The sequence below is a fragment of the Poecile atricapillus genome, chromosome W (assembly GCF_030490865.1).
Source record: "Poecile atricapillus isolate bPoeAtr1 chromosome W, bPoeAtr1.hap1, whole genome shotgun sequence".
Classification (NCBI taxonomy): Eukaryota; Metazoa; Chordata; class Aves; order Passeriformes; family Paridae; genus Poecile; species Poecile atricapillus.
Genome location: NC_081288.1, coordinates 27,940,600 through 27,991,660, shown reverse-complemented (window position 1 = coordinate 27,991,660; position 51,061 = coordinate 27,940,600). Strand labels below are relative to the sequence as shown.

The window sequence follows — 51,061 nt, the reverse complement described above, 5'->3', positions numbered from 1 at the left end:
TCAGACCCCTCAGCCCCTCACCACCCCAGCAAGCTACAGACATGCACACACACACACACACACGCATGGGAAGGGGGTCCCCAGGGGGCCGGGGGGCAAGAGAAGGAAGGGAAAGTGTCTGTCTCCCCAAAACCATGTCAGCACTGAGCCAAGAAAAGTGCATTACTGCCCGGCAGCAGTGGGGAGCACAGAGGTGCCAAGTGTCCCCTGCCCCGTGCCCAGGTGCAGTCCCCCAGACACAGCACCGAGCGCCCCGGGTGCCCTGCCAGCAGCTGGCTGTCTCTTAAAACTAAATTTTTGCTTTCTATAAACCAGCCCCCTCCCTGTGGCACCACTGACCTGAGATCTTGTGATGGAAGGATGTGGCTCAGGTGGGTGCTGTGAGCTGCCAGAGATGGGGATGGGTGTCAGCCACCCAGACCCCGCACAGTGATATGCCACCCCACACCACCCTGTTTTGTTCCTCCTTTGTGGGAGCATGTCCTGCTGCTGCTGTCCCACTGCGGACCGAGTGGGGTGCCCATCTTGCCAGAGTGGAGTTCAGGAGGATGAGCTGAGCCATCCAGCCTCTCCCCACCCCCTCCTGCTCTCAACACCTGCTTCAGCCCAGTAGAGCTGGAGGGCTGGGGCGTAGGACTGGTTCCTCTGTTCCCCATGGCCTCAGGAGCAAGGAATGGAACATGGGGCTCGGTGCTGCCCCCGGAGCTGGGGGACAGTCAGGGAGGGCTCCACTTCCCCTGTCCCCCTCGACAGACACTTACAAACACACACAGAGAAAGGAAACCGTAACCTTATAAAAGACACTGAACTCAAACGCCTGCATGTTTGGGGGCAACCCCGGCCCCGCTGCCGCCTCGGCTCCCCACACACCCCTTGAGCGGCTGGGCAGGCTTGCTCCATGGGGCTGAGTGGCTGGCGGCCCCCCAGGGCGCCTAGGAGCCGATGATCTGGCCGGACCATGTCTCGTGCTTCGTGTGAGGCGCCAGGTTGGTGAGGACCACCTCCACTGCCTGGAACTTCTGGTTCTTGGGAGGGATGGGGCAGACCTTGTACGTCACCTCGTCCCCCTCCACTGGGACGTACTCTCCCTCGATGCTGCAGGAGAGGAAAGGAGAGGTGGTGGTGGTGCCGCAGCCCGGAAATGGACCCCTGCCCCAGACCACCCAGAACAAAGGAAGGCACTTGACCAGTTGTGCCTTGGAAAAGAAAACCCACAGGTAATGGAGGACAAGGAAAGACCCACGTTCACCCCATGGAGACATCCACACCCCAGCCCACAAGTCTCCAGCCCCATGCTGATGGCATGGCTCCCCTGGGATCTTCCAGCACCGCACAGCCCTGGGACTTACTCAGACACATGCACAAAAATGTCCTCAGTGCCATTCTCTGGGGTGATAAACCCGTGGCCCTGGGAGCGAGAGAACTGCTTGCAGACGCCCTTGAAGATGGGGCCAGCGGAAGCACGCGCTGTCCTACAGGAGGAAAGGGAAGATTTTTCACTGGTGGCACTTGCCCAGGAGGCGGAACAGGGAGAGATTTTTGCTTTGAGCACAATGGTTCCGGGCAGTGCGCTTGGCACCCACCCAGAGCACTCTGGGCAGGTGTGTGCGGTGATGCTGGGCACCGTGTTGGCAAAGTGCACCAGGTGCAAAGGGCTCTGCAGGCACTGCAGGTGGCCAAGGCTCAGTCAGACAGTCCCAAACCCACCAGGTACTTACGCCGAGTAGGTCCTGGTCCTCTTGGTGGGGAGGGGGCTGGGCAGGTCCCGGAGAAGGAGGTTGCCCCGCTCCCAGATGCGGCTGCCCTCCCGCTGGAAGGGGAAGGTGGGCCACACTGGTGACTTAGGGGAGTGTAGGGGTGGCACTGCCGGTGGGGCGCTGGGGTCCGATGACATGGTGGGGTCAGTGGGCTCCTCCGTTTTGGGATCGGGCAGGTGGGCAGCAGGAGAAAGGATGCCCAGGTGTGTGGGCCTACTGCTGGTGACCTGGAGCAAAAGGGACAGGGAGTTACAGGGCCTTCTGTGAGGCTTTTGGCACAATTTGCTGTCAGAAATTGTCCCTTGGCTCCCAGCCATTTGTGGGAGCACGGGGCATGCTGCCAGCCTTCAGCATCGGACACCAACCTCCAGCAACGGGAATTGCCCCAGGAAGCCTGTCCCAGCTTGGAGTCACCTGGGATGTTCCAGAAAATCAATGTCAAGGGAAGAACCTGGCTTGTTAAGCCTTTCAATTGCCAGGATAACCCCACATGTTTGAGACAAAGTCACTAGAAAGCACAGCCTGGGAAATGAAGGAGGGGAGCATGGGCTGCCGCAGGCTGGGACCACTTTGGGAAGGATGCCCATGCAGTGTCAGCATGCCTGAACCTCCAGTCCCAGGCTATGAGAACTTCCCCCATCCTGAGACTTCTGATAAAAAAGTGAAGAAAAACGGCTGAGACAACAGGTCAGTACATCAAGGTCAGGGGTCTGAGATCTTCTCAGCAGAGAAGGTTGCTTCAGCCCATAGGATTTAGGACACAACCCCAGCCCCAGCCAGCACTCAGGCACATTCCTACAGGAAGGAGCACCAGAAGAATGTGGTGAGGCCAGCAGCCCTCATACCCCTCAGGCACCTCAGCTGAGCCACTACACAAGCACAACCTCTTGCTGCTGCCATCATCAGGCTCCAGTTTCTGAAGGCATCATGCCATTTGCAAGGAGTTAAAGCCCAAAAGGGTGGAAACCCTGCCAACAGAGCAATCACAATTGTGGACACTCTCATCCTTGCTGAAGCACCCCAGCATGAAATTCAGGGATTGTGCATTTTTAGGCCTCCCAGATGCTCTGATGTGTGATGAGCAGCTGCTTGCTCAGAAAGGCCTTGCTCTGTTGATTTTTATTCCAATCTATTGCTGCATCTGATATTTGTGCCTCTGTCCCAGGGTGCCCCATGCCAGGGGTTGCTTGAGGGCACCTCTCCCTGGGTGCACTGGGTGCTCACCCTCCTCAGGCTCAGGAGTTTCTATCACCTGGTGTTGAGGAGCCCAATATCCCATGGAATTACCATCCCCTTCCCCAGCACCCCCATCCACCCTTTCCCACCCCACTGGGGCATGCAGCATCTTTTGGGACAACACCTGCACACACCAGGAAACACAGAGACTATTTAATTTCTTTTCTGACTCACTATGGCCTTTTGAGACACGAAGGCCCTGGGGGGATGCGCAAAAGGGGGTCACCTCCACTCTGAAATTAGCAGGCACCAAGGACAGGGGAAAAGATTTCTAGAGCAGCTGAAGTTTCAAGGAGGGACCAGGCAATTCCTGTTCCCCTCACCCACCTCCACTTTCTTCCTCTGACAGGGGATGTGCCTGCAACTGGGCCCCCATGGCTGCCAGACCAGCTTGGATTCTGCCATGGGATGCTGCCCATATGGGCCTCAGCCAGCTTCCTAACAGCTCCCCCCTCTCAGCCCTGCAGAGCTTCACACCAGGCAGTAAAGGCCACACTAGAGTCCAGCTTCAAGGTAGAAGCCACCACGTTCCTCCTGCCCTCTGAGACAACTTCCAGTTGTGGCTGAAAACCCTTCAAACCATCTTTCCCTTTCCTGGCTCCCCAGGACCAAACCCTTCCTGTGCTTCAGTGGCTCCTCTCCCCCATGCAGCAAATGGAGCATGCACATCTGCCTTTGCTCCACAAAGGAGCTGCTCAGCTCCTGGCCTGACAGGCTCAGCATTTCCTGCTTCCATATCCAGGTTCATTATCTATTTCCCCAAACCCTGGCTCAGCATCTCCTTCTCCCATTCCCAGGCTCAGGCTTACCATCTCCTTCCTCCATGCCTAAGGAGCTCAGAGAGGCTCAGAGAGCACCCAAGTGAGACACCTCAAAGCCAGACCAGACACCAAACTGCTTCACAGCTCCCATCTGTGCCTCCATTTGACCACCCTGCCTGTGCTGGTGAGCAGCCTGGCCACTCTAAGACAGCAAAATGTGATGTGTTCCCCATGCATTGCTGAAGGGTTTGTCACCTTCCCGGAAGGTGTCAGGATTGGAGGAGTGGGATGATTTGGGAGAAATGGCCCTCAGTTCTCTGTCACATCATGAAGCTGTCACTATGAAAATGGCCTCACTGTGGTGTGGTGAGCCTCCTCTGTGCGGCTTTCTCTGACAGAGGAGGCCTTTCCGTTCCCCCACCAATTCGGGGACAATGGAGGGTATTTAACCTGAATAAGGATGCTTGGAGCAAACTATTAGTATGCTGAGGGAGTCGGCTGGCATCCACAAGGGGCTGGAAAAATTGAAGTTTCCCAGAGGCAAAATTAAAATAAGAGGCAAGGGGGTGTGCAGGAAGGGGAGCTTGCAGGGACTAAAAGGTGTGGGCTGGTGAAGTGGCAACCAAGATTGGGTTTGCCACAGGTTCACCTGTGGGACCAGTGCAGGTTCAGGTGCCCTGGAAGGCTCCCTGTTTTGGGGGATGAGTGATGGTGAAGAACGGGAGCGTGCCAGGCACTGCAGAGGAGGCAGACTCTGCTCATGAGAGCTGAGGGCAGCAGCAGAGGGTGCCCTCCTGGGCTGCTGTTTGCCCCCAGGAGCTAAGCTTGCTCCTTGAGGGAGAACAAGTGAGATGCAATCCCCCACAGGCACTCTGAGGGCTCTCTGGATGCCCCACGAGGTAGGGTGTAGGGTGGCAGCTCACTGGCATTAACACAGAGACAGGGCACAGCAAGGCTGTGGGATCCCCATCCTTGGTGAATGCACTGCCTGGACATGTCACAGAGCTGCCTGCTCTTTCTCCTTGGAGCAGGGGCTGGAGCAGAGATCCCTGTCCTGGGGCCATGCCGAGGCTCCCTCACTCAGCCAGCAGCACTCTGCCCCTCTTCAGCACTTGGACTGAGCATCCCAGATTTTTGGTCAGCTTTGGGGTGCCCAACAGCTGAATTCCTGGCTTTGGTGGTGCTGGTGAAGCTGAGGCTGAATAGGAACTTTGGCACATGGGGACTCCAGGGCCATATCCTATCTCCCACTTCATTTAAATCCCTGCTGCAAACAAAGGGACCGGGGAAATCTAACTCAGGGCAAAAACAGGCTGAGAGAAGAGTGGGGACACAAGCATATCCTCACCTCCTCCCCTCCCAGCCCAGACACAGATCAGGGCAAACCTCTACTGTCCTCCTTCCCTCCCTGCTCTCCACCTCACCATCCTCTCCCCAGCCATTTCTCCACAATGCAGCCCCAGCAGGGGACAAGGAGGGAGTACCTCGGCACAAGAGGCATTTTCGCCCTCTCCTCAATCTCCTGTGGTCACAGTAACCTCTGCTGGGGATGAGAGCATCTCTCCCCACCTCAGTCTCTCTCGGCCTGGCTGACACCACCCCACGACACTGTGTCCACCCCACGCACGTATACAGTGCAGGGACCAAATCCGGGTCACTTGAGGAATCAAGCGGAGAGACTGCAGCAGCGCGGCTTTGCCGCGGGGCATGGGAAGCCTTTCCAGCGCAACCACCCTCCGCCGCCGCTGCTGGACCTCCACCTCGCTCATCCCCGCCTCCTCTTGGTGGCTTTGCTCCGAGGGTCTCCCAGGGTGACAGTCCTCCGAGCCAAGGAGGAAAGTGGCCGCAAGCCCAGGGCTCCCTGGAAGGAAGCTCTTTATAAAAAAACACCTCCTGCCCTGTCCACCTTCCCTCCTCTCCAAAAAAATACATCTCAAAGCCAAACCCCAGAGCCCTCTGGTGACAGGGTCTTCTTTGGCAGCAGAAGCCAGCTTTGCTTTTATATTTTTTGGAGGGCAGGCTCCTGAGCAAGCAGAGCTGACAGTCAGGAGCCCTTGCAGGCGGAGGCAGGAAACCCAGGCCAATTAAGGCAGACAGGCAGTAGACACATCAGCTTTTATCTCGAGATCCAAGTACCCCATTCATCAGCAGGGACTGAAAGGTCTGCGGTTTATCAAATAAAATCACTGTCTGTCTCCCCTTCTTTAAAGCCAAACACATTGACTTGGGTGCTGGCTATGACCTTGTTTAACTAAACAGCCTTTCAAGGCCCCCTAGAAGGGGGGAAAGAACCTTTTGAAGAGGCAGCAGCCTCTGTCTGCCACTCCCCGTTCATTAGCGGCAGCGAGAAAAAAAAAAAAAACCCTCACGCTCCCCCGCCCGGGCGAGGGAATACATATTTAATTAGCTTAATCGCCCTCGGTGAGTCGGCCCTCCCGTGCGGAGTTTCTTTGTGCTCCTTCCCATCCGCTGGAACCCGCGGGATGCCCAGGATGCATTGGCGGATGGGTGGCCGCTTTGCTGGCGGCCGTCACGCTCCAGCTCTGGACGTGACCCTTCGGCCGGCCAGACCATCGCCTTTATGGGCAGTTCCCTTTGACGCCGCCGCTTCTCTTTGTAAATCTTTGTAAATCCCAGCTCGGATGCCGCCTGCCGCCACACTCGGCTCTCCCGAGTGCCGCTGCTCCCCTCGCCCCAGCCAAAGAGCTGGAGGTTATTTTCTCTCTGCTGCCTTTTGCACCAATCTCCAGCACGGGCTCTTCCATGCCACTCTCCACCACGTTTTCTCCGTCCCTTACAACTGCCGGTGGCCCCAGTTCAGGAGTCAGGTTTATTACCCCTCTAAATCCGCCCCAGTAGAAAAAGAGGTCTCTGTATGTCAAAAAGACGCACCACCTCCACAGCCAGCTGCCAGCAGCCATCTCCTCGCCCCGTGGAGCACAGAAAGCAATGCTCTGGCCCGCTGCCATTCTCGGGGAGGCTGATGCCCCCCCAGACCTAGCTTGTCTAGACACAGGCTGAAACAGAGAAGAGCTACACCCCTCCAGACGCATGAGCGTGTCCCCAGAGCTCAATGCAAAAACAAAAATCCCATTTTTCGGCTGCTGGGCATATTCACCTGCCGAGGGACCTAACAACAACACAGTGGCCAGCAGAGATCCCAGGGGGGCTGCCATGAAGGGCAGGAACCAGCTGGGGAACCACGATGGCTCCAGGCAGGGTTAACCGCGAGCAGGGCCACCGCAGCGCTGGCTGGGCTGTGTTTCTCCATGCCTCCTTCCTCGGAGAAGGCTCACAGCCTTGGTGTCTGGGAGATTTTTATAAATGCTGTCTCTGTCCGATGCTAATGAAAGCCTCTCAGCTCCCCCCTCTCCCGTTTTTGGTTATCAGCTCATGTCAAGAGTTAAATACCAAACAAAGCAATTTTCTCACCTACCCTGCCTATTACAAACCCCTTCGATGAGACAAATTACTACAGGAAAAATAAAACTAGGCGGTTTTTGGGCAATGCACACTGACAGCATCCCCTCCCCAGCTAAACCAATCACACTCCCAACTCCAGAGATGTTTGCTGAGATAGTCTCGCCTACGATACAGCCTGCTTAGCGCTAAAATATGAATGTCACCTTTATGGATTGATTATAAAAAGCTCCCTTAGTCAGTGCTGGGCTGCCCAGTTCTCAAGGAGGCCATGAGGCAGAGCAAGCAGGCTGACAGATGCAAAGGAGAAGCAAAGGGAGAAACCATCATGGAGGCTTGATTTACCATTTAAGCATGTATGGATGATCGTCATTCCCAAATATCAAGTTTGTGAGATTTGTTAGCTTTCTTGTGAAGGTTTTTATTTTTTTTAATTAGCATAGCATCTGCTCAAAGACCTGGCACAAACATCGTCCGTGTCCTTCTTTCCTCCTTTGTGGATCTAACTTGCCATCGGCAGGAGTAGTGCAGCCTGTCCAGAGAAATCCCAGTTCCAGCTCCCATCACTATCAGCCTACTTTAATAAATCAGATTTTTCACAAATTACCTCCCGCTCACCCGGCAATCAGAGAGCTGGATCCCAACTGAGCTCAGCCCTCCGTGGCAAAGCCCTGGATTATTTGCCCCCGAGCCAAAGCAGACGTGCGGCATTGCCGCCGCCACCCCCAGGGGAGTTATTGTTCCCGAGGCTGGTGGGGAATAACCAAACCGGAGGAGGGAAGTCACGCTTCATCCTCGCACCTCCCCACCGTCAGAAGGAATAAACAGGTTTCAAAGAGAAAGGTGGTCCGTCAAGTTGAACCTCCAGCTACAATAGCCCGGGCGCGCTGCATGGCCATTGTGCCTGCCCTTACCTCCTTAGCAGCGACGGGCTCCCTGGAGCTGCGCTCTGCAGAGCATCGGTGCTCGGAGGGGCCGGACGCTCCTCCGCTACCTTGCGAGGAGCAGCGGTCTCGCCTGCAGCCCGGCTCCGGGGGGCTTTCTCGGCTGGCTGCCTGCCGGCTGATGGATCTGCGGTATCTGATGTGTGGATGATGTGCGCCTCGAACACACACGCATCCGCACGCCTTCCCCTGACGTCAGGGCCGGGCCAGGGGGAGCGGGCAGGTGGGAGGGATCAGCCTGGTCATTTCTGAGCTAGCTAGGCTTAAAGGAGAAAGTCTGTATGGGGGGCCGGAGGTGACGAGGGTCGGCCCCGGGGGACTGCATCGCTCCGGTTGCGCAAAGTGACGCACATCGGTGGCACAGCCGGACGCAGCGGGGCAGCCCCACAGGCTGTAGGGACAGCAGGATGGGGTAGCACTGCAGGCAGGGATGCAGACAGGTTCCCTCACAATGGGTGAAACCTCTCCCCTGTCACCCCAAGTCTCACCGGTGCCCTGCAGCCGCTCTTCCCGCCAGCCCAAGCACCCCTGGGTACCAGAGTCACCCCCGCTGCAGTAGGAGAGAACAGGAGGCACATGCCGCAAACCCATCCTACTGCCCCACTCCCTCCGGGCTCACAGCCAGACATCGCAAACCCAGGCGCTTTCTAAGGGTCCCATTTCTATCAGCACACTGTGCCGAAGGAGTTTTCTGGTTTTCCACGTGCTTGTGTGACCGTGCTCAGGGGAGCCACCTCGGCGGGCAGAGGCCATGCCATAAATTGGCCTGAGACTTTCTCTAGTCAGGGTGTAGGGCAGTGGGAAGGGGGCAAAATCGTTTGCTGATTCCATTGGGGATTAGGGCGAGGAGTGATGGGGTTTAAATTACAAAGAGCAAGATTGATGGTAGACATTAGGAAACACTTTCTAACAGAACAGACAGTTAATTACTCAAGTAGATTGCCTGGCCAAGCACCAGGGTCTCCATCACTGGAGGCTGGTAAGAATAGCCTGGGTAGGCATAATTTGAGGGGGGGGGCATTTAGGTAATATCAGCCTCATTTTGAAGCAGAAAGGTAGTCGACATCAGCACTTTGCCAAGCAAGTGCCTGTGATCCTGGAATAAAATTTGAAACAACCCTCAACAACTGTGGCATCTGTCAGTGCTGCAGGGAGCTGTTATGGGCATCCTGTGACATGGGGTGGTCATGGGTTGCTTTTATATCCTAAACTCTTTCCTTGATACATCCTAAGTAGCTGAACATGGTGATGCCAACTAGACCTGTTCCACAAACAACACTCGGGGCTGCAGAGTGGCAAGTAAGTTGTGTGGGAACCACAAGGCATGGCACAGTCGGGAGACAGGGTCACAACTGCTCCACTTGGCTGTATCCATGCATCCATGCATCCATGCATGCATGCATGCATGCATCCATCCATCCATCCATCCATCCATCCATCCATGTACTGGGTGTTGATATGGGGCTGTCCCAAGGGCTTTGACAGGGGGATGAGATCACAAAGCACTTGTCTCTCTCCTGTCAGTGAATTATAATGCAGAAAAAAGCTCCATAGGCAGAACAGCCCATGGCAAGGCCACCAAGAAGCACTGAAACTCCAGGTGCCAGTGGGTTCTGCCATTGCCCATCACGCTCTGTTTGTGGCTTTTCAAGTAGTTTTCCATGACAGAACATGAGCCCCATTCATGCCCTACAGAGACAAAAGTCTTATTTCTCCAGTCTACTTTTCAGAACTTTGCAAAAGAAAGGGAGCTAGCTCTCCCAGCTCTCAGTCTCCACCCTGAGTTTCTCCTGAGATGGCTTCTCTCTTCTTGGGGGACAACTTTGGCTCTCCCACATAAAGGCTCTTGATGGAAAAGGCATGGGGAAACTTGAAGTACGTTTGGCTGGAAGGTGACTCTGGGCATGTGCTGTAGCAGAGGAGGAACAGAGTCTAAAGCAGACAAAAATGATAAAAGAAGAGGGAAGCTTTGATCAAACAGAGAGTGGGAGTGGGGGTGCCAGAGATGCCTGCAGAGATGGAAGCAAAGGCAGGAGAGCGGAGGACTTTTTATGTGAGAAGATACATAATTCCTTTGGAGTCAATCAAAGGAGGGCCAGAACTGTCAAGATGCAAATTACCACTCATCTCCCCTAGCATCCCTGAGCCAGTTTTCTCCAAGAGCCATGGGCATGTGGGGACAGAAGAGATCTTAAACCAAGTAATTTGGGGGCTCCTTTCATTTTCCTCAAAGATTCCAATCCTTCAGGTAACTTCAAATATTATTTTTCAGTTTTCCTGTACAATCAAGAGAATGAGAAATGTCTGGTATTTCCTCTGAGGGACAGAAAAACTCCTCTGCATCCCCTGGACTCCAGCAGCTAAAGTTTCAAAGAAACCCCAACAACCCAGCAATGGAGAACCATGCTCTGAAAAACTGGAAAAGCCCCAACACTTATGAGAGAGACTCAAGAGACTTAATGGCTATGTGTAAAAAGGTACGTACAGGCACTGTGGCTTTCTGGATATTCACCAAGTCAGTACTACCAGGAGAAAAGGAGACAACTCAGCAAAACAAAACTGTTCACATCATCTCCAACAGCAAGGCACTTCAGCAGCAGCAACAAATAGTGTAACTCTGAGCACTACCATTAGCTGAGGCAACACTCATATTTTACAGATCATAATTTTGTTTATATTTTTACACTGAAGACGGCACTTATAAAATATGGAATTTCTCCAGGGAGAAAACCTAGGTGGGAACAGAGCAACATCTGTCACGCGTAGACAGCCCAGGCATGCACCACTTGGGATTGGGGAGGGGCTACCTGAAGAAAGTAAGGCTGGAAATAATTTCTCACAGCCTGGGATCTTACTGGTGGAGGCTGAGACACTGACATTCAGACTCAGCTCTGGAGTGATTGCAGCCTGGTACCAGAGGCAGTGAAGCTCATTTGACACTACCATCGCCAGCTTTCTCTGCACACATTTCAATTCAGTTTCCCCAGTGTGAAATCAAAGTACCTGCAAGTTTCTCCAAAACACACAGCTGCACAGAGAAGAGGAATCTTACTATCTTTACTGAGGAGCGGCCTACAGCATTCAATCCTTCTTGGCAATCACAGAGCTGGTACAGGAGAGAGAGATTCTGCACATCTTGCTTGGTGTCTGCACTTTACAGCACATGAAATACCTCACTCATAGGACCCAAGACAGCATGAAGTGAGGCCTTGCAGACCTGCTGTTCACACAGCTGTTTTTTGGGGACTGTGGATAAGGCTGAAGGGAGATGTCTCTGCTTTGTACTGGACACCCAAAAGCCCCGGATGGGGCATGGTTATTGGAAGCATGGAAAATATTAGCTCAGGAACAGGCTAGAAACAGAAGCATGATATGACTCTGTCCAAATCCACTTCTCTCCATCTCCCATGTTCTCACAGGTATTTCAGTCTACTATTCCCTGAGCACATGCCCCTTACTTAACCCTACAGTTCTTAGACACAAGCATCCAGAGTGATCACCAAAACCAACAGTGCCTAAGTTCTCTTTACTTGTGTGACACCAAAACTATTTCTTCCCCTGCCATCAGGACAGGGTTGAGAACAATTTGCTCTTCTGAAAAAGTAGCTACAGACACCTGCAAAAGCTGCACTAGGTAAAGGTCAAACCTTGCACTGCCAGACCTGCATGAGGCCAGGACAGAACAGCAAGGGATGCAGCATGTGTGCCAGCGAAACTGTGCTGTGCCGAGATTAGCGCAGCCGTGACTGGAGTGCAGGAGAAGGGAGCCTTTGTAAGGCTCCCTGAAGTAGGACAAGAGCAAGAAACGCTGGGGATTTGGGTTGAGGTGTTCTGAGGGAGCGGTGTCTGCTGTGCTGGCAGCAGAGCTCCTTGCTGAGACAGTAGACGCTACTCCAAGAAAAATGCTTCTCTTCCCAGATGACAGGGGAAATCTTGTTTCTGGGCCCCCTATTTAACACAAACATGGACAGACCAGCCACGTTTTTTAAAAAAAAAACAACAACCCCACAACCCAATAGACCCTGATGAAACAGAGTAATTGAGAAGAGATCAACACCTCTTTGTCCACGACAGGTATCTTCCTAATGAGGCCTAACCAGGGCATTTCCAACCTTGTTTCCCCTTCCCCTTCCCAGAGAGCTCAACATTTAATGATTTCTTACCTAAACTGCTCGTTACTGTCCCACCACGCACTGCTGGGGAGCGTGGGGGATGACACACTTAGCCTTCGCATCAAAGCCATGATGCTGACAGTGCAGTTTTCACTGTCAGCCAGGGATGTTTGGTTTTCCTGGCAGATCTTTTTTTAAACACACTTCAAACAACCTCCTTTCATTTTCTCTGACAAACCTCAGACGTTAGCACACCCCCTTGTTTTCTGCCATCCCTCATGCTGCTTCTCCCTCACACTGATTCCCTCACTGCAGAAAGCACCGAGGCCTGAAAAATTATGTGATGGGGGTTGGTTTCTTTTTGGCAATTAACATTCACAAATTATTCCAGCTCAGTATGGTGGCAGTTTGTCCCTGAAAAGAACCTTGACCTAAGCATTGGGCAGACAAGGCTGTGAGGAACTTCCAGGTGCAAAGAAGATTATAAACCCACCGGGGTTTGCTGGAGACGTGGGCAAACAGCTGAAGCAATGGCTATCAGAGAGGCAGAGACTTTCACCTCTGGGCTCCTGAGCGCAAGAGAGACATGGAGCTCCTGCAGGTCCAGCAGAGGGCAACAAGGATAATCGGGGGACTGGAGCTCCTCTCTTACAAGGAAAGGCTGAGGGAGTCGGGCTTGTTCAGGCTTGGGAAGACTCAGAGGGGACCTCATCAATGTGTATCAGGACATGAGGGGTTTCTGAAGGATGCAGACAGGCTCTTCTCAGCGGTGCCAAGAATTAGGACAACAGGCAATGGCAACTGATGCACAGGAAGTTCCGCCTGACCGTGCAGAACTGTTTTACTGTGCAGGTGAGCAGCCACTGAACAGATTGCCTGGAGAGGGTGTGGAGTCTCCCTCACTGGAGAGGGAACGAAAGAACCCTCTGGATGCAATTCCTGTGCCACGTGCTCGGGGATGACCACGACACCAAAACGGCTGGAAAATAAAATTTCTATTCAATCTACAATCTGAAGCACTAGAAAGCAGGCGTTCCGTAACTACATAGGACACTAGAAGACTATCTCTGAAAATTTCTATTTTCTATGTTATTTAGCAACCCTGCTTGAGCAGGGAGGTTGGACCAGATGTCCCATCGCGCTCCCTTCCAATATGACCCATTCCATGCTTCTGCAATCTCTGCTGCCCTATCTGGATTGAAATTTACTAAAATGATAAATTAAATCAGAATAACCGCAGCTGAGAATTGTTCTAGCTGTGACACGGGAGGAAGCGCCCGGGATCTCACGCGCCGGAGGTGGAGAGGAAGGAGGCAACTACACAGCAAAGGACGCCTAGGTGCTGAGCCCCCTTCCACATTTATATTGGCCAAGAGCAGCGTCCCCTCCCGGGATCGCCGGTACCTTCCCGCTCCGGTGACAGCGCGCGCCGAGCCCAGCCCGGCCCCTCCCCGCCCGAGGAGGGACAAAATGGCGGCCGCTGGCGCCCCGCCCCTCCCCGTGTCAATCAGGGCCCGCGACCCGCCAGCCCAGCGCGATTGGCTGCGGCGGCGCCGGAAGTGGCGCGCGGCCGGGGCGCGCGGCGCGGCTCCGCGTGCGGCCGGTGGGTGAGGGGCGCTGCGCTCCCGGCCGCTCCTGGCCCCTCTCGGCCGCTCCCGGCCGCTCCCGGCCCCTCTCGACCTCTTTCGACCTCTCTCGACCTCTCTTCCTTCGGGACGGCCGGGACACCGTCCCGCCGGGCTCCGGGCCACAGCGTGGGCTGCCTTCCCAGGCCCCGTCCTCGCAGCGCTCCAATTCCCGAGGCTGTCGGCGTCTCCTCGCCCCCCGCCACCATGTTTGTCCTGGTGGAGATGACTGACACTGTAAGAATTCCCCCCTGGCAGTTTGAGAGGAAACTGAACGAATCCATTGCTGAGGAGCTAAACAAGAAATTGGCCAATAAGGTAAAGCGTGGGTCACGTATAGGTTCGTGCAGGCATCACAATATCATCCCCGAGCGTTTCTTCTTTTTATTTGTGACTACTGAGGTGCGTGCGTGAGCTGTCAGAGTGGTTTAGATATCAAGGCCATCCCCTGCGACTTAAACAAAGAGACAGCCACGTATCATCTCAAAGGGGACATTTTTGTAATGGCTGATGTTGTAATGGGAAGATACTGAGACACCAGATGGGGCAGAGAAGCGTGGAAGAGAAGTGAGAGCAGCTGCTGGTTTGTGTTAAAAGGAGCAATCCAGAATGCAGCCTGAAAAACAAATGCAAACTAATTCATCCACTGAGGAATTTAAAGGAAAAAAAAAAAAAAGACTGTATAAACACATGTAGAACAGTAATACTGGAATACTGTTAATAGCTGATTTGGTCTGTGCTTAGTAAATGAAATGCACGGTGGCAGTTTGAAGTTGGTCTTTAGTGCAGGATATAAAAAGTGTTTTCTGTTGGAGCCGGAGGTCAGAGCTTCCCTGTGCAGCCCCGGGACTGTGATTAGCATATGGCTTTCAACATGAGGCAGGTGCAAAACTCAAAATGCAGCTGTAAACGTGAAAGGAGCTCTAAAGAGCAACCTGAAGGGATCGAGGGTTGTGGATAGCAGATTATACAGGCAGGTATTAAAAAAAACAAACAAAAGTCTTTCTTCATCCATTGATGACTGGTAGATGCCTCAAATTTTGTAGGCAGGGAGGCTCTCTTAGAACTAGCAGAGAAACCAAGACTTTGCCTTGTGTCTCTCCAAAACTAATATAATATAAGACAAAGGCAAGCCTAGAGGCTTCTGAGAGTGTAACTAGCAAAAAACATGTTTAGCATTTGGACAAGCTGTGGGGCTGGTGAATGATGGGGAGCTGTTGACTGTCCTGGCAGCCCAAGTTCTCTCACCACCCATGAATTCCCCAAGGGTTTATCTTTGTAGCAGTGTTCTTTCCAGTGCCAGTGAAAATGTGCTCCCACAGCACTTGGATTGGGGTTCCCCTATGCTGCTGGTGCTGTTGAAGGCAGTGTTCCAAAACAGCCTCCATCCCATCTGGCCACCCCTCTGTTGCTGCCTTTTGAAAAGGTGTGCGTAATGTATGGATTCTGTCATTTGCTTGATTTTACCTGGTGGGTTGCTTGATTTTCTGCTCTTAATTTTTTTTCTGTTAACAGGTCGTATACAATGTTGGGCTCTGCATCTGTCTGTATGATATCACAAAGCTGGAAGATTCATACATATTTCCTGGGGATGGTGCGTCACATACCAAAGGTAAGTGCTTTTCCTCAGTTATATTGTGTTGCAGAAGGTTAGTTAATGATCTGAAAATGTAAGCTGAGTTGAGTTGTTAGGGAAAGTAACAACCTCAAGTTCACAGCCTTAACTCTCTTCCTTTTAGGAGGGCAAGAGGAACATGGTGAAAGTCTCTTACTTTCTTTGCTCTTTTGGGTACAAATACAGGTTTAAATAGCCAGTCCTTCTCGTGTTCTCCCATAGCCCACCTCTGTTCTACAATTAGAGCCATAGATGTGGGGTAAGGAAAGGGTTAATTTAGTTGAAAATTATTTAAAGTCTGCACATAGAAAGTAAGTTGTAATAATTGGTCTGCATTTCTTTGATTTTTTTTTTTCTTTTTGAAGCTTATTTTCCCTAGCTGGGATATTGAAACCTCTTTGTACATACAGCATTTGCACAGAATTTAATGCGCTCTTGTACTAGCTGGAAGTTTTATGACACTTTTGTTGAAACTTAGACAGATCTGGTTCATCATACATTTCTAGTGATTTTTTTTTTTAAATAAGAAAATACTTCTTTACTTTGATTCTTGGCAAATCTGGGTAAAAACTGAAAGTAAGTGCATAAAAGCAAATTTAATTTTTTTAAGTTAAAGTAAGAGTTTAAACTAGTAAGAGATGCATTTTTCTAGTTTCATTTTACAGTGTGGAAAGATAGATTGAGCACATAAAGTATCTCCTGTTAGAAGGGAACTGCATTGACTGTATGTGCCTCCCCTTGTCTAAATTTTAACTCCAGTAGAACTCATTTCCTGCAAATAAAAGTTTCTCTAATACTGAAGGAGGATGTCAGGCTTTCCTGCTTGCTTTAATCTCCATTCCGCTTCTCAACTTAGAATTACTCCTTGAACTGAAAAAAGAGAACTTTTCTCTCTGAGCTCAGGAAAAGTCTCCTTTCAGAATGTGGGGTAGCACTTTGATAAATCCCACTGTGTCTGGTAATAACTCTCTCTTTAATGCACTGCCTAGTTTTATGTAAAAGGGGAGCACTGAGGAGGTACAGCTAAGGTGATGTCAAATTTCTCAGAAGTATTGTTTGGCTGAGATTGTCTTAGTGTAGCATTCTTGTAATAATTAATGCCATGTGCTTAGTTAGAAGCATTTTATCTAGCTTGGGGGAAAAATCTTGTTTAATCTGATAATACTTGATTCGAAATATTTAATTTAACAAAAATACAGCATTGCAGACAAAGATAAAAGGCAGAAGTATCACAAGAAAGTATAGTTTCAACTGATACTCTTGACTGTGAAGCATTGTGCTTCCATCATGACTGAATCAGAGGCCGTGCTCCATGTTTATCATCTTACACTTTCTATGAACTTCTTGCAAAACTGAGGAGCTGGAGACAGGACACTGCTGATCAGCTGCTGCCAGAATTTGTACAAACCGGTTAGGAATCAGAACTCTTATTCCTGTTTTTCTATCCAATCAGTGCCTGTAAAGAAGTTGTAAAAGAAACTGGGTGGTTTAGAGGGCATATAAGAGGTGGGATTTTGTTTTAATGGTTGCCACCCTGTTGAGAAGACTATAGTTTACTAACATGGACATAACACTAATGATCTGTTTTCTTTTAAGTGCATTTCCGCTATGTGGTCTTCCATCCCTTCCTGGATGAGATTCTGATTGGACAGATTAAAAGCTGCAGTCAGGATGGCGTCCACGGTAAACCACGACTTCTGCCATTAGGGACACGTGAGCTGTAGAGTTCTTGGGTCTATTGAGACACTGATTTTGCTGGGATAATGTTCTCTGTGGGCTGGTCAATGGCTGTTACTGGCCTCTAGTGCTGCTCTGATCTGAGGGTGCTTGGTAGTTTAAGGCTGGCAGCTTCCCCTGACCTTGGTGGTTTTGTCTGCACTCCCTTTTCCTTTTGTGCAAGAATAGCAGGCAGGCCCCTCTGGAGCACAGACTGGATTCCTATCCTTGCCTCAGTTAACAGAATATGTTTTTTTTGAAGTGGAACTATCGGCTTGTGCTGGTCTGATGTATTTTGTGTTGGCCTGATGTATGTAGTGCTGTGCAAATTTGTGTTCATTTCCTGTACCTGAAAACATGTCAGGGAAATGTCTTTGTGAGCACAAAGTGCTGCCAGAGTCATGGAATATATGATTGATGAGTTGCTTTCCTTTCCTCTAGAAGTCTTCCATGCAAGGGAGCTCTGCTGCTCATTTGTTAAATTAGGACAATAAGGTTACCTTGACTGCTTTTGTTGCTGAATTTGGGCAGTCCGTTCCCTAATAAAATTCAACATAATGAAATCTCAAGGGGGATGTGGGGGCTGTTCTAACTTTATATTGGTCTTTATTTAACATACTACATCTGTGATTTCTAAGCTCTTTTTTGTCACAGACCTCTATAGCATCTGACTCATTTCTTGGAACGCTTTCATTTCCATTCCTGCTCCAAACAACCTTTTCCTTTCCCAGCGGGCATGAAGACTGTGCCCTCTGTTGCTCTATGTACTTTCAGCTGGGTGGCTGCTTTGCTGCCAACTGAAATTGAGCGTTGAGGCTCAAAGAATGATTCCTGCATAATCTCAATGTCCTTCCTGAGAGAGGAAGAAGAATGAGCCTAGAAATGCATTTTAGGAATTGCTGTGGAACATCATTTGCAAAGAATTGTTTCAGTCTTAACCAAATTCTTTTCTCTGCAGTTTCTATTGGATTCTTTGATGATATTGTCATCCCACCAGAATCCCTGCAGCAGCCAGCAAAGTTGTATCCTTTGATCACCTTTGATAACTTTACTACTTCATTTCAAAAGACTGTGCAGTGCTGGCCCAACAGGCATTCACCACTGCAACAATGAAGGTGCTCAGCAGCAGAAGCTAAGCCCTTCTGTCGGGCAAGTTGCACAGACTGTTATCACAGCTAGACAGGCCCTCACGCTCATTAGGTTTTGCAGGATCATTGTGCCCGCTGATAGAAATGAATGGCAGTGTCCCCTGCCCAGTTGTAATCCCTGCCTCCAGTCTTGGCTGCTGCTGAAGATAGAGTGCAGGTTTTACCACGTCATGTAATGTCTATATATGTGTGTGTCTGGTGTACTTCAGTGTGGTAGGCGAGGTTGTCTTGAGTCTGAGGATGTTTGCTTGCCTGGGGGTCTTTTCTGTTGCTGGGTTGTTTTTTTTTTTGGGATGTGTAGACCAGCAGCACACAGCTTGATGCAGGAGAATCAGAAAGATGGGGGTCCTGGGCTGCACAGACGATGACCTGGGACAGCACATTGTGGTTTGGGAAATAACTTTGAAAAGGCTTTGAGTTGAGTCTATTCTTAGAACTGTCAGAAAGTGATCTGTCAAGCAGAATACTGTTTCCCTCCTTAATCCTTGGCCAGTGATGAAGCAGAGCAGGTGTGGGTGTGGGAATATGAGACAGAAGAAGGGGCCCATGACCTTTACATGGACATTGGGGAAGAGATCCGCTTCCGAGTTGTGGATGAGACATTTGTTGATACGTCACCCACCGGTCCAAGCTCTGCAGAGGCTTCCACTTCAAATGCTGCAGAAGAAGTCCAGAAGAAAGAGGCACCTTACACTCTTGTGGTAACTATGTGCATTAATTGTTACAGCCTTGTGAGTGTTGTGGTTTATTTGGTGTCTAAAATAGCACGCCTTTCCCAAGGAACTGATTGCCTTAAGCTGACTAGGAAGCAGTTACAAAGTGCATGGAGTGGAAGAGGGGAGAAATGAGGTTGTTCTTGTGGTTGCTGTTTTCTGAGTGTTTTCACTGGAACACTTCGTGGTTGTTGGTGGTTCCCTCTGGGAGGCTGATTTAAAGCAAACTACATGTGCATGAAGAGTACAGAGCTGGGAGAGACACATCAAGGTTTATGTGGACTGAACAGTCTTCCCTTGCAGTATTCTGGCATAAAACCCACCTGAGTACAATGTGTGAGAAAGGTGGATGTCTACCAGTGGCAGCTATGTTCCATAACTTGGATGGGAGAGATGTATTTTTAGGCATTTTCCTCTATTCTCTATGCAGTTTACAATTGCATGCTCTCATTTTCTCTTTGTGAACAGGGATCAATCAGCGAGCCAGGCCTGGGTCTCCTGTCGTGGTGGACAAACAGTTAGCTCCCATCAGAGCCTGCTCCACAGAAAGTCTTTCTGGTGGATGTTTGGGGGGATAATGGGACCCTGCTGCTGCTCATTGCTCCTCTGAAGCTGAATAAGGAATTAGACCTGCCATTCTCTGCTTTCCCTTCAGCTTCCAAGCTGCCAGAGAGAGACAGTTGCTTTCAAGAAACGTCTTCACTGATGTGCAGAAGTGAATTTACAGGCACTAAAAGCCTTGAGCACAGCAGATACAAACTCAGCTGGAGCTTTGGTCTCCTGCCCCAGAGGGAAAATTGTGGAGGTCTTTGCTTGCCTGAATTAAGGAAAGAGTTAACTTCAGTGAGTAAAGGCGGAAGAGAATACCTATGTAGAAGTACCACTCCTTAGGCTGGGAGCTTGATCTCAGAGGAGTGGAAACTTGCCCTTTTTTTGACAGGAAACGAAGAGACAGCAAAAGGCTAGAGTTAGTAGAGGTGTGGTACTCTGGAGCCCTGGAAAATGCTGCTGCTGGGACAGCAGGGGAGGTGGTGGTGATGTTCTGCTAAGACTGGGAACTTCAACCCTGGCTGAAGTCAGCCAGAAGGAACAGGAATGACAGTTTACCCAAAAGTAACTCAGGCTTAGTGAAGATGACCACTGTGGAAAACTACAGGCTGCTTATTGTGCTGAATGGAATGACTTTTTTGGGTGGGCTTATTTATGCAGAATGACCTAAACTTTGCAGGAGTTTGACTGAAAATAAGAAGTTACGGACTGAAATGGACCAAGGCTGCTTTGAGCAAGCTACATCCTTGTTTGTGGGGGGTGTTAATACCCTAAGTGGAATAAATAGTAAAAACCACACAGCCTGCCTTCCTGTACAATTTGTGGGGAAACTATTAGCTTCCTGCCTAGCAGGAAGAAAACACTTGCCTCCTGCAGTTTAGCTACTTGGATTTCAAGGCAGACAGAGTTGAGACCAACGCTTTGCTCCTATGCTAACAGCCAATGACAAACAATTGCCATCACCCTCCCTGACAGCAGTACCAGGAAAGGAGGGAACAAAACATTAAGTAAAATCTATGCAGGGCCCATTGCCAAGACAGTGATGTTGCACATAATTACAAAGCTAGCCACGTTTGGCAGGAAGGAGCTGTAATTCCCTGGGATAGTGGGTCTGCTTAACCTCCAACTGTGGAAACAAAGCCTGAGTCATCAGCACCCTCCCTGCAGCGTTGTTAGAACCCCTTAATTCTCAACTGTTATTCCTGGTGCAATGCCCTAATTAAAAGGGAGTCTAGAATTCTTTAGGTTCACATAGTAACTGAGGTCCATCTGTGCACACAATAAGCTTACTGAATGCCACCTACAGAGCAGCACTGCTCACACATGCAGCCATCTAGCTGTGGTCGAAACAACTGTTTGCAGAAACCCTCTAGCTGTTTGTATAGGTGGAAAGTTGGGTGAAACAAGTGAGGTGCTTCTACACAGGCTCTTCTATGGTACTGCCAGGGCAAGGGGAAGAAAACAGTCCAGCTACTCCAGGTAGCTGTTTTGCTCAGCTCCTTTTGGAGTCAGGGCTCCCAGGAGTATAGTGAGGTGGTAGCGATGTGGTTTTGAGTGCTGTTCTGATGAAAGACTCATCAACATCCATCTGCTCTAAGTCGTGTTTCAGGAAACTAACCATGCAGTTCTGGGAAAGCAGATAGAGAAGGTGTTCTCTGCAAGTTTGTCATCGCTGCAAGAGTGGCAGGGTTGCCCTGGACAGGAGTGTAGGGGGGGAAGGTGGTCATAATCATAAGGGTAGCTGGCAGTAGGTTAATGTCAAGAGCTAAACAGTCCATGACAGCTGTGAGGGTTCTTTTTTTACCATACTGAGTTATTGTTCAATTTGGGTTTTTTCTCCATATAGCAATGGTTTACAAGAAGTTCTTTCCCACCCTCCCAGCAACAATGATGGGGATTAGGACGATGAATACAATAACACATGGCAAAAGAGATGGTCACATTCTTTATTTTCATTTTAAGTCTTTAGCCATCAGTAAAGTGAATGGGCAGAAAACAACCAACTGAGTAGACAAACCCACCTTCGCTGGTTATTTCCAAATATAAATAACTGTGGGAGAACTGAAATCGAACCAAAATAGAAAAAGGGAGCTGGGGAATTTAAAAGACAAAAGTAAGCCTAGCTGCACTCCCTTTTCATAGTGTCAGTGAAGAGGAAGTACCATAACAAAAAGAAAGCTATGGTTACATTTGATCAGACATTTATTCCAAACAGTAGGCATGGAATTGCACTTTGATGAAAATGCCAAAGCTGAATCGAGTCCAGTGCACTGGGGCATTGTGTGCACTTAGCTTGATTTCTGCTGCAGCTCCTTCATTCTGTTCAGGGCACTGCCAGCCTGAAACCACTCGATCTGCGACTCATTGAAGGTGTGGTTCAGCATGATTGTTTCTTGGCTCCCATTGGGATGCTTGATGATGCATTTCAGAGGCTAAAGGAAGAAGACAGTTTTATTTTCCCTTCTCTTTCAAGGGAGGTTATCTGAGCTTCTCACAGGAAAATTCCTACATGGTTTTAAAGGGCTGAAAGCCTCAGAGTGGATCTTAACATAGAAGTGAGTTGCAGTTCCTTCTAGTGAACACTCATGCTTAAGTCAACAAGTCCAGGAATTCAGAGTACAAAGGTATCTCTTAACAGTTCAGAACACCACTGATTCTGACCTGCCCTGTATCTCCTCGCCCACCGTGTCTCAACAGTGCCAGTGCTGCCTCACAAGCACACAACTCACCACTGATCCCATCAGAGGCACATCCCTGTCCCCAAGTGCATGACAGGACATACAGACAGTTACCTTTCCAGGTGCAAAGTCTTTCAACCCCACGATGCTCAGTTTATCCACAGGATGAATCTTGTTATAGTCTGCTGGATCAGCAAAAGTGAGAGGCAATAGACCTTGCTTCTTTAGATTGGTTTCTGTGGAAAACAAACCACCAGCCACACGTGAAACATCCCACTCCAGGATTACCTTCTGGCTGCCCAGTGCTTCCCCGAGTACTATACCAGCAACAATTACTATCTTTGTAGCAAAACCAACATATCCGTTGTTTGTGGCATATCTAACTAGCTATGTAACAGGACTCCTGACAGAAGGCACCTTGCCATCTGTCAGCAAGGAGGGTTCATGCCTGTAGGTGTTGAGCCCTGGGCAAGGTATAAACACCACTTCCACTCAAACCAAACACATCCTGTTTACAAACAACGTAAGGGAAGCCTGACTCACCATGGATCCTGGCAAAGCTCTTGGTAATGATGACCCTTCCTCCCAAGTGACGTGGCTCCAATGCTGCGTGCTCCCGGCTTGATCCCTCACCATAGTTTTCATCTCCAACAACTGCCCATTTGACACCCATTTTCTGTGACAAAGGACAGATTTACATTTGTGCAGCCACTCAAGTGAGAAATTAACAATAAATACTCCCACACACATCTAATTTCAGTACTTCACTGACATTGCCACGCTATGACACCTTCTCCCAGAAGACTCCCTTGGGTTCTGAGAAAGGAGAGAATTGAAGGAGTTTAGTGCTTCACAGCAGTTAGGCACTGCCATCCTTGCTCTCAAGGGCTGAGGAGGATTGCTCTTGGGATCCAGAGCAAATATTTTCCTTCCTTTTCCTGCCATCTCTCCTTCCATCGTGCTATGCCAGACCAGTGTTTGCACCAGCCATGACCTCTGTTCTACTTCTGGAAGGGATATGGAAAATTTTAACTTCTCTCTACTGAAAGAGCCTATCAGAAACAACTGCCAAGTTGTCCAGAGGGTAAAAGGACATTTCTTGAAATTTGAAGCCTAGTGTTAAAGAATAAAGGGTACAGGACTGTAATTTATTAAAACATTAGACTAGTCATAGGTGAAGCATTCCAGGAGGCAAGATTAGTTAAGTCTGATGACACCCATGCCTTCTAAGGTATAGAGCCTGAAGGAGTTCTTCCTTTTTTTGTCTATGATTTCTAGTCCCTTCTGAGTCACGAGATCCTTTTCCCTCTTCCCCATAGCAGGTAGGGACAGAATCTCCTACAGGAACTGCAGTCATTACCAATAAAATGCCCCGATGCTGAGTGAATTTGCAGCTGCAGTTACTTGAGAGCAGGAGGTTGAGATCCTTATTCTTGGCACAGACTGGCCAAAGTGTAAACATCACCTTAAAACATGAACATCTCACCTTGTAGTAACGGGCTGTGTCTGGGACTGGGCCAAACTCCTGGGTTAATGCGTTCCGCACAGAGTTGGCTTTGCCATTTTCAATGTTGATGGCACCAATGAGCAGGTTGTTGGAGATGTTGTCCAGATGGCCACGGAATTTAAGCCACGGTCCGGCTGCAGAGATATGATCAGTGGTGCATTTCCCTTTTACCTAAATTGTAGTAGAAGAAAAGAATGTCTCAGGATGGAGTAATGTACTTGACCCTTCCTCAACACTTTTAACTGTGAAGCATTAACTTGGAGGAGTGGTCAATACTCCAGAGGGCTCTGCAGCCCTTCAGAAAGACCTCAGCAGGTTAGAGAGGTGGGCAGAGAAGAACTGTCTGAAGTTCAGGGTCCTGCACCTTGGAAAGAGTAACTCCATGCACCAGCACAGTCTGAGGGCTGACTTGCTGGAAGCTGTCCATGAGCCAGCAGTGTTCATGTGGCCAAGAAAGCCAATGGTATCCTGGAGTGAACTAGGAAGAGCATTGCCAGCAGGTCAGGGGAAGTGATCCTGTCCCTCTACTCAGCCCTAGTGAGGCCACAGCTGGAGGGCTGTGTCCAGTTCTGGGCTCCCCAGTACATGAGAGACGTGGAGCTCCTAGAGCAGGTTCAGGGGAAGGCGACAAAGGCCATTAAGGGGCTGGATCGTCTCCTGTTCAGCCTCAAGGAGGGACAAATGAGAGGGAACCCCTCATTTACAGTATCTGTAAGTAACTGAAGGGAGGGGATGTCAAGAGGTTGGAGCCAAGTGGAGCTCAGTAGTGCCAAGCAATAGGACAAGAGGCAATGGGGCAGAAACTGAGGCACAGGAAGTTCCACCTGAACATGAGGAAGAACTTCTTTACTGTCAGTCACCGCACTGGAACAGACTGCCCATAAAGGTTGTGGAGTCTCCTTCACTGGAAATATTCAAGAACCATGTGGACACAATCCTGTGCCATGTGCTCTGGGATGACCCTGCTTGAGCAGGGAGTTTGGATCAGATGACCCCTTGTTGTCCCTTCCAACCTAATGCATTCTCTGATCATCACATCTCTTTTTAAAGGCACAAACACCAGAAAAACACATCAGTTACAGAATCAAGGCACTCTAAAGCAGAACACAGTGGTCATTCTGCATGCATTGGGTAAGAAGAAGGGTAAATTACAAAACCTAGCTTAGCCATTGCATCTCCTGCTGTGTCCTCACTTCCCCCAGCAGCAGGTTGCTCAGGTACAAAAAGCAATTAAGCCCTTCCTGCTATGGCTCAGCCTCCCTGCTGGGGAACTTCAACAAGATGCCAAGTGTTACCCTCTAAGTTTCCAAACTGCACATAAGCCTTCTCAGCTTGTAAGAACAGAATTCCCTACCAGAGATAATGGCCTTCCTTCCAACTGATAAGTTCTGAAGTGCTTAATAAAGGAATTGCCTGTGTCAAAAATTTTTGCACAGCAGTATGGCCCTTGGGAGTACCTCCAACTCCTGTCACTGAGAATCAGAAATGTTTCCAAAGGTCCGTTCATAAGGGATTGCATTTCAGAACCCCTCACCATATCAACTGAAGGTTCCATCTGTTAACTCACCTCAGGCAGTGAGGAGAAACCCATGTCTCCACTGAAAGACCAAACTGCAATGTTTAACAAGTGTGAAGTAATTTCTCTTTCTATAAAGTGGGAAGAGAACATGCATACTGATGGATGAGAAGTTCCCAACGACCTCATTTCAGATAAAATACATCTTAAAACAGTCAGTATTAGAGATGCTAATTAAAGAACCCATCCACCTTTCCATTGCAGGTTGTAACTGCAACAAATTCTGCAGAATGCATGGTTTGGGCAGAATTGTATTACATGCTATAACAAGCTTGCTTTTGCATGGTATTAGCAAACCACTAGCCCAAAGGAGAAGAGTCATTTAGTTATACACAAAGAAGTATGAGAAAGAAACACCTGGAAGAAAGGAAGACCCTTGCTCTCCTTTCCGTAACAATGTGGTTGTAGGGGAGGGAATCAGGTATCTCAAAGGCACATCCAAAGCTTCTAGCAGTTGCTGTGCAAACCCCTGTTAAAGCAGACCTGTCATAGCTGATGGTCCCCCACTTTATTCCTGACCTTGATGAGGATCAGCATGTCTTCTAGATCCTTGCCATCCCATTTATCAAAGGGCTCAAGAAGCTGGAGACGCTGGCTGGTGGGGCTCACATCCACATGCTGCCCACTGCCATCCTTGGGAGGGTACTGATAGGTGTCCTGGCCTGGGTCAAACTCCTTCCAAAGAAGAAAGGAAAATCATCAGCCTCAGCCATCCCCCAACAGCACATGAAGAACAAGCCAATACAGGCAACTACACCCATTCTAGCTCTACCACCACGTGTCAAGAAAGAGGTCAGTGCATTTAAGTTCCCTCAGTATAAATAAAACACTGCTAGTGTCAGGTCTTCCCTCCCTCTGCCCCCAGACAGAGCAGTTACCAGCTTGGGTAGCTCATCTGCATCAGGTGCCTCTAGTTTAAACTTCTTCCCATCTGCTCCTGTCAGGTAATCTGTCTCAGGGTTGAATTTTAGAGTGCCAGCAATGGACAGGGCTGTGACAATCTGAAAGGAAAAAAAAATGACCAATTTAAAGGCATATTCTAGTTCCCATCACTTCATCTGAAAGTCCAACATCTAAGTCTCAAAGCCACCAGCCAAGCTACTAAACAAGGCACAGTGAGCCTCTTCTGCAGGCACCCTGAACTGTTCCATAGCCCCTCCGTCTGTTTCTTACCTCTGGAGAGGTCACAAATGCGTGAGTCTCTGGATTGGCATCATTGCGACCCGTGAAATTCCGGTTGTAGGACGTAACTATTGTATTTTTCTCTCCTTTCTTGATGTCCTTCCTGTGAAAGAAGCAAACATCCTCATCAGATCCAAACGGAGTATTGCTTCTACATGTCTCACTGCTAGAATCCCCCACCTTGGTTTTGGCAGCAGTCACCACATGAGCTGGTGCCTGTACCTGTTTTCCTCTCTTAAGCACAGACCCAAAATGAATGAATGCAAACCCAAGTCAAACACTGATTCTTGCAGTAGTTTTCACAGTCCACGTTGTTCACTGTTGAACTATCTAAACAATAATCAACTAAGTACATTGCCTTTGGATATCCCATGGTCAGCTGTGATAAAGCAACTGAAGAATGTGCCTCCCATCCCTTCTATTGGGAATTATGCTCCCTGCCCCTCCAATGACTGAAGTTGCACCAATTCACTTTTCCTATTTTAAAAGGACCATACAAACTTCAGTCCACCTTCTCACAGACAACAAATCTTTCTCCCCATTCTTTGTTTTCTACAAAAAGTCTCCAGAATGTGTGTCCATTCTGCAGCTTCATTTACCTAAAGGCTCAATATAACTCTGTAGTCCTTTTTGCCTCCTCCAGTACCTATCAGACAGCTATGGTCAGTTAGTTTTTAAACATTTAATTACCAGTGTGTGGTATTTACAATCAAATTAGGCTTCAACAGAGCATTCTGGGAGCTAAAAGATACAAAGCTAGAGTTAGATCCATCTTTCATTTTACCTGTCCCACTGGCCGATGCATGGCCCGCAAGCGTTAGCAAGAACCAGCCCTCCAACTTCTCGAAGGACTTTTGCCTGGGGGCAGAAAACAGCTTTGTTACTGTAGAATGCCTGGAATGAGTTTCTGGGGTTGGTCTTTCAGGGGAAGAAGACACTAACAGGAAGCACCAAGCCTGAGAAAATTCTCTTCTTTGTTCCAGTTTTGACTCACTTTTATAAGTACATGGGGTTTGACCCCAGTAAGACTGTAAGTTAACACTGAGGCAGAGCACAGGATGACTTGCCATGACATTTCCATTCTCTACCTGCTTCAACTTGAGCAATCCAACTCCTTACAGACCTTTGACTGAAGGGCAGTGTCTGGTCTGATTAATATTCTATAGACTTCCTGTCCATGTAAGGAGAGGCAACAGTGCAGGCAAGTATGTGTGTCTGCTCAGTCTACTCAGCAAACAACTCAATTAAGGGGGCAGCAGGTAAGGAAAGGTATGGCTTGAAAGGTAGGACTTGGTTGGAAGAGCCATCAAGCATTGGCTGGTCATATGTAAAGACTTGGTCCTCACACTATGACAGCATCTAAAATTCACTAAATAGTAAAGCTAATTAAAACAACTTTTTCTGTACAGAAAAAAGGAAGAAAGTAGGTAATGGTTCCTCAACAGAAACATTCCTTTCAAAGCCACTATGATTTTTGCCATAAGTTTGCTCTAAATTTGGAACCAACTTCCAATAAAAGGGCATGCTCTCTTTATATATTGGGATAAAAGTGGATTGCAGACCTTTGTCAGCCATGGCCATCTACAGAATCCCAGGTGCATGAGGCATCCCTTGCTATGCATACTGCTATCTCCTTGGGGCCCCAGTTACTGAAAGCTGCCTTGGCCTTGTTCAGCTCTAATCCTGTTCTTAAATGCCCAGGTAGTAAAGATATCAGGTCAAAACACTGTCAAGATGATGGCAGGATCCACAGGCACAGCAGCACAAGACCAGTTACTACATCAGTAATTGCACCTCCAGCAATAAGTGAAGATAAAGTTTAGGAGGTTTCCATTAGTTAACTCTGGCCCCCTGAGGTACTGTCCTGAAGAATATAACCCTTTGTTTGGAAGTGCAAAGAGCAGCCATACTCACATAACCGTCTCTCTCAATGGTGGCACGGATCTGCTCTGACCCTGGTGTGATTGTGAACTTGGATTTGCACTTCAATCCATGCGCGAGCGCCTGTTTTGCCACCGCTGCAGAGCGTCCCATGTCCTCATAGCTGGAGTTGGTGCAGCTGCCAATCAAGCCTGTGGTGTTTGACAGAAACGGGATGGTGGTTACTGCAGCCCTGGTACTTGGAAGATTCTCCATGACCCATCTCCCAGAAGAACAAAGGACAACTACCTTTTCTGTTGATAAGGAATCTGAAAGGGCTTCAGGTACTGAAACTGCCAAGCCTCCCAGCAATATACTGTGGTCACAAGCAATCACCTGTCCAGCTCTAGAGGTTGCACAGTCAGAACACACTACCCAGTCACTAGTCTAATCTAAGTAGGCTATTGGTTTACAAGACCTGAGTGTCACCTACTTGCACCTTGGTTAAGCAAATAACCAAAGAGTGGTATTGATCCACAAAGACAGAAAAAGCTTCAAATCAAGACAGCAAAAAATGGAGGAAATGATGAAAAGAAATATCTTTGTTATGCCTTGAAGGCCACATGAGGATATGCTATACCATCCTAACAGCATTCTGGTGCTAAACAGCAAAATAAAAATTCTCTTTCAGTTACAGCTGCTCTAACTGTATCCTATTCATAACACTATCATATAATACACTTCCCACCTGGGATATGGCTTTACAATGTGTTTCTGTTCTTTTCATTCCTTCCTACACTCCATGAGCAAGAGTTGAGAAGCCAGCCCAAAAGTTACCATCCCAAAAGCAAGCACATAAATTTCCAAGCCTGCTTTTTAGGACAGCAAGTACTAACTTGACTACGTCCCAAGAGTTCAACAGCCAACTGCTGTGAGTGCTGACAATCATGCTCCTGACAAATCTCTGCAACAGGCAAATCCATGGCACAGACTTTTAACAAAAGCCATCTTCAATGGGTAACATTCTTGTCAACCCAAACATTCAAAAGTTTCAAAAATGGAAGAAAACCTGGTCTACCTCTTGAGATTAAAATCCCTCCTGCTATCCTGGATCTCATCCTACACACTTGGCCCATGTGGTCAGTACTTTTCCCAGAAAATTCATATGGCCATGAAGAGACGACACTGCACCAAAGTCAAAGGACATACAGCAGTAGTGAAAAAGCTGGATCCCAAGCTAAGTGACCAACAGCTTATCCCAAGACAACAATGTTTATGCCACAAGTATGAAGGCAGAGGAAAGAGCAAATGCTACCCACCAACTCTGATATCAACAGGCCAGCCCTCCTTTTCTGCCACAGCACCAATATCTGACACAGGGTGCGCCAGGTCTGGTGTGAAAGGTCCATTGATATGTGGTTTCAGCTTTAAGAAACAGTGACAAAGTCAGAAATCACAGTAGCAAAGAATAACTCCAAAACACAGCAGCAAATCAATTCCTTTCCACAGTTCTATCTGGAAGTTGTTTAACTAGGATTCTCCTACATGAACACTGGAGCACAAGCTGTCAGTGAAGCAGACCTGAATGTATTTTACATGTTCTAGCACAGCACCAGGGGTGTTGCATCAAACTCCCAGCTTGGTCCTCATTCAAACAAAGCAGAGTCATGTCACAGCATTCAAAATGGCAAGAAGAAAGGGAGCCTTACCTCACTGAGGTTGATTTCTATCACCTGGTCATACTGACAACCAGAATCTGGTACCAAATGTTGCTTGAATTCATCTGCTAGTGAAGCTATATCTGGAATAAGAAAGGAGGAACATCTGAAAAGTGCAGCAAGTATAAGGAAGAAAAAAAAAGTCTAGAACAACCAAACACGGGGGGTCCACCACATATTTCCCCAGCCACTTCATCTATAGACTCCATACTTGTAGCAGATTACCTACAGGACCACACAAGGTCAAAATTCACATCAGACAACACCATAGGAGGATACTGCTCCTAGAATACACCTTCACTTGAACCCATACTTCTACCCATTTCAATCCCCAAATCCTCTTACCAGCTCGCCCAGTCTTGCCCAAGTATTTCTTCATGCGTTCATTGTAAGGGAAGATCGATGTGGTAGCTCCAATTTCAGCCCCCATGTTACAGATTGTTGCCATTCCTAGAGAAGTGGGAGAATAGACCACAGGGTCAAAGGAGAAAGTCCAAAGCTACCCAATTCTCCAGAAGTCAGTACAAGCAACAGACAGCAAAGCTAAGAGAGATCAGGGCATCAGCCACAGAAACCTAAAGCCACAGCTGAGAGGACACTGACAACATAACAGCTGGCTCAGCCCCCTATGTTTCTGACCAATACTGCAACCAGACTCTTGTGGAAGGAATGAGACAAAAGTTACACTGATACCTGCAGACACTGGAAGGGATAACAAGGAATCCCTGTTTGCACTGAGCATTAAATAATTTACAGCAGTGAGCAGTGTTTCTGCTACCTGCAATGAGTGTCCTGGCCCACCCTACCATCTAATTTATATTTACTGGAGGACCCAGACATTTGTGAGAAATTCAGTGGGCTGAATGAAATGCTTCCAGTGATGGAACACAATAAAAAAATCCCAAATATTTTCTCACAATATTGGGATCAACCATCCCTTTCAAGGACAAAACAATGAAGCTGTAGAAGCTCCTGTTTTACATTTAATAAGATAGAAACAGATATAAAATTCCTCTGATTCTGATTCTCCCTGATTTCATAGAAGAAAAATCCCAAATGGCTCTCAGTTTGTAAAACCAAATAATCCAAACTGTAGCCAAGTCATGCAAATTGAGAGAAGTCCAGCTTGAAGGCTGCACTTCAAGCTAAAGGAAGACACATTTCTTGTAATTTGGTCCTAACTAGCACATTACAGAGAACTGCAATATTTGCTAGTTCAAATTCAGCAGCCAAGATCCACAATTAGCTTGTATAAACTGCATGTTACAAACTGCTTTCTGGTCTCAGAACCTCTGCTCTTTGTTTAGCAGATGTCACATATATATTCCCATTAACCTGTTTCTTTTTTCTATTCACACCCTATTTTAGGCTGAAATTAAAATGTCATTCTTTTATCACTGACATCTCCACCCTCTAAGTATACACTGGAATACATCCACCCTTATTCTTATCTTGACACACCATCTTACAGGATTCTTCACAATTAACCATTCCATGTTCTCAAAATCACAAGAAGATTTAACGGAGAGAAGTCACTTTATCACTGAGAGGGAGTGCTATCTTGTTACACCACTCTTCCAGTTTGCCATGTACAAACTGCTGGGCAAGCCTAGGGGAAAACATTCAGTCCTTCTTGTTTGGTTCTCTTCCCACCCTCCACAGATAGCTCAACACCCAGCTCCACCAACAATCCACTCAGATAAGAGATCTGTGTTGACTTACCTGTGCAGGAGATTGAATCCACACCCGGCCCATGGTATTCAATGATGGCGCCTGTTCCACCCTTGACAGTGAGGATGCCAGCCACTTTCAGGATCACATCTTTAGGAGAAGTCCAGCCTGAGAGCTTGCCAGTCAGTTTTACACCAATAACCTGAGCAACATCAATGAGGGGAAAAAAAATACTGACATCACTTCCTGTCAGAAAGGTAACAATGTATAGTTCTCCTGTGGGGTATATTCCTATCACACTGCAATGGTATCTGGTGCCTTATATACCTAGTGCTTGAAAATCAATGCTCCTTACACAGCATACCTCTCACCCTTGGCATCAAAGTTTAGCTGTTACATGCCGGCTGTGGGTGGGGAGACAAAATCCACAACTCGAGATCCAGATGCCTATGAGACAAAACAGCCTCGTTTATTGTTCAGAGCTCATTTTTATACTCAATTCAAAACTCCTGGGTTTAGAAGCTCATTGGCTGGGATCTCTCTCCGCTCAGATCTCTTCCTACTGATCTTGAATGGGGATGGCTGAGGGTCACTTGTAACTTATCTGGGGACTTGTTCAGGCATGAACTAGGCTAGCTAAATTTGATTTGTGTTATGGTCAGATTTACCTTGTCCAGTTCAGGCCAGCTGTACTATGACAATATTGTGACACTTACTATTCCTTCTGTTCCTACCTTTGGGCATTTGAGCTCCCAAGGGATTCCTGCCATGACATCCACAGCATCAGCTCCACCCACGCCAATGCAGATTCCCCCCAAGCCACCTCCATTGGGGGTGTGTGAATCTGTGCCGATCAGCAAAACCCCAGGGTAGGAGTAGTTCTCCAGAATGATCTGAAAATAAAAATTGATTGTTTGCTTGCTTGTTTCATGAGAAAGGAGGGGGAAGACAGCATAAAGAAAACAAGAACAAGAGTTTAGATCAGTTTGTATTTGCAGATTTCAGCAGCAAGAAAATAACTGAATTTAGGTTGAATTGGAAATCCTCTTCTGTTTCAAATTCCTTGTGGAGGATGTAATAACAGAACGAGATACCAAGTCTCAGCTCCAGGATCCTTGCTCATCCCAGGGTAATAAAAAAACTAGAAAACAATCCCCTTTTTTTTTCCTTCCAGTTTAGGCTTTTGCTAAGATGCCACCTTTGTTAGGGCTCAAGAGTCTGTTCCATAATCTCCATATCCTTAATGAACAGCTGAGCAAGTCAGGTCACTTATCCAATGCTAGCAAGACCTTCCGTAGCATTTATGCTCCCATAGCAGTAGAATACCAACAGGATCCTCCAATCCATGTTGCCAGCCAAAACTTAATTACATAGAAGAACTTCTCACCAAGACACCAACAGGCTGCTCTTCCCTTACTGCTACTCCCAGTTCCATGCAAGACTCTTCAACTATTAACAAAACCACAAAACCATTCTTCAATGAAAAAAAATGAGATTTCTGTGGTAACAACACCATAGAGAACTCAAGCTAATGAACTTCTCACTGCATATGTGCCACACAAACACTAGGGACAGCCTTTCTGGGAAGCACAGAACTCACACCACATGCACCACAGAACAGCTTGAACAGAACTAAGGCAGTCCTTTACCAAAAAGACCAAGGTTTTGCTTCCAGAACTTTCAGCTTTACATTCCTGTAGCCACATTGATGTATTTGTGTGAGAAAGGTCACTCTCAAGGCCTCACTTTGGCAGAGCTGTACTCTGGAGCTATACAACAGGATCAGTTTCCTCCAGCCAGTGAGCCACAAGAAGACAGGTAACCACAGCATGGAGCTATGTTGCCACGTGACAGATGTTACAACTGGTTTCAGAACACAAATGACCAGAGGTGTTCCCATAACCTTTTGAAGAGTTCATCTACTGCATCACATTAAGGTAACCTTAGTAACTCACTCTACAGCTAAGAAAACAAAGCAGACAGCTCTTGACTGCACCTGATCACAAGTTCCCTGCTGACAGGATGCTTACCAGTCATCCATTTCCCTCTCCACTCCTTTTGCTTCAAGCTGCTCTTCAACTTTTGCTGCCTGAGACTCAGAGGAACAATGAGAAACGACTACTGGACCCTCTAAGCAAACCAACCACAAGCAAGTTAGGGACATCTTGACAGAGGTGTCAGTTTTGAAAAAACAAAAAGTCTCATTAAGTGGTAAGTTATCTTGGGACTGTCATATTCTTTTTTAGATCTAATGTAATAACAAGAGAATCTCAGGCTTGAAAACTGTTTTGCATTTTATTCAAATTCACCTAGCAACTCTTTATGTGTTGCCACTCTTGAGTACTTGAAGTATGCTGCTCTGTTGTATCCTCATATACTCTTCTCGGTTTTTTCAGAACTAATGCATACGTAACAATCCTAAAAAAAGTATGTTCCCAAGGCTGCTTTCCTTACCACCAAAAGCAATTTATATTAACCCTATTTAGCCAGCTTCATGGCCCCACCTCACTGTCTCAATTGTACTAAGAGGAGCCAGCCCACAAGCAGTTAAGGTATTTCAAGCTTCTGTGATTCACATGGCATGCTGTTGGCACTACCTAATCACACATCAGGTTACAGTTTGACTAAAATAACCTTAAAAAAAACCCCACTGTTGTCAAGATTACCAAGAGGGAGCAAGTAAGAAACCTCGCCTGCCTCAAGCAAAGCAAGTTGTCTTCCTAAACTGGTGAAATTCTCTACGGCTTTGTACTTGAGCTCTCTCTCCAACCTAAGGTGAAAGACCCACTGCGTGTTCAAGAACTGCAAACACACACACTTTACCTGGTGAATGATTCCTGACCCAGGTTTCCAGAATCCCACTCCATACTTGGCACCAGCTGATGACAGAAAGTTGTACACCTCCTGGTTTATGTCCTATTCACACAGGGAAGCACAGAGCATTAGTACCACATTTTGTTCTTCCATACATCAAAAGCTTGTTCAAACACATCCCCCTCTCTCACGCTTGCCTGTAGTTTGCTTCCCAGCTTTGCAGCAAACTGGAGGGAGATGCACATAATTTTTAAAACCAAAAGGTTAAGATTAAGATTGTTTGACAGACAGTTGTAACAGGCCATTTAACTTCATCCCACTTGTAGCTCTACTAAAAGCATCTTTTTTTAGTTTCTATTTCCAAACAGCACAATTTAAGGAAAACCCTGCCAATAAGGCATTAAAAATGCTGTGCTCACTTTTTCTGTTTTCAGGGGATTTTTAAAATATGTTTCCTTCACTCATTCTAGCCCCTCCTTCCTTCTCTACCTTGTGTTCTTTTTCCTATACAGATGCTTTGGAGACATTTCAAATCCCTTAGATAAATATTCTGGCTTTATTTTTACAGTTTAAGAAATGCAACTGGAAGTTGTTCACTGCCAGGGGAGTTGGTGAGTGTTATTTGTCATTCTAGCAAGTCCCCTCTTTAAGACTCACACAATGCTGCCTTTCTTGCTGCACTGTCACCATTGTTGGTGGAGGTCACACCGTGAAAATTGCTTGTGAGAAAAACCATGGTTGCCAAGGAAGTATGACACTATTATATCCTAACAGTTCTTGGCAAAAGAGTGCTGGAGTAGATAAGATAAGCACTAGAAGAAGAGAATTTCTTAAAGACTGTTCTCATGCAGCTAAGCTTCAGAATAAAGGGAAAGAGGAAACGAGATAATTGAAGAATTGTCTCAGCACACATTTGCAGAAGTTTCCCAAGAGGCAGCAGCAGCTCTTTAAGCCTCGTTTTCCACTGGGAGTTGGGTCACTCCACTCTGTTTGTGCATCCCTCCCCCAGTAAATCCAAACCACCCTCTGGCATGCCAGCATTCATTGTGTGCCAGTTGGCAGCAGCAGAAGCCAGTCAGAAGAAGGCAGGACCTTTACTTGCTCTGCTCAGAGTGGAAGGCAAAGAAGGGACTCAGCTCAATTCAGGGCTGCAGCAAATATAATTGCACCATTGAGAATATATGCAGGAATAGGGGAAAGGGGAAAACAGGAGGTGAATGGGAGAAAAGAAACTGTCTGATTTAGTTAAGTCTTAAACTGTTAATTGCACAACTTAGGACTGAGACAAGCAGAGCAAGCACTCCCCAAATCACTCTTGAGTGGTGCAAGTTGCTTTATTGTGGCCCACTGAAGAAGGCCAAAAGCAGATACTTCAACACCACAAGTTTCTGAGAATAGGTATGGACTAAAATCTTAAAATGTTCCAGCTTAAAATTATGCAGCTGACCCCTGTTTACTGTTTGTAAATTCTGGTATCAACATTCCAGGTGCAATTCCTTATGGCTCTGACAGTGGACTTAGGCTAAGTCCACTCGGCATAACAAGATTTCCTTAGCAGATGCATTGTGGTATGCTGGTTAGAGATAAACCTGTCTATATATTACAGAAGCTCTTTTGGGAAGGAATAGGCAGTTGAATAGAAAATTTAAAAAGGGCAGTGAATCAGCAGTTGGACAAACAACACTTTGAAATTCCCAAATAAAACCCAACATCCTCCATACTTTTACACACATTTATACTATACCCATGAGCCATGAAAGCTGCTCATGACTCAGTTATTGCTCTTCAGATAATCACTAGCAAATGGTCTGGGAAAGTAACTACTCGCCTCCCCCTCACAGGATACACCAGTGCAATGCAGACATATGTTCATTAAGTTTTTCACACTGCCATACTGCAACATAGAGTAATCTGACTTCCTTTCTTCCCCTTTGAAATAATTTTTTTCTCTCCTTTAGCTGAAATATCTTCTCTCTCCAGAGCATACTTGATCTGGGCTTCTATCAATAACAACTTAAGACTAGCTTTTCCCACATTTTATGGTCCTGTAAACCATGTAATGGATGAATCTGAGCTGAAAAACTCCCAAAAATCCATTTAGTCTGTTTCTTTGCTGCATTTGACCTACAGAGCTGACCACCATAGGCAATCTATTACCATATCTGGTTTCTGGCTGTCCTTCTGGGGAAAAAAAATTAAAATAAGCTCTTTCTTCAACTGAAAGGACATTTTCAAACAGAAGTTAAGTCTCTGCAACAGTGACCTTGGCTCTTTGAAGATCCTTTTCACCACCTGACTGGGCCTCGATGAGGTGATCACAGTGGATGGTGGAAGGCACAGCCACTTTTGGCAGCCCACTGCTGATGAACTGAAGCATTGCCATCTGAGCTGTGGCATCCTGCATGGCCACACGGTCTGGCCGTAAGCGCAGATAGGTCTTGCCGCGCTCAATCTCCTGTTTTGCTGGGTCATCCAGGTGTCCATATACAATCTTCTCAGACAAGGTCAGTGGGCGGTCGAGCCTGGGGAGAATAATTTTAGAATGTGCATCTTGTGTACTTCAACATTTGCCCTTTTAAGCATGTAACAGAATGCTTCCCTACATTGCTCAGACTGTTAAGACCTATTAGCACACAGAACCTCCATGCTCTTCTTACAGCACTAAAATATCAACTGGCACATGGTTAAAACAAGGGTTCAGTTGATAAAGTTCAAAAACATATAAATTTGTGTCATTTTATGCTTTCTTTTCTAATCTTCCTATACCGTAAAAGAAACATTGACTGCTCACTTCTTGAATCATACTTCAGAACAGCAAATGTAGAGGTGAGAAAGAGGTCAGCCTCAAATCACAAATACCAGATCCCACAGCAAATACAAGTAAGTGGAGTTTCATGACCTCAGACCTTTCATCCTGCAGCTGTATCAGCTGAGGAATCTATTTATGTATGTAGCAAGATCTTCTGAGAAGTAATTAACACAACAACTTGAAAGAAGAGCTACTGCATTTAACAAGGGACACAAAGACTGAAGGACATAGTCATACAAACCACTGCCACAGTAAGTGGAGCAGGAATAACAAATTAGCAGGCACACAAGCCTCTATCAGCAGATTAAGGTCACTATGTTTACATATGCTATGAATTCTTGGCCCTTTGTTCCATGCCTAACACCTACAGCAGAACACAGCTCAAAGAAGCATTAACCTGTAACAACCATTGCCCACGTGCTGCTGCCCCAGAAAGAAGCAAGGGCCAATGTGAAGACTCCTCAACAAGGGTATTAAACAAAGAGGATGGATCTCTTTCTAGCACCTCCTCTGCGCTGGCCTGGTTCTCTGCATGTTGCAGTGCTTCCTCATATCCTTCAATCCTTCCCACAGTGCCCCACCACCATGAGGAGACACTACCAACTCATCCTTCACTATATTTATCACTGCCTCTGTTCAGTGCTGTTTTCCCTAGTAAACATTCCTTGTACCAGGGCCCCACGACATTTTTTTCTTCATCTCCTGTCATTGCAGAGCTCAATTCAATACACTGACCCCTCCCTTCTTCCCTTCTACACTCTTACCTCTTACGGACAATGTTGATGTTCTTCTCCAGCTTTTCATAATTTATGTATTCATTAGGTTCAAAGTGGCTCATGGCCACCTTGGCCCGTGCGCACAGGACAGGAGCCACATGGTAGCGTCGTACCCCACTATTCAAGGCATGCTGAAAAAAGGAGAGTATTAGCACTGGAACCCTGTAGAGTGAATTTCTGTAACATATCAATAAAAAATGTTTTTCAGTTTTTGTTACTGGGATTTTACAGACCGAGGAATAGAAAAATTGCAAAGGTTTTTAAAGACACCCAAATACATTTCCTCATACACTACTGCATATTATCTTAAACAGTGAGACACCAAGGTACCCAGAACAGGTAGCATTTACTAAATTATTCCACATTTTTATTTGTTGCACCAGATGCCTTATGCTTTCAAATGAGAAATCTGCTTTCAGGCAGTGTGAAGCCAATTCTCAAGAAAGCTCCAGTTTGCCATACTCCTTATAGATCAGAGTCATGGTGGAGAAGAGCCAATGCTGTTCCTGGTTTGTATTTGCTTGCTGCCATTGAGTTGACATTGGAGGACTGGTAGGTGACACAGCATGAGACTGAGTGGACACACCTCAGTTCTGCCATCACATACTAAATTTCCTAGGCAGGATCCCTCCATACTGCTACAAAACTTACTAAAAATCAGAAGGAGACTTTGGTGTAGGGGCCTGGTCTACAATGTAACACACAGCAGGAGAAGCAAGATGTGAAAAAACCACACCAGCTCCACCACCCTGGCTGCACAGAACCAGGTGCTCTTTTCCTCACTCTCACAACAGCACCCTCACCTTTCACCTCCAAAAAGCCTTGTCCTTACCCCACAGGTGAGTTAACTGCATGATAAGTGAACTATACCGAGAGCTGAATGCATCAGCAAAAAGTGCCAGGGGAAAAAATAGCCCAAATTTCACTTGGCAGCCTCCACAGTGAGACAGTTTCCTGGAACACAGGAGAAGGGCAGGCTACGGTGAGGCACCTTTACAGCACCTGACCTGAAAGAGACAGGCCAGTGCCCAGGGCTAAAAGCTCTCACGCAGCTTTGAAAAGTGAGTCAGACAGCAGCCTCCATAAAAACTTCCAAGGATTTGGCACATGCATTTCTTACATGCCTTCAAAGTCTCACTCATGAGCATTAGAAGTCTAGAAACAGACTGAAGAAAAGAGTTCAGAGTTGTTCTTCCTCCTCCAGTATTACACCTTAATCTTAATCCCACTTTTTCTATTCATCCGCTACTTCAGTGTTACAAAGTTTCGATAAGTACAGGTTAATAAATGTAGCAGTATTACACTAAACACTTATTTTGCATGTCCTTGTTCAGAACACAATCATTGTACCTACCACTGGTTTGGTTTTTTTACCACTGTCAAGAAAACTAGTTAATTCTTTAAATCTGTTCAAGTGAATATTTTTTCCAGCTTTCTTATTACCAGTATTGAAAAGATTGCCTGAAGTAATCACGATCAAAGAGACATCACCAATTTTTAGCCAAGTCTCTTGTTTTATTATCCTTTTGATAACACTTGTTAGTATCTTTTGCAACAAAAATTTTGAGAAAGCTAGGCAAGATCACACTACTCGGTGCACTAAGGGTGCAGTTTGCATTTTTACCAAACTATCCTAAGCCATTACACAAAGAGCTTTTGGTAGAAGCAGTACAGACCTCCAGCAGGTGCACAACACTGTCAGATACTCAGAAGAGTATCTGAGGAAAGTGAACCTTGTGGCACAAAGAGGGCACTGCTCCTCCATGAGTGCATGGGAAGCCCAGTCATCAAATTTCACTGTGCTGCACTTTAATCTTAGAACTTCCAGAACTTATCACAGGTGTCAGACTTAAGACCGTTCCCTATTCCACCAGCAAAAAACGCCCAAAAAAACCCCCAGAACAACCACCCACACCCAATCAAACACCACCCAGCTTCTCTTTGTTTAACATACAAACTAGGCCAAGCTGCTCTTTACCTAGCAGCTGTGTAACTTTTATGTTTGCTTTGTTCCGGCCTTTTTTTTTTTTTACCTTACAAGATATTCACTGTCTTGTGAAAGTCTCCAACTGCTGGAGTGGCTTGAAAAAAACCACTGAGCTATTTAATCACTGTTCATGGAAAAATAATCTCTTTCCCAGGCCAGGAACTATATTGTGGTTTAATGCAGTATTTTCTTCTTAATTCATCATAGAGAAGAACACATATGAAAATAAAAGTAACAGCAGAGGCTTCATAGCATCTTAGTGTTGTGTGGGACCAAAGCTGATTAAAACAGAAATCTGAAGCAGGGCTCTCCAAAAAGAGGTACAACAAAACTTTTCAAACAAAATTCAGGTAAAATCTTTTTTTACACATCTATGGGTCTTTTCACTTCATGAAATGGCACAAGGAAATGTAATTTTTTTCACAATACTATGTCAGTATTCAGCTGGTAACTGTGAAATCATCAATACAAAGTAGTTGAATCCTGCTAACCACAGCTTCAGGCTACCAAAAGCAGGAAGAGAGTGTGTTTAAGATGAAGGATTCTGTCTGGACCTGGAGAAGTCTGGAAAACTGAAGGTCTGTTTCTGTAATGGCCAATATGACCCAGGGGAAATAACTGCCTAAACCAATCAGCATTAGTGCTGAGAATCTAGAGAGACTAGAGAATCATTTTTCTCTACATAAGAATTTTAAAAGCCACCTAATTAAAAAGTGCCATCTTCATTTTACCAGGATATAAATCTAATCCCATATTTCTGCTGGGAATTAATTTGATTCAATATAGTTGTTCTCATGCTGGCAGCCAGCAAGTCTAAGGCTCCACCACCACCCACCACCAAGCATAAACTGCCTGGTTTGAAAGTGTGAGTTCTCCTCTCAAAGAATCTACAATATATCACTCATGACACCTGTCTGTTCTCCATGCATGTCCTTCTTCTATTGTATCCTCAGAAATGGGGTGGCAGAACTGCAAGATTAAGGAAAAGTCACAAGCTTGACAGTTCCCAGCTTCATTGCCTCTCACACTTCTCTGAGAGGGAATGCACTAATGCTTTGTGAGGGCTTCCATGGTATTTTTTTTAATAAGTAGTGAGAAGTGCCTTGAGCCAAACAGCCAAGGGAAGCAGGCAGCCACCAATCTATAAATTTACCCTTTTATCCAGGAACTGTTTATTGCCAGCCTAACCAAAAGCTGCCAAGTGACCTCCTCTCACCTGGCACTGAATCCCTTATTCCAGTTTGCACGTCCTTGTTCAAATTTCAGTAAAAGGAATGACAGTAATCATTACAGGGCTCCTAAGCCTATTGGTATTTTATGAGGTGAAAGGCTTCCTTAAAAGACAGAAAAAAGCCAGTCTAATAAATGGGTCATTATTTCTGAAATCTCTGTATGGAAGCTAACACTGCTCTTTACAGATTTTAAGGCAGCTATCTTGCATTTAGCTCACTACAGTGAATGTTCCAGATGCAAGGGGAGTCTGAATTCAGAAAATAACTTGCATTTTGGCAGCCAGTAAGGCAGATGAGCCCAGTGAGCAAAAGCTCATGTTCAAAAGAGTAGCAAATGTGTTACGTGCACTCCTATCTGGGAAATCTGTCCTAGAAATCCCAGTTGAAACCCAAAATACCATCTTTCCTCATCTTCCCTCATCTAAGAACACTAGCCAAGTTTCCAGTATTCACCATGATTCAGCCTAAAAAAGAAAAATAAAATGGAAAAAAAAAAAAAAAAAGCAGTGTGGTATAATCAAATTGTAAATGCAGGCTCATTTTCTAGACCCACCTCAAAATAGCAACCAAAATTATGGTTCTGAAGATGACTTTAGCCCTGAACAACATTTCTCCCAGATACACAAAGCTGCCCATGCATAATTTCAGTACTTACCCACAATGCCCTCAATAAACCCGATATTTCAGGCAGTTAAGAGCTTTACAGTCCTCCCTTTCAGTCAATCGTCAGCCAATGTGGCTCTAAAAATGGAATGTTACTAAAAGCATTATCTCAGGTAGGCAGAGAAGAGATCTTGACCCCCTGAGGCTATTAGAACTATACTTTAAATAGGACAGTCAGTCCAAATCAGGCTAATTCCAATTTACTTCCCTCAGCAGCAAGCTTTCTCTGCAGTTCCAGTTCCAAAACAGTTCCAAAATGGGAGGTAAACAGAACCAATAGTAGTAATATGTGCCATGGACAATGCTGGCACTATCACAGTGATTGACAAGATGATACTCATACTCATTAATCTCTAGTCTGGCACAAAGAGGCAAAAAACCCCTGCTTCCTAAAGACATCACCTAGAGGCATGTTTGGTCACCATCAAACTGATTACAGATTTAGTCCTTCACAGGGAGGAAAAAAATATGCACCTTGAGTCTGATAATAGATGACAACCTCCTGGAATACTAAATTCCCCATATTGACTGTGCCAGCACAGCCTTTGTTTTGCATAATACAATATTAATTTTAGCAAATGACTACTTGTTCTCATGCAATGTCACACCATAAAATGAGAACCAATTCATTACCCTAATAAAAGATTTGCCTTCATTTTATGAGTAGTCATTTCTGTTCAAAGTACAAACTAAAAACTATTTAACAACTAAGAACAAATATACCAACCTGCAATGGTGCTATTCTGTAACTTTCACTTAAATTTAAAAATCCCTATACTTTTCCAAAACATCTACCTCTAAAGTAAGACAGTAATAATAAAACTGGAATGAAGATTCACAAAAGACTTTCAGAATACTAAAAGCCAACCAAATTCTTACTTCAGTTCCCTAGGAAAGGGGAATGAATTGGCCAAGGTCACACGTGGCAAAAGGAGAAGTTATGCTGGCTGCCTTTATCACAGGGGAGCAAAGGCTTCCTTATCCCTTAGCAGCCCTAAACAGAAAATTGCACCTCGTATTTGCCTTACAGGCTTTAAAAGATCATGAAAACTTTATTACTGAGTAGACACTAAACACAACGAAGTCTCAAGGAAGGCAATCTCTGTGTCAAGATCATATTACTGGCAAAGGTGAATTTTAGAGGTCATGACAGACAAGAATGCAAGAGCCACTATCACAGCTCCGGGAAAAAAGGTTATTTATGTGCCTGACCCCCCTGCTTCTTCAGCCTTCCTAGCTCCCATTTATACAGAGATGTTGGCATCTTTGTCGCCCAGGGGCCTCTGTTTGTATTAAAAGGATTTTTGAAGCAAAGTAGCCAAAAGACAGCTCACTCACACAACAAAGGGTCAGTCACCTTGTGCCACCGCACGCCCATAAGGGGAAATAATACAAGACGAAGGAAAGAAAAATGCCTGCCCCGGGGAAAGATCTTTTATTTCACCATTCAGGCCCATGCCCCGGGGCTCTCTGCCCTGTTAGGCCCGGAGCTTTGACAGCGACTCCAGCGCACCGCAGCGCGGTCCGGGCGGACGGGGAGGCGGCGGCGCCAGGCCGCGTCCCCGCCGCCCCGTTCACCTTGCACTCACCTTGACCGGCCGGGCCCGGGGGCGGGAGACGCCCTGCCCCAGGGCCCGAGCATCGGCCACGCCGCCGCCGCCGCCAAAGCCGCGGCCGCCCCACCATCGCCATGGAAACGGGGCGTGGGGCCGCATCGGGGACACGCTGACCTACACGCGGAGGCGGGGACGGCTCGACCCCGAGGCTGCGGGCGGGCGGCCGCCCTCCCGGCCGCCCAGCGGGCAATGATCTTGTCCCGGCCGCAATCCCCGCCGCCCGTCCCGCCCGCTGCCTGCCCCGCCCGCTGCCGCCGCTCACCCTCAGCCGAGCCGCCAGCACGCAGTACGGCGCCATTTTGTTCACTGACAAAGATGGAGTCGCGCCGCGATGGCGTCACGCCGCCCCTTTGACATCTCCGGCGCGCGCCGGGGGGCGTGGCCGCGCAGGTCCTGGCAGGGAGACACCCGCAACAGGGAGGGGGTTCTCGGTTGTCACTCGGGGCTCTTCTGGGCGGCGAAAGGCTAGGGATGGAGTAGTTTTAGGGGCGAGGGTTTATCTCGGAATCCCCCGGCACTTTTCCCCTCGGGGGAGGCGCTTTGGGAGGCGCTGCTCTCACCCCGGCCAGGACCCGGGGGCGGTGCGGTGGTGAGGGCTCCGCGGGCCCGCAGCAGTAGCAGCGCCGGGCGGGTATCGCCTCGCTATGGCCAAGCACCACCCGGACCTCATCTTCTGCCGCAAGCAGGCGGGTGTCGGTGAGTCCCGGGGGAAGGGGGGATGAGGATGGGGGGGTCCCTTCACCCCTTTTCCCGCTGCGGGGCGAGCGGGAGGCGCGCGCGCGCGTGGGCCCGTTAGCGGCCGTTGGGCGCGCGCGGCCGCTAGGCCCGGCGGGGGGGGTGGGGAGCAGGAGGGGCGATGTGCGCCACCCGCTCCTCCCTTCCTCTCCCTCCCCCTCTCCTTCCCGCTTTTGTTTTCCTTTTATTTAACCTTTATTTCGATGGCCCGGCGTGCGTTAAGGTTCCAGCAGCATTTGGGAGCATCTTTCTGGCTGCGAGACAAAAGTTATCTTCCGGGTTTTCCCTGTAATGTAGATAACGGGATTTACCCTTGTCGCGTCTGAGTAAGGTTCAAAGAACTCTTATACAAGATTAGAAGTTGAGGTATCCCTTCCAGGTTTTTGTCACTCACTAGAAAACAAATTTAATGAGCAGCTTTCTGCAAGATCCATAAATGCGACACATTCAGCTGCACTGTCCGTGGGAAATCTCTTTTTAGTATAGTCAGTGCTTCTAACCATTTGTATATGTTGAAAAGTTATGTCCTGACAAATCACTTGTCTCTCTTCAAATCACTATTTAGCCTTTGTGAATGTGGACATCTAGTCTTTGAAACTTGCTATTTATGGCATTTATCCAAGTTCCTAACATCATTGTTATGAGTGTCCCAGACAAGTGACAAGATTTCTAAGATACATTTAACTATCTTTATGTTCTAAAGCAAAGAAGTGTTTGGGCTGCTTTAAACAAACAATTGATTTCCCCCCACCACTAAAACCAGTGTAAAAGCTGTGCCAAGACTCATGTACAGCATTTCCTTCAGTCAGACACACTGGCTGTGTTTGAAATGGAATTATGGATGTAGGTTTTCTTACTGCAGAGGAGTGTTATTGTGCATTCATAGTGCATCTTTAGTCCTGATAAATGTCTCCAGGAAGATATATATTGTTTATCATTAATGTTTGTATTTATGCTCAAACCATTTCTGTGGTTTAACCTTTAATTTTTTGAAGGACTACTCATTGCAGAAGATAATTATTTGACATTCAAGCTCATAGTTACTTAATTTTTTCTCCTGCCTCAAATAATTATTTTTTTTATTTTTTTTTCCAGCAATTGGAAGACTCTGTGAAAAATGTAAGTATAGCATCCACATTTAGTTGCTTGAGAACATAGTGTTGTGGTTAGAGCATGCAGTTTGGATTCAAAGGTTGGAATCTATTTTTGCTTTTACCACAAACTTGATGGCACTCTTTGAGAAGGGAACAATTACCTTAACATTGCAAGTGTAGCTCAAGGAGTACTTAAAAAGTTGCAAGCTCAAACAGACTTTTGCACAAGCGCAGTTCTAGAGTACCTGTTCCCAGCATTTCCACTGGCTGAGGCTACAGTGCTTCACTGTATACTGCTTCACTGGATCCTTATAATCTGTAATACCAAAATATCATACTGATCATTTCAAAGCAGGGGGAAAATGCATTTTTGGATTCTGGCTTCATCCTACTGCGAGAAAGGTTCCCATTAGCATCTAGGAGAAGAAGAAATGGAGGGCAAGCACCTAAAGTTAGAGCAGGAAAGAACAGATTCCCATTGGTAGTAGCTGAGATTTGTCACGCCAGAGATTTAAGAGCAGGTTAGACAAGCTGTTTGTGGGAGTCTGGATTAGATACCTTGGGAACTGGTAATAGGATATGAAGCCTTTCATCCGTAGGTCAGTGTTTTGGTTAAGATCCAGCTCAGCAGAAACTGTCACTGGCATCTGATGGCTCCTCGCCTGTATGATATGAGTACTTGAATTTCACTCCGTTCCTTGTGAGAGCGCAAGGGCAACTTCTGTGAAATGGCTGCTTATGCCAGTTTGCTCTTTCTTTGGCTTTCTCACAGATGAAGGATTAAAGGGACCATGAGTATAATCTCTTTTCTCTTTGAGGATAGTAACTCCAGACTTTTGTTGATGTGGCACTGTGGGAGAAGCACACACTGCTGCTTCTCTGTAGGTAAGGACTCTAGTCCTGTCAGTCTGGCTTTTTTTGTTTTGCAAGTGAGTAAGTCAGGAAAAGTTGTAGTGTAAAGGTAGTGGTACAATCTAAGCAAATCTTGACTAATCACAAAGAAGTAATTTTGGGTTTTTTCTCTGACTGTGAATGTATGACTAAATGTAAAACAACCCTCAAATATTGCAGGCCACGGCCCTTGTTCCTCTCAAGTCTGTGTGCAGTGCAAAGTTGTGCCCTGTGCCTGCAAGGCACATTTCTGCAGTTCAGCTGTAATGTCTATGAGTGTACAGGAAAGTCACTTGACTAGGAAGCTTTTCCTCTGACCTGGGGGTGGCAAAAAGGACATTCTGTAACCAAAGGCTGTGCTGTGCTCACAGGTGATGGCAAGTGTGTGATCTGCGACTCCTACGTGCGGCCCTGCACCCTGGTGCGCATCTGTGACGAGTGTAACTACGGCTCTTACCAGGGCCGATGCGTCATCTGCGGGGGGCCCGGCGTGTCCGATGCCTACTACTGCAAGGAGTGCACCATCCAGGAAAAAGATGTGAGTTGCCATCCCAGCTACACAGTAGCCATGCTTACCTTTAAGGGGCTTGGAACTGCCAAAATTAGTGCTGGGACAATTGGCACTCGTTTGCGATAACTCAAACCTTTCTTTCCCTGTTGATCGGTCCCCGTGTTTGCAAAGCATTTTGAGGTATTGTAACTCTCTTCATTCTAAGGATCTCTGGCTGTTTTGCACACTCACAGTTCATTTCCTCCACAGTCTGCTTGTTGCCACTTCAGGTTGTTATCTTACTACAGCTCCAGCCTAGGTTTCACCAGGGTCAGAAATATTGCAGACACTGCAAGGCAGTGGTAGGAGCAGCTCCTCACTAGAAGTCCATTATGAGCCACTGATTAAGAGCACATATGGTACTGTAAGGCCTGTGGAATCAAAACCTTTGTTTTTCTTTGAATAACAAGGTAAAGTTGGTCCTTAGTGTCCAATGGCTCCACTGCTAATTGTGTTTCACAATTTTGATGCTTCTTGTATAATTTCAGTGGGGTACAATTTATGTTTTCTTATTCTTTTCTGGAATGGTTTGTATTGTAGATACTTCTCTTTCTGCTAATGCTTTTTGATGTAATGGTCCCTTTTGTCTATATCCAGAGCTATCATCTTTTTATAATATTTTGCTGAAAGCCACTGCACATGTGAAATGAAGCAGCTATTCACCCCTTGTAAGGCTTTTGTTAATAATCCAACACAATGAGTGCAGGACATGAACTCCACCAAAGCAGTTCATGTTACAAAGACCTTACAGAAGAACAAGAACATGATGCTTACAGCTCTGCTATCCCAGAATATAGGCCTGGTAGCTGTGAGAGTTTCTTTTAAAAGTTGTTTGGTGCTTTGCAAATGTCATTTCCTACACACCCTAATGACTGTGAAGAATGTGCTGAGAGAGTGGTTTACAGGAGTGTCCTCAGCTGTGCAAGTTGCTGCTTTAATTCTCTCCAGTGCCTGTTTTCTCTAGAGGCCTGCAGCCAAATCCAGAATAGGAGCAGGTCCTCATTTGAATTTAGTCATTAGATCTAATAGGACCATAGTCTTTCTCTGTATCTAAATATGGATATAAGTGCTGTGATGGTGGTGCTGCCTCCTACTTTCTAATTGTTGTGAAAAACAGTAGTTTTGTTCACTTGCCTTTGGAATGAAGATGCCTGGCTTTATAAGTCATGAATAAAATAGGCTTGTTTTTGTTTTTATCAATTCATAGGGGTTCCCAACAAATGTTTCTCATAACCTAAGATGCATCTGTATCTTATATTTGATTCAGGTGTGAAATAACCAGCTACTCTGTCAGGGAGGACTGTAGAAAACAGAGCTAGAGGAGAATAACAGGTCTGGGGTATTTTGACACCCGGTGAATGCTACTGTGAGTGAAGAAAGTTGCTCTGTGGCAGAAAACTCAGTATTGCAGATGTGAAGTTGCAGATCTGAAACAGTAGATTTGACATGATTTGTTGCAGGACTGGAAAGTGCTGGCACAAGCATAGGGAGCCCAGAAGGAGAAAAATTAGGTGTGCTGCTGCCTGTCACAATTATGGTATCTGGTGCTGATGTGAATAAGAAAAACAGCTGGGCAGAGCTCTGTACCTGAAGCTTTAACAGTCCAAGGTTTCAGCCACAGCACTTTCATCATCCTCAGAGAAAGACTGGAAAAGATACTGAAGCAAGAAAGCAAATAAAATGGAGGGCAAAGGGGAATGCTATGTGGCACAAAGCAAAGGACCTGGTTACTCTTGGTTCATTTATTCTAGTGGAGGAAGAAATGAAGTATTGTGTCAGCCCACTTCGATCTGTGGGTAAAGGCCAGAATCTCACCTTGTCACCCAGGACATCTGTGAGTTGCAAATAGTAATCTTTTCTTGGGGAAAGGAGGGTGCTCATGAGCTGTGTCCTTAGGAGGAGGTGGAAGAATGAACAGAGCCCTGCAATAAGGTTGTCAAGATTTGAACAGACTCCATGGATCGTGGGAGGCAAGGCTTGAAAGAGTCCTACTATTGAGGTTCAAAATGAAATAAGGAGACAGTAGCTAGAAATGGGTTGTGGCAGGTGTATGGGGGAGGGATGATTTCTGTTCCCTACCTCTCCTGTTATTCCTATCATGCAGATCCTCCCCACCAGATTGCATCTCTGGCATGGGAGCCAGGAAGCTTGGTTGCAGATTCTACAGCATCTGACATCTGCCCAGGGGCTTTCTAAATCTAATGCACTCAGGATTGTACTTCAGCCAAGGACACGTGTTCCTCTGCCTGCTGGGCCCCTCACAGCTGCTGTGGCCAACCATAATGTTTTGCCCTAAAGAATTATGCAGATGCTGGGCTCAGGTGGCCCACGGGCAAATGTTCCCAGGTATACCAAGAGGTGCATTTCTGATGTGATTTTGCAACCACACTTCTCAGGAGGGTTTCCCCTACTCCCCTTGCTTTTCTTGTGGCTTTTTTCTCACCATCTACTGGAACTGAGGTACAAGAACCTATCTGTGTAGCTGCTGTGAGTAGCTGACCCTACAGCCTCTGCAGTAATCGATCCAGGATGCAAGAAACCTATGGTTCAGTTCTGCTGTCACAGCTGAGGGGTTCCTAAACACAAGAATGGTTTGGTGACATCTAGAGCAGCAAGATTCTTTTTGTCTAAGGAGGGGAAAGGTTATTCCTCTGGGCCCTAGAAGTCCTGCATATCCTGATTTAGAAATAATTCAATGTTTTCACTAATGGCTGATGTTATATGAACTGTTTTCCATTTCAGCCCTGAGGGAGAGCATGTCCTACAGTAATGTTGAAAAGATAGCCATCCTCTTCTCTGTTTCACTGTCTTACAGGTAACCAGCACTGGAGAGCAATTTATCTGTACAGGTGTTTGAAATGTGTTGAGGACAGGGCGAGGAGTGTGGCAACTGAGAACCTGCTACAACTATGATGTTATTCGGTGTTTGCTCCTTTCCTAACTTGCAGTTTATTTTCTTTCAGAGAGATGGTTGCCCTAAGATCGTCAACCTGGGCAGTTCCAAGACAGATCTTTTCTATGAAAGGAAAAAGTATGGCTTCAAGAAGAGGTGATCCTCTTCATACGTGGCTACCTCCTTGGATTGGCAAGAGGGTCTTGGAACATCTGTGGACTTTACTCTTATTGAAAACTGGTTGATTTTTTTTTCTAAAACAGTACAAATTCAGTAATATACTTGGGGTTGGAGAAATAACACACTGAGTGGGGACTGAAACCTGATCAGAACCAATGATGAGAGAGGGCAAATGAAGATTACTGTCTTCTGCCTTTGCAGAAGCTCTGCTAGTAGTTGCCCCAGCTCTCTATACAGAGCAGAGTTGGCAAGCACTTACACATAGAGGAGCTATGTAAAAATGGGAAGTGCTGTTTTTAGAGTGGAGAAACACCTTGAGGTTGTTCTTACTGGGCCTCCTCTCAACTGTTTGAAATTGCCCCATCCATCAGTGTTGAAGAATGAAGCATCAATCTGCTCCCCTCCTCTCTTCCTACAGTATATTTCCATGCTGCCCTGTTTTGTAAGGAATCTGCTCATGGCTGGTACCTTCCTAGGGAGAGCACAGCTGTTCCTTGTTTTCTTTGACAGCTAACTCCAAGGCCATTTCTTGTAGCCATTTCTGTAGGATGCATACCAATAAAGCTTTTTCTTTTGGGTTTTTATTTTTTGTACAACAAGGATTTCTCTTTGGTTTATTCTGTGCCTAGCCTCTCTGGAGCTTTCTGGGGACACAGAGGATTAGCCCAGCGAGCACTTCACAATGGGTTATCTGGTTTCTGACAGCGTCTGCTTATGGCCACGTGACCTTGCCACAAGGAGCTTCAGGGAACGGCTGTTGCTTTTGTCTGCCTGTGATCCCAGCCACTGATCATTTTGTCCCGTAGCATGAGGATCGCTGAGCTTGTAACCCTTATCCCACCTAATACGGCTGTGGATGTTGTTTCACCATGCAAACATCCAATCCCTTTCTAAAACCTACTAAGCTATTTGACTCACTATCCTGTTCTTGTGAATAAGTTAAAGCCTTCCCTGCTGTAAGGGGAAACCAACTATTGTGTTCTGGGCTATTGGCCGTGTGCGTGCTGGAAACCAGAGGCTGCTTGTTTGTCAA

The 51,061-nt window shown here is 46.8% G+C and overlaps 4 protein-coding genes across 6 annotated transcripts; 2 read left to right on the top strand and 2 right to left on the bottom strand.

Annotated features, from left to right (window-relative positions):
- Positions 1 to 412: 412 nt before the first annotated feature.
- LOC131592016 (cold shock domain-containing protein C2) lies at positions 413 to 8,286 on the bottom strand. Its single transcript, XM_058863233.1, has 4 exons — positions 8,089 to 8,286; positions 1,719 to 1,984; positions 1,350 to 1,472; positions 413 to 1,095 (listed from the first exon to the last, which is right to left on the bottom strand). Exons 2-4 carry the CDS (start codon positions 1,892 to 1,894, stop codon positions 933 to 935), a joined length of 462 nt encoding a protein of 153 aa, XP_058719216.1. The 5' UTR covers positions 1,895 to 1,984; positions 8,089 to 8,286; the 3' UTR covers positions 413 to 932.
- A 5,581-nt stretch (positions 8,287 to 13,867) lies between these two features.
- Positions 13,868 to 20,394, top strand: LOC131592249 (DNA-directed RNA polymerase III subunit RPC8). The gene is made up of 6 exons (XM_058863643.1): positions 13,868 to 14,173; positions 15,371 to 15,467; positions 17,067 to 17,153; positions 18,145 to 18,208; positions 18,828 to 19,035; positions 19,516 to 20,394. The coding sequence occupies exons 1-6, from the start codon at positions 14,063 to 14,065 to the stop codon at positions 19,567 to 19,569; spliced, it is 621 nt and encodes a 206-aa protein (XP_058719626.1). The 5' UTR covers positions 13,868 to 14,062; the 3' UTR covers positions 19,570 to 20,394.
- A 1,134-nt stretch (positions 20,395 to 21,528) lies between these two features.
- On the bottom strand, positions 21,529 to 48,603 carry LOC131591395 (aconitate hydratase, mitochondrial). 3 transcript variants are annotated; one of them, XM_058862032.1, is made up of 19 exons: positions 48,543 to 48,603; positions 45,760 to 45,830; positions 38,176 to 38,318; positions 36,866 to 37,124; positions 34,612 to 34,704; positions 32,523 to 32,681; positions 31,840 to 31,990; positions 30,463 to 30,567; positions 30,109 to 30,200; positions 29,719 to 29,824; positions 28,454 to 28,611; positions 27,324 to 27,397; positions 26,531 to 26,642; positions 26,236 to 26,358; positions 25,877 to 26,032; positions 23,761 to 23,952; positions 22,818 to 22,950; positions 22,389 to 22,510; positions 21,529 to 22,028 (listed from the first exon to the last, which is right to left on the bottom strand). In XM_058862032.1, the coding sequence occupies exons 1-19, from the start codon at positions 48,586 to 48,588 to the stop codon at positions 21,885 to 21,887; spliced, it is 2,439 nt and encodes an 812-aa protein (XP_058718015.1). In that variant the 5' UTR covers positions 48,589 to 48,603; the 3' UTR covers positions 21,529 to 21,884. The 3 variants fall into 3 exon arrangements, with proteins under 3 accessions (XP_058718015.1, XP_058718016.1, XP_058718014.1); XM_058862033.1 differs by lacking the exons at positions 45,760 to 45,830; positions 48,543 to 48,603 and adding an exon at positions 43,948 to 44,104; XM_058862031.1 differs by lacking the exons at positions 45,760 to 45,830; positions 48,543 to 48,603 and adding an exon at positions 43,659 to 43,799.
- On the top strand, positions 44,170 to 50,612 carry LOC131591396 (PHD finger-like domain-containing protein 5A). The gene is made up of 4 exons (XM_058862035.1): positions 44,170 to 44,381; positions 45,516 to 45,539; positions 46,777 to 46,943; positions 49,919 to 50,612. Exons 1-4 carry the CDS (start codon positions 44,330 to 44,332, stop codon positions 50,006 to 50,008), a joined length of 333 nt encoding a protein of 110 aa, XP_058718018.1. The 5' UTR covers positions 44,170 to 44,329; the 3' UTR covers positions 50,009 to 50,612.
- Positions 50,613 to 51,061: the final 449 nt, after the last annotated feature.

Excerpts from the sequence above, each read along its gene's own strand:
- LOC131592016 (XM_058863233.1), bottom strand. The coding sequence starts at position 1,894 with ATGTCATCGGACCCCAGCGCCCCACCGGCAGTGCCACCCCTACACTCC. Across the intron at positions 1,473-1,718 it reads AGGACCAGGACCTACTCGGC|GACAGCGCGTGCTTCCGCTG; the intron begins GTAAGTACCTGG and ends TTCCTCCTGTAG. Across the intron at positions 1,096-1,349 it reads ATTTTTGTGCATGTGTCTGA|CATCGAGGGAGAGTACGTCC; the intron begins GTAAGTCCCAGG and ends CCTCTCCTGCAG.
- LOC131591396 (XM_058862035.1), top strand. The coding sequence starts at position 44,330 with ATGGCCAAGCACCACCCGGACCTCATCTTCTGCCGCAAGCAGGCGGGT. Across the intron at positions 45,540-46,776 it reads TGGAAGACTCTGTGAAAAAT|GTGATGGCAAGTGTGTGATC; the intron begins GTAAGTATAGCA and ends CTGTGCTCACAG. Across the intron at positions 46,944-49,918 it reads GCACCATCCAGGAAAAAGAT|AGAGATGGTTGCCCTAAGAT; the intron begins GTGAGTTGCCAT and ends ATTTTCTTTCAG.
- LOC131592249 (XM_058863643.1), top strand. The coding sequence starts at position 14,063 with ATGTTTGTCCTGGTGGAGATGACTGACACTGTAAGAATTCCCCCCTGG. Across the intron at positions 18,209-18,827 it reads CTGCAGCAGCCAGCAAAGTT|TGATGAAGCAGAGCAGGTGT; the intron begins GTATCCTTTGAT and ends ATCCTTGGCCAG. Across the intron at positions 19,036-19,515 it reads AGGCACCTTACACTCTTGTG|GGATCAATCAGCGAGCCAGG; the intron begins GTAACTATGTGC and ends CTTTGTGAACAG.
- LOC131591395 (XM_058862031.1), bottom strand. The coding sequence starts at position 43,784 with ATGCGGCCCCACGCCCCGTTTCCATGGCGATGGTGGGGCGGCCGCGGC. Across the intron at positions 27,398-28,453 it reads CCATTGAGAGAGACGGTTAT|GCAAAAGTCCTTCGAGAAGT; the intron begins GTGAGTATGGCT and ends TTCTGCCCCCAG. Across the intron at positions 26,033-26,235 it reads CAGATGAGCTACCCAAGCTG|GAGTTTGACCCAGGCCAGGA; the intron begins GTAACTGCTCTG and ends CTTCTTTGGAAG.